The sequence below is a fragment of the Hoplias malabaricus genome, chromosome 1 (assembly GCF_029633855.1).
Source record: "Hoplias malabaricus isolate fHopMal1 chromosome 1, fHopMal1.hap1, whole genome shotgun sequence".
In the NCBI taxonomy this organism is placed as follows: Eukaryota; Metazoa; Chordata; class Actinopteri; order Characiformes; family Erythrinidae; genus Hoplias; species Hoplias malabaricus.
Window position 1 is genome coordinate 11419373 of NC_089800.1, and position 68134 is coordinate 11487506.

The following is a 68134-nucleotide window of genomic DNA, read 5'->3' on the forward strand; positions in this document are numbered from 1 at the left end:
TTCTTTGAATTCTCATATCTATGTTCTATCTATGTCTGTTAGAATCTCACTCACCCCCCACTCCCACAATCTCATTCTCTTTCTTTGGCAGAGTTCCTGTATTAGGTCCCAAGATGCTGCTGCATGTTTGTGTTTTTCACCAACTAAACTCTGTGTGTGTGTGTGTGTGTGTGTGTGTGTGTGTGTGTGTGTGTGTGTGAGAAAGAGAGAGAGAATTTCTTTCTACCTCAGTGCTTTGCCAGTTTGCTGTCTGTAATAGATGTAAACACAGAAGTGTAGACGGCACTGTGCTATTCTTAGACTATCAATAATGGCAAAGCAGTGAGCCAGACACTCCTTTGGCATCATTACAACTCTGAACCTCCTACTGCCACATCTCTCACAATTCTTCAACAAAAAAGTGAGAAACATAATTTTGTAGCGAATTTCACAAAAGAAGTCACAGATGACGTGGTTCTTTTTAAACTGATCATTTTATTAAAACTTGTTTTGAAGAGTATCATACACTGTCAAAATAAAAAACCTGTCACGGTGGTGGTACCCTCAAGGGAACATATTCAGTGCTTTTAGTTAGGGAACATAATTGTACATTTTTTTTTTTTTTTTTAAAGTGTGTTGATTTCATACGCCCCAGTTTATCTCCAGAATTATATAATGTTCTTATAATTAACACATTTCTGTAATGAAAGTTTACAAATGTTAACCTCTCCTTCTAGACAAGGGAATGTAGTGTACCTTTAAGGAACTTGACTTTAAAACCACTGTTATATCTTTAAAGTTGCATTTACACTCTGTGTACCATTATGTGACAATGAATGTATAGTGTTGTTACTAGCATGTTAGCTTGTGGCTAGTGTGTTTCCATGAGGCTAGCATGTAGCTCGAATATTACTTTGAGCCACTATTAAGAACTTTTTCAGCCCAGATAATGTTCTTTTAGAAAAATAGATGAAATGTATAAAATGTATAAAAATCGATCGTACATAATGCAGACAAATTCTTTTTTTTTTTTCTAAGGAGAAAGGGGTGCTGGGATTTTGTACATGTGTGTGGTGGGGTTTGGGAGGCAGGCAGTGTCAGCAAAGGTAGTACTGGAACAAGAGGAAGATTGTTCCCCTCGTCTCACCCTCCAAATAGACAAGAGGCAGGCAGCTTGCTGAGCTGAGCGTGAAATCTCATTGCAGACATGAGTGACTGTCAGAACAGAATGGCACTTTGACCTCAGACGCTCCCACATCAGCTGCTTCGGAGGTTAAGGCTCTCGAATGAAGTGTGATTAATGCCAGTAAGGTTGCAGAAAAAAGAGTATAATAACTTTGTATTAATTCAGATTTTAAAAAGAAGGAATTGGGTCCTAAGTGCATTCTATTTGTCTAAATATTCCATATTGGGAATAAAAATAGTTACACTTCGACTGGATCATTAATAATCCTAATCACAGTCCCCACCCATCTATAGCTAACAATGCTCTCTCACTGTCTCTGAGACCACCGTCAGCGTGCGTTCTCCCCCTCTCTGAGATTTGACCACTGCTGTGGGGGTCCAGAGCTCCCTTCTGGATTGATAAGTGTGGGAAGGAAACGTGTGGGCGCCAGGATCTCCCCATATGGAGCCACAATTACTTCTTTGTCTCAGCACAGCATTAGCATTGTGCTAGTCAGGGGCTCAAGAGGTTCCTGAGGACGCCCTCCCGGGATGCCCGGACTTTGGTCGGAGCCACTGAGCCACCAGGAATCACCCAGGTCCCTCCAGAGAGACGCTCTGCTGAATTAGCCACCGCCGTTATGTCATTGTTCCCTCTACGTGGTGTGACTGAGGGCCGGTCAGTAATGGGGGGGACACCTTGATTGATAGGCAGGGTTAGGGTAGGGCCTGTCACTGAGGTTAACTTATTGCATATGTAACCCATTCAATGGGGCTGCTGGGACAAAACACTCGGCAGTGCTCTGATCCAACCCAGTGTGGGGCTAATAAAGATACAATGTTAATGGACTGAGTTGTAGCTTGGCTTGAATCTCATGATGTGTTACTCCCTATTGTCCACACCTGGATACAGTCAGAAGTTTAGCTCACATAGAATGCCTACTCAACCTTGGTTTGATTCATTAGAAGGTGCTGGTCTGTGGTTTTTCTCTGTCTATCTGTAAGAGCTAAGAGAATAGAGTAGCTCTGCTTTTTATATCTCTGGCTACATTCACATTACCAGGCTAAAGTGACTCAAATCTGATTTTTTTTTTCTCTAATGGGACTCAGATCTGATCTTTTCAGTGCTGTGTGGACATATCAAATCAGATTTGAATCAATTTGCGGTCCTAGATCACATACACGCCGGTTCCTAAAGCCTGGATGAAATAGGGAGGGTTGTGTCAGGAAGGGCATCCGGCGTAAAACCTTGCCAAATTGATGGTGCGGATTGGTTGATGCACTGTGGCGACCCCTGACAGGAGCAGCCAAAGGAAGAAGTTCTAGATCGCATACATGTGTGATTAGTGGCCTTGTGACCTGAATGTGAACAGCTAGATCGGGTTATATGCGTATTTTGCGCCTAGGGCTTTTGCCTCAGCACTGGCAGCGCAGCAAAACAATAACGGAGAAAAGGCTTGAGTGCCATATAGCACCAACCCTCTACTTAGTGCACTTCACTGATTATAAAACTAAAACTACACTCAGAGAAGGCACTAAAATAACGATCTCTGCATGTACGTTGTGTGCATTGTAAAGGGTGTAGGACATTTGGGATGTACTGCGAGCCAGCAGGATTTTTTTTCTAATCATGTACAGTCAATGAGTGTTTTTGCTGTCCTTTGCTGTTTGCTTTGAAAGTAGTCTTTGATACAGAGCACAATGTTAGTGTAAAGAAAGAGGTCACTAAAACAACCATTAACAAGTCGTACTGATACCAGACAAGTGTTGTAAAGCACCAGTTTGCCTAATCTATCCCTACTGCAGCTGGGGATTGAGGAGCTCTAGAGTGGGAAGATGCATGAGAGGATGTGGTCCTAATGACAGATGTACCCAAGTGGGTCCCAGCGCAGAGCTACATCAGCAGGTATACTGCCTGACAGACAAGTGTCTCAGAGTGGAGCTGTCATAAGCCTCTGTCCCAGGTACAGAGTGTGAGTTGAGGTGTGAGATTAAAAAGAAAAACAAGAACAGAAGATATTGTATTGTATTGTATTATATAAGGATAAATGAGAAGTAAAAAGGAGTGAAAAAGGGGACAGCCTTGCCATACCACAGTGTAAGAGCCCTGCGTACAGACATCTGGGCTTCTAATTGTAATGGGGTCAAGATCTGACAAGATCGTGATGAATGACTGCCTAATCTATTCACTTCCTCTGGTCAAGTGATACGGCAGTGGGTGGTGAGAGGCTGCTCACTTCGATTTGGGCCTGAAGTATCAGAAATTCATCATTCCATATTACACTCTGTAGCGGCCAGAATCGGATCCATCACTTGGCTACGCGCTCCTAAAGAAAAGGTTAATGTGCCATCAAAATGTGATCATAAGATGGTGGTTAAAGATGGGTTGAACTTGCTGTGAACCCAGCTTGAGTGTTGTACACCTAGCCCTGCTGGTCACATTAAAACAGGAAGATGGTTGGTGGGATAGTGATGTAAAAAAAAAAAAAAAAAGCCAGGTTGGTCAATTAACATTAAAGGTGACGTTCACGATTTTAATCAACATTTTAAAATTCTGAGGATGTTTTTTCACAATTTACTAGCTCTCCTGTCTGTTTGCACACTGGAAACTGGCTCCAGTGTCTGTAAATGGCTTAAAAACAAGCGGTTTTGGTCTGATATGCTAGGTTTTCTCTCTCTGCTCATGACAGAGAAATGGCATCTGGAGATGTTTAGACAACAGAGAACTCCAAATGTTGAAAAGTACAAACTAAAATGAGGATATTGATCTAATCCTGCTCCATAGGTGGGTAATATTGACTTATATTTTCTGTTTCAGACTACTTACGGTAGCACTGATTCAGGAGAGCACAAATTGCATGACTATAAACACAGACCAAAGGTGCTCAAGTAACAAATAAATATCTGTGGTAACAGTGAATAAAAACTTATAGACAAGTTAAGTCTCAGCCACGAATAGAGTTTTTTCTTTTTCCCAAACGTACCATTCCACATTAAAACATGCCAAGCTTCTGAACGTAAACAAACCAGAGAGAACAGCACTTCCCCAGAATTGTCGCTGTGGCCTTTAAAACTGGTGTATGTTCTTCCATTTCATATTGTAGGCTAAAGTAGGATTTTACAGACCTTCAACTCGCTATGCAATTGTTAATGTATTAATGTATATGTGGGGACCAAAGACTGGGAGAACAATGCTTTAAGACAATGAAACGTGGCAGCAATTGAACAGCTTTGTCAAGGCATCTTGCCAAATGTCTTATATGCATTTAAATTTAATGCTCATCTAACCTCACATGCGTTTACGTTCTACCCTGCAAACACAGACAAACTGCTTCTAACAGATAACATGCGGTTTGTGTCCTTTACGATGTGGCTGAATGTGTTACTTTCTTTACAAGCTTTCCTGCCCTGCGCGCTCTAACCTAAAGCTTGCTCTCGCTCCCTCATACTCTAACAATTGGCTCAGCTGCCAGCACTGCCTGCCCACATAAGTCACCACATGATTGCCATCCTTCTACCCCTTGACCACCTTCTAGTGCTAAAAGGAACAGATAATGCATTGTGGGCTTGTCTGGAGGGCCTCTGCCCCCTATTAAGTGTATGTGACGCCCAGCTGCTTAGGCCGTGTCCTGCAGACTATAGCCCATTGTGCGGTAAGAGGACGGTGGCTTTGGTCACATTTCAGCCCACTGTGCTCCTGTTGATGATCTATGGCTGAGCAGCAGGGCTGGCCTGGGCCAGACACTAAAGAACTCAGCAGGACTCTTCTCCTGGGGTTGACCAATAGCCTCTTGGCTTCTGGTTCAAACCATAGTGTCTTAAATGAATGACTTGTCCTTCAAGACTATAAAAGCTCATCTGGCTGATAATGCACATCTCGATCTTTCCTTAAGAGGCATCATTCACATTGACAAAAAATCAAAAATGAATCTGTGTTAAGGATGCATTGCCCTTGCAACTGTGAAAGCGCCCAAGAATTCTTTGCTTTACCCAAACAACATTCTTACCTCTTAAGCTTTAGCTCAGTCTAAAGGCACTTTTCCATGGTATGGCATAAGCTCAGCTTGGCAGGGTTTGATGTGCTTTTCCCTGGTCACATTTCCACCACCACAGCTGCTCTGCGAAATGTAGCCAGTGATGGCGCAAAACTCTAACTCTGACAGGAACTGCAGCTGTAACTTGGGTGCTGTTTATTAGTCATATATTCTTGTGGGTTTTTTTGTTGTTGTTTTTTTTTTTTTGACTGAACGCGGCTCCATTCTCACAAGTCAGCAATTTTTTTTTGTTGTTACACATCTGCCTCTCACCAGAGTTTTAGGTTGGCCATCAATCCAAGGGGTGTTTGAACCTCTTCAAAAGACCATGGCATAATTTTACAAGCTGCCAATGTGAGTCAGATAAAAACAAATGTGATGGCTACTGGAGCTTGTAGATTTTACAAGCGACTAGTTTGTGATGGAAGTCTGCATTTCACAGTGCAGACAAGTCCCTCTAGCCAATCAGCACTCTGCAAGGTTTACATGTCAGGTTTAGTCCCAAAAAAGGGTCCAGGTACCAGATTTGCCTAATAGAAAAGCAAAGGAGCAGAGACCAGTTGAGTTGAGTAGTGACCATCCAGTGGAAAAGTGCCACTTTTACATATTTTTTTGTATAAAAGACTAGCTCAATTACAATGCTGTGGCAGTCTGATTTACACGAGTACATCCTTCAGAATATGCTATGATGGTTGTTCCTTTCAAGCCTACAAAATTCAGATCCCTTATACTTTTTGTTTGTTTTTGTTGCTAAGCCCAAATATCTAAATGAAACTTCTGTTCATGTATATTTCTTGATTTCAGCTGCCCATGGTTTCATTTAATATTGGTGGAGATGACTAGCAAAATGGATCTACGTGAATTATAGTTTTATTCAACTCTTCAGATGCTGCTGATGTCATAACGCTGATATAATACGTATGGTGAAGCAGGAAATTGCAAAAACTTTGTGTGATCCAAGCATTTATAAGTTTAAATTAGTGCTGTTAACGGTAATGAGTTAATCTGGAAATATTAATGCGCAAATTAATTGTTTTACCAAATTTGACCACAATTTCCTCCCATAATTCACTCTTTTTAGTGACACATTAGCGGTTGAATTATCGCTACTGTTGAGTTCAGTAGGTAGATTATATCAAATCTATGCTGAAATACAGATTAATTCTCATAACTACCTCACCCTTAACCACTCTCTTTTGCTTTCTCACTTGCACGTGCACACACACACACACACACACACACGCACGCACAAAGAGATGCTGCGAAAAGTTTAGGATTTTTATTTTCTTTTCTCATGCCATGCTAAATTCAACATTTATCTGTAATAAAGTTTTGAAGCTGGAATATGGAGGTGTTGTATTGTCAGAACTGTCAGCTGCACGCTGCAATTTTCTCATTGTTAGATCATAACTCTCTTTCTCTCTCTCTGAAACTTTTACTCAGCAAATTAAGAAATCTGAATTCAAAAATATCATGAAAACAATAAAGTAAAAAGAAAGGTTTCCTCTAACCAGTCTGTCATGCATCCAACTCTACACATTTAGGTTTTATCTCCTTTTGAAAAAGAGAATGTCATTGTGATCAGATGCAGTTTTTTAATCGATTGACCCCACTAGTGTAAATCAATCTTGTGTGGCATCTAATCTTAAATACTAAAAGACTCTTTACTGTTTACATTATCGTCGTCTAGTTAGACTAGCATTCTTAACTAGTCACCGGTGTGTATGCAAATGTATTCTGTGACTGAATTTTTGACACATTTTCATGCCCGACCTATTAGGTATTACTCACAATGACTCCTTCCTTTACTTAATGGCTTCTGTTAAATGGAAACTACATTTCATAAACTTTGACATATAAAGATTTATGAGACTCATGTCGTCCATTAAGGCAAATGCATTATTGTCAGCATCACTTTTTTTATTTATTTAATATCCAGAGTCATGTGGCTCCCTAACTGTCTCGAACTGCTGAGAAGCATTTTTGGAGCATCTCACAGCAGAGCATTTGTGCATTATTAAGTCAGCTGGCACGGTGGAGTGTTTGGTTACCCACCACAGCCATAAAGCTCATATTAGCGGTTTGCTTTATGAGCACTTCTAACAGTGAGTGACAGTTTCTGCGTGCATCCGAGCAGACCATCCAGAACACTGCGTGGTTGATCATGTCAAGCACTCAATATATTAAAACAAAGAAATGAATAAAAATCCTTCTGTATTGTCAAAGGACTCAATACAAAGGCTGTAGCCCAGAGTGAAATTTCAACCTCTCCTCTGTTCTTCAAAACAAAATGAGTAGGTTCTTCTAGTATTTTCAAATCCGCTTAAAATTAACAGAACTTCACTTCTGTTTGTATGTGTATGGACGGAAACACACACACACACACACACACACACACATGGGCACATACAAATCTGTGCAGACACCTGCTTTTAAAGCTCTGTGAAAGCATTCGCCAAAACCACAGTTCCTTCCACGTGTGGTTTTGTTGTGTTTTGCTTCATTACTGCATTTTCGCTTGATTTGTTGTTTGTGTCTGTGTGTGTGTGTGTGTGTGTGTGCTGTTTTTCATTTCTCTTTCTTTTGTTGCTATTGCCTTTCACAGTTTTCCCTCAAAATAATGGGACTGTGCCAATGATGATGATAACACCAGTAAAGATTACAGTAATCAGCTCTTAATTATGGCACTCTGAGGATCCGTGTTGTGATTTTCAACAACCAAGCAAGAAGGGAGGTGTGTGTGTGTGCGTGAGGGGTTTGGGAGGGGGGTTGTGAGCTGGGGTGATGTTGGGGAAGGGGCTAAGCAGGAGCAAATGCTTTTCTTTTAAAAAGCACGACGCTTGATTGTAGTGTAAGGTTTGGGTTAATTGCATCCAGAGCCGTGGCGAAGGAACAGATGCCACCCTTGTGCATCAATAAATGCTTATAAGTAACTTATTTGGAGCTGTCTGCCACGAAAGGAAATGGCATGACTTTAAGCGCAAGTAGCCCCAGGCCACTCTCCTGCTCTTTGTCTTGTCATCCCACATCTTTGAATCTATTCAGTGCCTCCAAGTAAATAGCCCCAGACAACAGGGCACACTGAAAAAATAAAAATAAATAAAATACAAATATGCATGCTTTACAGGCATGCTACTCTCATTATTAGGCTGTCGCACTTCAAAAGCATGTCATTGTTATAAATGACGGATTACTCATGTGTCTCAGTTTGAAGATGCAAGCACGGTTTAGTTTGATACGTCTTTCACCTGCATTGTTTTTTTTCCCCTCGTTACGTAATAATTACAGAGGAGAAAACAATCTGCAGAGAAAGGTTGGTTGTTAAATTACAGACTGTATTTTTTTTTTTCTTGTTTTATTCTGCTCAGATTTGACTGCAGGGTACATTTAAACTGGCCTTAACAAATCGCAGAGAAACAATGCAACAGAGCTGAAATATTGCTTTATTTTGACAGATGTCTTAATGCAGTCTTAATGCATAAGTGTGTTACAGATTTTTTTTTTCTTTTTTATCTTTTTTTTAAATAAGTAGAATGTGTTTTCACGCAGATGAGGTTGTGATACTAGATGTTAGAGAGAGAGAGAGAGAGAGAGAGAGAGATTGTCTTCTTTGAAGTCAAACTGTCAAATAGTTTGTATGATGCTTGCCCCCATTGTTATGGCTCTACACTTCAACTGTCAACGAGTGTCATTCAGACTTTCATTTTTCTGACCCTATCTCTCTCTCGTATCTGTCTATCTCTCTCTCTCTCTCATTCTGGCTTTTCAACCTGGCCTTGTTCTTCTTTATTTCTCTCTCTAGCACATATACACACACGTATAGACAGTGTTGCAGCTATTAAAGAGCAGAATGTCTGGTTAATCGAGTCAGATTTGCATACAAGAGTACATACTGGCCGTAGCGCTGTTTCATATAGATGATGTAAGAGGAAGAAAGCAAAGGCCGAACACACAGGAAGTTCTGGTCAGGTGGGTTTTTATTAAAGATCTGCAAGGGCACTTGCACTTCAAAGTCTGCAAATGTTTACACTACTAGAAAGACACGGCCTAAAACTCCTTCATTCCTAAGGGCACATTAAAGCTCGTCGTAATTTTTTAATATGATTAATCGCACATATAACTCCCATACCAGCACCTGACATGAGATTCCTTCTCAGATCTTTTTCGGCAGAGTAACTGTATCATTAAAATTAGAACTGTTTACTCAGTAATGACTCAGTTTACACAGCGGCTGACAGTTACTTTAGCAAATACATAAACAGAACATATATAAAGAGCATTACTTAACTTCTATAAGATAATATTTGACATGCAGCTCATTTGTTCAGTTTCTGAAGATGAGTGTGTGTCAGAAATGTGTCTAAATGTGATATTAAATCTGCTTAATTGGCAGTTTCGAATGGTTGAACAGCTAATTAAAGGAATGTCTAGCATTGTGGGGAATCCCTGTTCTATCTGGTTTGTTTACGTTCGGAATCTCTTCATCTTTTAAGGTGGAAAAGTGTGTTTGAGGGAGAAAAAACAATCATAGTTTGAAAGTGGTTGAATTGGATAAGCGGTTACAGATAATGAATGAATGAATGAATGAATGAATGAATGAATGAATGAAGCTTAACTTATCTGTAAGTTTTTGTTCACTGTTTTAATTACTAAACTCATTTGTAACTTGAGTTGTTTAGTTGGTCTGTGTTTACTTTCATGCAGTTAACACTCTTCCGAATTTATAGTCAGTTTCATCTACATCACCAGTGGGAGCAGGAATAGAGAAATATAGTTTTTCTTTGTTTTTTACACATTTCTAGACACTGGGGCTTTGTAAAGACATTAGGTGTCAAGTGCACAAACAGACTGTAGAGCTAGCAAATGGTGAGGAGAATTTCATAAAAATGTTTTTTGATTAAAATTGTGAACGTTGCCTTTAAATGTGTAGGATTTTCCCTCCTACAAAACTAGTCATTTCATGAAACGTAAAAATTTTTCTAGGAAACAATTCCTGCAAATTTTCTTATAAAAATTAAAGCAAGTCGCCTGGGAAGAATGGATACCACAATAAAGGCCAAGCGTAGACAAATACTGAGCCATTTGGTGTCAAATTCAAAATCTGTATTTTTTTAAACAAATGAATTAAACTGAGCTGATTTGACTAGATTAATCAAATTAATGCTATGTTCTAACTTTATGGTGTGTTTTCATAGGGAGGAAAGAAATGTAAATAGTGTTTTACTCCAAATTTGTTTATGTTGGCCACATGTTACTTTTGCTTTGCAGCTGCATGTTGTTCGGAAAATTTTAAATGACCATAGTCCACACTGATTAACAGCCCAAACGGCTAATGTATCTGTATACAAATTCTTTTTAGACCTTTTGTTCCATGCAAAAGGTAAATACACACATATTACAAGAATACAGGCAGAGACACATGAGTAAACAAGCATGCAGTTGTAAATACAAACAGAATATTAACACATTATACAACTGTTTGTAGCCTAATGCACGCGCACGCGCACACACTCACACACACACACACACACACACACACACACATATTGTGAGAAGGAAAGAGGAGGTCATGCATGACACTTCTTGATGGAAGATATATTAGCAGTATTAACAGTGAACGACATGGAAGTTAGAAGTGAAGAACGCAAAGCTTTGAGGTGCTGCAGGTCTATAGCCGGCTGCCACGTTTTCCATGACATCATCCATCAGGCATTAACCCTATTAACAAGTCATTATTCCCTGGTTTTGTTTCTCTCTCTCTCTCTCTCTTTCTCTTACACACACAAACACACACACGCGTCTCTCTATCTCTTTCTGCTTTGTGGCCATTGTTTTCTATTTTTGCCTCACATTTTCTCTCTTAATGTTGAACAAGCTATATTTAGGGTTTGGAGCAACAAGCTGTCATTCAACAAATGGCTTTTTCTGGTAAGGCCTTTCTTATTTCAGAAAGACACTGCCAGTCCCTACCCTGCTTTGATTAAAACAGTATGGCTTCTTAGTGAAACTGTCCGGTTGCTAAACTAGTTCAGACCTGTCATGCATTGAAAAGAATTGTTGCATTATTTAATCAGAATCACTATGATGTAGACCCCAAGCTGCTAAGCAGTTGAAATCCTATATCAAGCAAGAATGGGAAGCATTTCACTTTCAGAACAACAGCAGTTGGTATCCTCAGTTCCCAAATGTTTACAGATTGTTTTTAAATGCAGAGGTATTAAACACGGTATTAAACAACCCCCTGTTCAGGCCTTTTTGGAACATGTTGTTGGCATCCAATACAAAATGGGCATGTATTAATAAAAAATAAATAAATAAACATTCACAGTTTAATTGTTGTCTCATCACTATTGTCTATTCAGTTTAGGGTGTAAATGGTCATTGGTCAATGGTCATTGCATTGTGTGTGTGTGTGTGTGTGTGTGTGTATATATATATATATATATATATATATAGAAAAACACACATTGAATTCATGTTAGCTATTATTTCCAAAACTCTTCTCAAGAACCTGTGCTACTGATGGGATTAAAAATGATAAAAAGAAATAAAAAGTAAATTTAGAAAATTAAGAAAGTTTAAGAATTTTTAATATACTTCTGTCACACTGGAATTTATTAGTGCAATAAATTCTTGAGCAGTATCATTGTCCCGCCATTGTATTGTGTGTGTGTGTGTGTGTGTGTGCGCGCGTGCGCGCAGGTTCATGTGCATGCATGTGTGTTTGTATGTGTCTGTATTTCCTTTGTGTGGCATTTTGCCAGGGACCTGGTCGTGCATTTCCTCTGCAGGCTAATTTGTGGCCTCATTCTTAACAGTGACTGAGCACAGACGCTCCATACAGAACAGCCTTCCCCTGCCCTCTGTGTTTGTGTGTGTGTGTGTGTGTGTGTGTTTGTTCGCATTTACATGTGATTCAGTAGGCAGCAGTCTATATATGCTGTGTGTGTTTGTGTGTGTGGGGGGGTCATTTGTATGTAAAATGTATGTAAAATATACATACATATATAACAAACACACTATCAGCCACTAGATTAAAATCACTGACAGTTAAAGTGAATGACATTATCTCGTTATAAAGACAGTGGGTTGAATATGTTAGTTAATTTCTGAAGTCCATGCGCTAGAAGCAGAAAGAAACAATAAACATGAGGAGAGAAGTAACTTTGGCCAAGGCCTCACTGTGATGTTCATGTGTTTTGGTTTTCTTGTGGTGTATTTGTGGTAAACAGTGGTTAATACCTACCAAGTTGTGGTCCAAGGCAGGGGAGCAGCTGAACAGGAAACAGTGTCATGGGCGCTCAAGGCTCACTGATGCACTACATGAGCAAAGGCTAGCTCATGTGGTCTGATTCCACAGAAGAGTTACATTAGCACCCATTGCTGTCGGTTCACCACTTATCAATTCCTGGCACATTTTTTGTAGTCACTAACAAGGAACAATCCAAAAAGCTTGTTTTGCAGATGCTCTGACCTAAACATTTCTAAATGCTAGGTTCACAGTTTTACTCTAAACACACTTTTAATAAAATTCTGAATATGTTTCCACACCATTTGCTAGCTCCCCACTCTGAAAAAAGTTGAATATATTAACGAAGCTCCCGTGTCTGTAAATGAGTAAAAAACTAAATGTGTCGGTATGCTAGGATTTTTCTCTCTGCTCACAACATAGAAACTGAGATGAGGATTGCTTTATTCCTGCACAATAAGTGGGTAATATTGACTTATTTTTGCTGTAGATGGAACTGACTCTAAATTCAGGGGTGCGCTAACAGCATCAAAGTAAACACAGACTGAAAGTGCTACAAAACTAAACAACTTGAGTGACACAAGTTTCTGTGGGAAATTCAAACAGTGAATAAAAGCTTACAGAGAAGTTAAACATAATGTTCCACCTTTAAAGATGCAGAGCCTCTGAACATAAACTAACCAGAGAGAACAGCATTGTCCCATCATTGTAGATGTTGCCTTTGACATAGTCCACTTCTGCATCAAGAAATGCCACATGAAACTTATACATGGAGAAAGCCATACATCAGTTTTATGTAGAAATGCTTCTGTGTTCTCTGGGCCAATAGCTCGCTTCCAACCGTTTTAAAGATGGTGGAACTCTGTGCTGTGGTCAGATAAGACCACTTTTCCACTTTTTTGTGAGAAATAAAAGAACAAACCAGAGTGTAAACATCTGTCATGGTGTGGGGTTTATCCGTGCCTTTGGCATGGGTGACTTGCATATACAACAAGTTACAACTGATGCTGAAGCATTGGAATTTTAGCGAGACATACACTGCCATCAAAGTGATGTCTTTTCCCAGGACTCAACAATGCAAGTTAATGCCAGACCTCATTCTGTATGTGCTACAACAGCATGGCTTTGTAGACACAGTCTGTGTGCTTGAGTGGCCTGCCTGCTCTCGAGATCTGTCTCCTGTGGTGCATCATGAACAAGAGAATCAGACAGTGGTGAGTGGAATTTTGAACAGCTAAAGACTTGTATCAAGCAAGAATGGGCATAAATTCCACCTGTTAAATTTAAGTCAAGTCACATTTATTTGTATGGCTTTTTTTTCAACCTGATGGTGTCACCAAGCAACTTTACAGAAGTTGAGAATTAAAACAAAATCTAAACAAATATTAATTTAGCAGTGTGTATCCTCAGTTCCCAAACAATATAAAGTGTGTTAACCCCTAATTAGTTTTGAGTTCACTGCAAGTGTTACCTTTTTAATTAGTTTATATTTATACAAAATACATTAAAGCTGGATATTGGTATTTATTAGTAGTAGTAGTGGTAGTATTGTTATTATTATTATTATTTCTGTGAAATGATAGTTCAAGAACAATAAATATTTACATATTCTTGTTTTTATTACATTACAAAAATTTGAATTCACTAACCCTTGAGTCCAGTTGACTACATCACCTTTAGGTCACTGTGTCTAAGACCAAAATTCTAAATCCACTCAGAATAAGGTTGTGGAGCAGTGGAACTGTTTTCTCTTGAGTGAGACACAAATATTCCTATAGCTGAATACCATTAAATTCTCACAGCAATGTTTCGACATCTCATCTAAAGTCTATTGCGAAGAGTAGAGTACAATGCAGAATGGCCTACACTCTTAATGCTTTAATGAAATTCATTTGTGTTAAAAAAATAAATAAATAAATAAATAAAAAAACACGGGCTATACACAGATGTTCATTACGTCGGTTAAAGAAGTAGGATACAGCATTCCCCTGTTGTTTTCCAGGTATTTTCCAAACTCCATCTAAAGAAAGTCCAGTTTCAGCTGTTTGCTGGACATAAGAAACAAGGAAATGAGGAAAAAGCCTAGACCAAGCACAAGAAATACTCCAGAGCCCAGAAGGGTTCTGTACACCTGAAGACAAAATGGAAGGAAATGCTCACTTGAAGGAAAACAGCATGGCCATTCTTTACATCAATAGAGTCCTAAACAACAGTTTAACACTACAAGCGCCATGCAGTTTTCACCTAAAAAAGCATTTAACTGATATTAATGTGACCTCTCTTCCCATTTTAACACGTATTCCCCATAAATGTTTGATGTTCTTATTAATGTAAAATTGTGTTTAAAACATTTAGGTTAGGCCGTGCTCTTGTATTCTTTTTATAATTTTTAGTAATTGCTTTGGAATAATGTTGTGTAAAGCATGAATATTTCAAGTAGAAAAGCAACATAACCATGCTTAAATTCAAGCAACACTTCAAGCCTTATACCCCCCACCTGCCCCTAGAATGAAGGACCAGCGGTGCACATGTTTTTGTGGTAAGCCTCACAGGGGGTTCTTAGGGGTGTTGGATTGATAATGGGTGGTATTTGGTCTAAAACGCTGAGAATCTCTGCCATAGAAGAACCCCTTTAGGTTCCGTAAAGAGCCATTTTTGCGAATACATTTTAATGGGAAAAGAAGCCTAAGATGGATTTAAAAATTTTGAAAAACTTCTTCACCCTCACATCTCTTAAACAAACACGGTTCTTTATGGAACCAAAAGTGGCTCTTCTATGGCATCGTTCAAAGAACCTTTTGTAGCACTGTCCCAGTCACTGCATGTTTTATAGCATGCTTTGGGCAATTTAATGTCAGAATGAAATTTTGTTCTCACTGTAGCGGTAAAACAATGTAATCATGTCTGTGTAAATATACAGCATATAATATCACGACATGCTCAACTCTGGATGAGTGGAGGAAAATGGGGTTTTGGTGAAGTTTGCAGATGGTATATTCTCCCTGCGGAGAACAGTAAGTGAGGATTCACCCACGTCAGCACTAAGTGATAGGAAGCTCCCCCTGAGGAATGCTCTGCAGCTCCGTCAGATGTATAGATGGAGCGAAGGCTCAGGCCCTGCAGTCTGCCTGACGAGACTGACTGCTAAAACAATGTGTTCACAACGAATAAGACTCTCTAATCCAAGGTGTCTGTCCTCCGCTCCGAGGCAGAAGAGGGAGCCGAGTGGAGAGGAACCATATTTTAATGTCGCTGAAAATTACGCCCCACTATTTGTCAGCAATGTTGGGCACCAGCAGAACCCACGTGGCATATACTTTTCTCCTTATCTTTTTTTGATCTAATTTCTCTCACCTCCTTTCCGCCCTCTCCCCCCGTCCTCCTCCTTCCTTTCCCCCTGAAATTGATTTCTTCTTGTTTGTCTTGGCAGTAATATGATCAGTGAAAGGATTACATTTCAATGGCATACCACCTTCAACCCCAGGCAAATGATTTGTCCAAACTTAATAATAAAATACTTAGGATGTATTGTCAAAGGTAAACAGTAGTTGTAATAAAACGGCGCCCCGGGGTGGCGAGTTTCTTATAACTTGTAAAACCCTATTTGTGTTGGCCTCCACACCCAGGTTCTCCACACCATTATGATAAAATGTATCCCATTTAAGTGAGAGAGAGCTCAGTAAAAGCCATGTGGCAGCTGAGGGAGACCCGGAGAACAGTTAGTTTAGTCTCACCAGGGCCAACAAACACTCATCAATCAGTGAACCTCAGTCCGACACGCTCTCCTGGACCATACACATTAGCATTGTGCTAGGCACTAGACTGCCTCTGTGAGTACTGCACATGTCAGCAATTACAGTTATGAAGATTTACTATTGTTTATGCACACCTCTTATTTTCACAGATTATTTTAACTTTAAATACAGATTTTCTGATGTAATACAAAGCAGCAGAAGTCTGCTTCTCCTGAAAGGGCATAGAGCCAGGCTCTACATTACTGTGTATAAATCAGAGCTTGTAGAAACTAGAGCTTAATTTTTCTAAGATTTCCATTCATATTTTTCCTTGAAAAACCTAAAGGTTAATGCAAGGTTAAATTAAATGTATTCCGAGTATTTTGTATGCATCTACTCTTAAAGCAACACTAGGCAGTATTTTTACCTTAAAATTAAAGCTTCAAAATCAGTGTGATGCTTACCTGGCCTCTAATAGGGAGAATGTGCCCTTTGTCTTTACTAATCTGGCTTCAACACTGCAGAAGCCACACTATGTAACTTTTGAAGGTGGGTATGGAAAAAAGTTTATTCATATATATATATATATATATATACACCTTTCCACCTTGAATGCTGCTGAATTTACTACATGGCAACATTTTAGTGTTGGACCATTTAAGGTGGAATGAAAAATTTTAATAATAACAGCCTCAGCTTCATAACATTGTTGACAGAAACATCAAAGCTCATGCAGCAATAGTTAATAAGAATTAGCGTGTAATAACTAGCATTTATTTACTTGAAGAAACATGCTTGATGACATCGTGCTTGCCCAAGCCTAGCACTGACACGTGAAATAACCTAAAGTATATATTTAAGTAAAATAAATGTTTAATATAATTGATGCAAAATTAGGTAAAGCTAGTTTCTCATTTAAATTTTCCATTCAATATTTTTCACTATTTAAGGTGGAATGGAAAATGTGAATGCTTTGTTCAAAACTAAATGTTTCATATTTTGAGAATACCAACAGTGAAAATGTAAATGTGTTGTTAGGCTTTGTCCAATAAAAACATATTGTCTGCTCTATCAACCCCTTTGGCTAGTACCTTAATCTCAGTTAGATAGGCCGTTTTTGTTTGAGAGTTTGGAAGCATTGTGAATAGGATTCTACAGTTCATGTTGCTGCAGAGGTCCATGGGTAGCTGAGTCCTCTATATGTCTGAATATGATTACAAACATAACTTTAAAAAGAAAAAATAGCCAAGCTCGACCATTGGAAGTTTGTGTTAATATCTGATATTACTGAGACCTTTTTGGTCATTCAGAGAAAATAGATCACTTGTCAACTCAAGTCATTTTAGACTTCAGTTTCAAAACATAAAAAACTCACTCAATCATTACTATTCATTGTACTTTTTAGAGTGTAGTGTAACCAATACTTAAACTGCAATTTCACTATTCACTATGATACCACCTTGAACAATTAATATAATACTCAAGTACCTGTGTGTATCCCTAGCAATCACAACGCTAACCAGGAACTGCTAGGCTAACTTGTTAGCAGGCTAAGCAGCCAGTACTCTACTTGGATGAATACCAGGGGAAATCCTTTAAAGTTCTTATTCACAGTTGGTTTAAGGAATATAAAGTCTGTCGGCTGAAATTAAGCTGGAGTTGCTACAAGGCCATTTCTGACACAATCTGGCTATAAGGTCTGGGTCCATTGGAAGGAAATTGAAGCCTGTCGTTATTAGCATTTGTGCATCTGTGTGCACTGTGATTTAATTTCATCTGGAACACCATGCCTTTTAAAGTGTTTGTTGTTTTTCACTGTTTTAGTCGTAGTTGTGTAAGTTATTCTGACTCTGTGTTTTAATTAGTTGCCAGTCCTTGACGCAAAGTCGGCACTGACCTTCTGCACTGGGGAAAAAAGAAAAAGAAAAAAAACAAATGGTGTCACCCTCAAATCCAATTGATCACTTTTGTCTTTTGCTTATTAATAGATATCTGATTTGTAATACACATGGATATAACGACACAAATCAGCTTTGATGAAATGGATGGCTGTGTATGTGTATCTTTATATGCCTGTGTGCTTGTTACTGCAAGTGTGAAACTGGCTGATTGATATTTAAAAATACCTCACTCTGAGAACAAAAAAATAGTCTAAATATGGTCCATGCACATTTTGATTTTCATTTGAAAATGGGAAAGACATCCTATTTTGGATTTAAAATAAGTAAAATAAAACGAGAAATTGATACTTCAGTTATGTTAAATTATAGGTTAAATGAGGCATGGCCTAAGTGTTTCCTAAATCCATTTTCAAGCTTCTGAACCCTTGATTTATGCCCCTTATAATCTTAATGCAATAACATCACAAAAGTGTGTACTTCAAAGATGTCCTTGGGATCAGAACTGACACAGGACCGTCATCTTTTTGGACCAGAAAATCAACCCCCCACTGCTTCAAATATTGTATGAAAGGGTAAAAAAAAGACTGTTGTAAATTGCCCTGTTTCATCTGGACATTATTGGAGGGAGTAAGTTAAAACACCTGTTTGCAGTGGCAGAGAGGAGTGGCCGTTAATAGCTGCCATAAATCCCTCACCCTATAGCATTGTCACCAAGTCACTGTACCACCTTTTTGGTGGCACAGACCTCCACTGAGCTCCACTGAGCCTCGCTGAGCTGTGGTTCTGATTAGTACAGCTGGGGCTCTGTGTTTCCTAAGGACAGCTCACTTTCTTCAACATTTGCAAAAGGCATCAGTTGGAATGGATAGGGCTTGAATTTTTTTGGCTTTCTGCTTTTTTTTTTCTTCACTGCGTGTGAAAAATGTAACAGTTTGATATGAAAGACTCATTTGAATTCTGCCCCATTATTTTATGTTCGAATAATTTGCTTCTCACATAAAAGTGTGGGCTACATTCAAATACCGTTCTGCTTTGAATTACAAATGTCAGCCATAGTCACATCGAGGTTCTGCTATTTGACTGCTAAAGCACTATGTCAGGGGAGAATTCGGTGGGATTTTCTCATCAACATTAATATATAACAAATCTGTCTATGTCTCTGTCCTTCCCGTTCAGTACCATCATAGATGATTCATGTTTGTATGGTCATGCATTATATGCATTTTATGTGAATATGTGCAAGGACCAACCATAACATTATGACCACCTTCTTGTTTCACTGCCCATTCTTCCAGCTCCATTGACTCTACAGTAGGACTTTGTAGTTCTACAATTATAAATTGAAGTCCATCTATTGCCAATCATGTCACTTTCTTTAAATCACAAAGATTATAGTGAATGAACTTGAGAGTTAGAAAGGAGTAAGAACCCTTTAGAATGAACCATTAACAGAACTAAAAGCAATGACACACTATTAATAGAGATAACTGCTTAAAACAAATGATCAAACAAATGTTCAGATAAATTAACACACACACATCACATATACACTCACACAAGTTCTGGACATTATTTTTCCTTCAGCCCAACCCCAAAGCTATGATAAGGCCTTGTGCTGCTTTCGGAGTTAGCTGCGTAACGCTAGTAATCTCTGGTCCAATTCAGTCAACCATTCTCACACATCACCAAATCAGTTTAAACCCTATTACCAAAAAAAACGGTTTGGTGAAGGGAGGGTATACTCAAAGTTTGACAGCTAATTTAACTATTTTACACCTTAAACTGCACAGGGACATAGGTCGAGCCATAGGGGTGTATATATACATGGCGTGTTCTCCCCGTGTCCAGATGGGTTTCCTCCGGGTGCTCCGGTTTCCTCCCACGGTCCAAAAACACACGTTGGTGGGTGGATTTGCGACTCAAAAGTGTCCGTAGGTGTGAGTGTGAGAGTGTGTGTCGCCCTGCGAAAGAGTGGCGCCCCGGTGCTTCTTGGTCCCTGAACTGTTACAGACAATGAATGGGTGAATATATATATATATATATATATATATATATATATATATATATATATATATATATATATATGTATGTATGTGTGAACGTTTGTGTGTGTATTAATTAATCAATTAATGTATCAATTGTGTCAATTAATGTATCAATTAATGTATCAATTAATGTATTAATGTATCAATTAATCTGAGCTTTTTCCCTTAGGACTACACTAAATAATTGACAATCTAAGATCCATACGCACAGATTTATAACAAAAGAGGGGACTAATATTGTCGATGTAAAAGCAAATTTCTAATTTTTCTGTCTCTGAAATCCTCACATTCTAAGAACCATCCATTGATAAATTCTTCTGGGATGCTCTAAATCTCATTTTGTCACCATTATTATTAAGTGTATTATTTACTGGATAAAGTAGAGTAAATTATAGTAGTTACTGTGTATGAATATGTATATATCATTGTATATGCTTAATAACTTAAGAATAAGCCTGCATTTTAAAGGGGTTCAAAATTCGATTGAGAAAAGAGCAATCTCAAACACGCTCCTTCTCCTTCCGGGCATTAAAAAAAAAAGAAACTGGCTGCTGTGTTTTTACGCCTGTAACAATTCTCCGCAGAGAAAGGCAGAGAAAGGAAAAGGATGCAAGGGAGGGTGCTGTAAACACCTGGGGTCAGGTGGGCTTAATCCAGTGCTGGGTGTGACCAGAACACTCACCTTTTGAAATAACAGACCCCGGCTACGACAGACATCAAGGGCCAGAGAAAGAGAGAGAGAAAAGCAAGGAGGGAGTGAAGAAAAGAGGGGGCTACAGTGGCTTTTTTGGCATTTCTCAGTCTAGTTAATGTGGGTAGGCTGTAATAAAAAGCCACCATGTGCCAATTGAGCCCCTACAATTAACAGATTAGGGTGATAAAGAGGTGCATGGCTCCAAGGCAAGGCTGCCCCCCAGGCCTCAGGGCATCATGGGTAGGGGGTGGGCCGCTCTCCTGATGAGGGGGTCAGATAATCTCTTTCTCTGCCTCCCTCCCACCCTCTCTCTCTCTCTCTCTCTCTCTCTCTCTCTGCCCCCACAACCACACTCCCCCCCCCTTACCCTGTGCCCTGCAGCACCTCTGAAAATACCTGCTAAATATTCTATTGCAGAAAGAAGGGTGTGTTTGTGTGTGTGTATGTGTGTGTGTGCTATGCATGGAGCAAGTGGCACGTCTGCGGCGGTGAGATACAAAAGCCTGGGCAGAAACAAAAAGCGTGACATCTGCTAAAGCGATTGCAAGTAAATATGTTTGACAATTATTGTTTACAGTGACAGTGGAAACAGTTCACAAGATCCGACCACATTTCTGTTTGTATTGAGGCAGATGGGCCTACAGCGATTCATTAGCAGCCTGTCAAAAGCTTCATTCTGAAGTTACTTTTATGTGCCTGCACACCACACTGAGTGGGGAAGCCGTGTTTTTGAGGGGGGAATAATGATTGTTATCAATTTGCCTGCCATCAATTGCTTATGTATTCCACATTGTCTTCCCCCTTCTTTTTTACCCCCCCACACACACACACACACTCCCCCTTTTCTCTTTCAAGTTTCAAATGCTCTAAGTGTTTATTCTTCAGTGATGAGACCTTGAGTTTGTGTTAGCTCCAGATCACTTTTGCGGGATTGGAGAAGGAGTAAAACCTTCAGAGAATGAGGACGGAGATTGTGATGTCATGGAGTCTTTTACCATTTGAGGAAATGCTCTGGAAACTCCATGAACTAATTTTGGCTTTCATTATGCTTTTAAAAATTAAAGATACCATGGATGGATCTTTTGAGGCTATTGCACTGTTATAATTGTTTTAAATGACTTCTCTTTAAACATATTTTTACTGTTCCTTTTTGATTCTGTGAAGCACTTTGAATTGCCTTCATCTATGAAATGTGCTCTATAATAAACCTGCCCTGCCCTTCCCTGGCCTTGCTGGAAATGATTTGGATATTGAGAATACTGTTTTGTGAATCCTGAGCTACACTCTTTAAAAAAAAAGGTCTTCTGGGGTTCTTTAGATTGTTAGAACCATGTGCTCCATATAGATCCATTTCCATTAAGACAAGGTTCAAAAGGTTGTATCATTGTTAACTCTGACTTATTTCAACAAAAGAACCCTTTTTAGTGCCATAAAGAACCCTATACACCATGTTCGCCATGAATCAGAACCTTTTCACCATGCAGCTAGTTCTATACAGACATCGTGGTTGTAAGTAAATACTTCCCTTTACTAAAAACACTTGAAGAACCTTCTGTTTTAAGAGTATAGTGCCAATAACTGGTACTTTTTGTATCTACTAAAAATGGCATCTGTATGTATTTACAGAGAAAGCAATGAAATGGAGATATTTTGGTACAGTAATCCAGCATCGCTAAAGAGTCTGTTCTTCAAGGTGTACATACTTTAAAAAATGGGTTCTTCAATGGTTCTTTCAGTAGTTCTATATAGAACTTTATTAATTGTGAAATGGTTGTTTCCCTGTTAAAATTACTCTTTTTTTCATTCATCCATTATCTGTAACCCTTATCCAGTTCAGGGTCGCGGTGGGTCCAGAGCCTACCCGGAATCACTGGGCAAATGGTGGGAACTCACAAAGACACAGGGAGAACACACCACACTCCTCACAGACAGTCACCTGGAGGAAACCCACGCAGACACAGGGAGAACACACCACACTCCTCACAGACAGTCACCCGGAGGAAACCCACACAGACACAGGGAGAACACACCACACTCCTCACAGACAGTCACCCGGAGGAAACCCACGCAGACACAGGGAGAACACACCACACTCCTCACAGACAGTCACCCGGAGCAAGACCCGAGCCCACAAGCTCCAGGTCCCTGGAGCTGTGTGACTGCGACACCTACCTGCTGCACCACGGTGCCGCCCTAAAATGACTCTTTTTATTAATGGAAAAAACTGTTAACATGGTTTTATAGCACCAAAAAAGAGTTGTAATATTGTTACGAAGTCCAGCTTCTTACAACAGAAGAACCCTTTTTAGTACTACATAGAACCATATACAGCATATTCTCCATGAATCTGAGCAATCGTTTTACCATGCAGCAGGTTCTATACAGAACTCGTGGTTCTTTGTAGAACCATTGCCTTTACTAGAGACCCCTTGAAGGACCCTCTTTTTTTAAGAGGGTATAAATGTATCTTCAAGTAAATGCACTCTTAAAAATAAAGGTGCTACAAAAGCTTCTGTGAGTGATGTCATAGATGAACCACTGTTGATTCCGTAAATAGTAATGTTTGCTTATGATTTTAAATGGTAAAGAACTTTAAGATGGAAAGCCTTTCAAGAAAACCACTACGAGAACTACAGGGGCATTCCATCCTTAGTTTCACATGCCGTGTTCTTTAGATGATTTTGTATCATCATTATCCTATTTATTACCCTCCTCTTTTTTTCCCTCCTTTTTTAAATAACATATCCAGTTAGACCACTGCAAGTCAACAGGGACAGGTGTGTGCAGTTATGTGCATGCAAAGCACATGTTTTGAATACAATACGCAAATGCTGACGGCCTAATCAAATGGGGTAGGTTTTTCGCACGCTGAGCCTCAGACCCCGGCCTGTTGTGGATCACAGTCATTTTTAATGCATCACAACAAGGAGACCCAATAAATGTCTAATAAATAAGAAGCGCTCCCCAAATCCCCAACACTACTGATCTGATCCACTCAATCAAATGTGTTAAGTCATAATTAACCCCAGCCCCCGCCGCCCTAATTGAAGCCTATTAGATCCCGCGTGTGCTACTCTCACAAAACGTAGGAGGAGCCCAGATGCTTGATTGGTAAGCAAAGTACAGGGGCACCACACACAGAGGCTAACCAGCTCTTAATTATCAATGAGGTTTTTGCAGCTCTTTCTTTCTCTCCCTCTCCCTCTGCCTCTCACTCCACCCTCCCCCCCCTCCCCCCTCCCCTTGGGCCTCAGGCTCCAGTTCCCTCAGTAAAAGTAATGGACTTCTTTAATGGAACTTGTGTTAAACATGGCACTGCTGTTTCATGCTAGGCCACTAAGCGTGGAGGTTTGGTGCTTATTTTGGAACTTGATTACAAACAGAGGCTGCTTAGCTCTCTGGAAGCACAACAGTGGGAGACACCTAGGACTAAACAGGGGGCTTCAAGTGCTGCTCAGGGTGGCAGAATATAGCAACAGCCACAAATAGAAAAACACTGCTCGTGCAGATACTGAAGCCTTCAGAGCCTGCTGATGCTGATCTGATATTTATTTTATTTTAAAACTGTCAAGCATTAAAATGGGCGGCACGGTGGCGCAGCAGGTAGGTGTCGCAGTCACACAGCTCCAGGGACCTGGAGGTTGTGGGTTTGATTCCCGCTCCGGGTGACTGTCTGTGAGGAGTTGGTGTGTTCTCCCCGTGTCCTCCGGGTGCTCCGGTTTCCTCCCACAGTCCAAAAACACACGTTGCAGGTGGATTGGCGACTCAAAAGTGTCCGTAGGTGTGAGTGTGTGAGTGAATGTGTGTGTGTGTCTGTGTTGCCCTGTGAAGGACTGGCGCCCCCTCCAGGGTGTATTCCCGCCTTGCGCCCAATGATTCCAGGTAGGCTCTGGACCCACTGCAACCCTAAATTGGATAAGCAGTTACAGATAATGAATGAATGAAGCATTAAAATTCACTGTAATTAGCTCAATTTAAACTCTGCACTTGAGAGTTTAAATCACAGACTACTCAACCAAACATCACTTACTTACTCACAAACTGACTAATGTTAATTTCAAGTAATTTGTGTTACAAAAAAAAAGAATCAGAAAACATTTCACCTTCCAAACTACAGTGGCTGGTCTCCTCAGTTCCCAAATGTTTACAGTGTGTTGTTAAAAGAAGAGGAGAACCAACGCAATTGTAAACACACCCCTGTCCCAACTGTTTTGGAATGTGTTGTTGTCTCTGTATTCTTTTTAGTTAAATACAGGGTTTGAATGACTTTGTTTACATTTTGCATTTACATTTACATTTTACACAGTGTCCCAACTTTTGGGAAATGGGTTGTATACCAAATAGGCTCAGGCCACACTGTGACAGGTGTTATTTGGGTGGTGTATATTTATTACCAATTCAGGGACACTAATGTACTGGTGGCATATTAGATTGTGTTGTGTTAGTATGCCTGGATCAGACACAGCAGTGCTCTGATCCAGTGTACCAAATTTGATGGCCCATTTTGTAATTTTCAATGGACACTATTGGCTGGATATTTCTGCATGGTGGACTATTTTCAATCCAGCAGTGGCACTGAGATATTTATAAAGTACTCCAGCACCGCTGCTGTGTCTGATCCATTCCTACCAGTGGAGCACACCACTACCATGTCAGTGTCAATGCAGTGCTGAGAGTGAACCCCTACCAAAACAATATCTGCCCTGTGGGGGTCCTGTGTGAGGATGAAGTACAGGGTGCAAGGAACCGAACAATGTATGTAGAGCAAGAGATTAGAGACTAAATATTGGAATTAGAACTAAATCGTAACTAGTGGGAGAGGGTGAGGCCATAAGGTTTCGTATGAATGGAAACAGTAAATAAACTGATTTGTTGAAATGTGATGATGTAGCATTTTGGAACATTCCTCACCTGCTGTACTTGCATTTGAGGTGTTGTTGAAATGGACACTTTGTTTCAGTCTCTTTTATACTTTTTTATGTGTGTGGGTGTGTGTGTGTGTATGTGTATGTGTGTCTCAGTGTACCAGTTATATATTCAGTAAAAAAAAAAAGCCATCCATCCATTCATTCATTCATTGTCTGTAACCACTTATCCAGTTCAGGTTCGCAGTGGGTCCGGAGTCTACCTGGATTCACTGGGTGCAAGGTAGGAATACACTCTGGAGGAGGTACAAGTCCTTCACTGGACGACACACACATTCACACCTACGGACACTTTTGAGTCGCCAATCCATCTAACAACGTGTGTTTTTGGACTGTGAGAGGAAAACAGAGCACCCGGAGGAAACCCACACGGACACAGGGAGAACACTACTGTGACTGTGACACTACCTGCTACGCCACCGTGCCGCCCCGAAAAGCCATCCAAATTAACCCAAATTTGCGAAACCATTCGCAGAAAAGTTGGGACAGTTTGTAAAATGCAGTAACAATAATTTGTGATTTCTAATTTCCAGTTTTATTGAAGTTTATTTTAATTGATATATCACAAGGAAAATATTTCCAGTCTTTTCACTGAACAACTTGATAATGTTTTGAATTGGACACATGAATCATTTAGAATTGGACACTGCAAAACATTCTGGAAAAAGGGGGAACAGAGGCTGTGCAACATCACAGTTCCTTTTAATTACACTGTTTAATCATTTGGGAATTGAGGATACCAATTGTTACATTTCTGCAAGTGGACTTTTTACGCATTCTGGCTTGATACGACACTTAAGCTGCCTAACAGTCCATAGATGCCATTGGCTGATTCTTTCCTTCACGATGTGCCATAGGAGACAGATCTGAACTGCTGACAGCTCAGTCAAACACATTAATCTATGATGGTGTAGCACATACAGAATGAAGCCTGACATTGTTTAGCTATAATAACCCTGGATTTTCCAGAAACTGATCTGAATCTAGAAAATGGTCACTGATGCACCCCCTATACCACAAGAGATGTTGACTTTGGCGCCTGTTGCTGATAACAGTCAGGATGGTGTCATTCATCACTAGCATGGAAAACACAACATTACTTTTTCATGCAAACGAGTTGAAGCATGGACTCTCCTGAGCACAGTATCTACTGTACTTTGGACCATCTGAGATGAGCTTGGGCCCAGAAAGTTCTAGAAAAAAATCTTATCTTATTGCATTTTTTTTTAAATAGCCCAGCCTTTCTGGAAATGTGATTTGTATAATATTGTGATAATGTTTTGTATTTAAATATCTGAATTTGAAATAAATCTTTCATGACAATATTGAGAAAGAAATTTGGTCTTGTTGCTTTGTTTAATTTAAGGGAAGCACCTTCAAATATAATATTGTCTTTAAAAGAATCTCCTTGAGAGAGAGAGAGAGAGAGAGAGAGAGAGAGAGAGAGAGAGGGCATCCCTCAGCTCAGTAGTGCCCTTCTGGTGTGTGATGGTGATGACAACAGTAACAGGATGCTGAGGTAAACCACACACACGCAGCACGCGCGGGTGTGTGGGAGACTGGAGTGCGTTGTGTTTGAGTGGGAACAGATCCACTAACACCTGGATTCAGCACAGTCCCTCTCTATTGAGTTTAATTAAAGCAGAAATAGAAAGTTAGCAAACTCACACTGTAGCCCTGATTTCGTGTAAAGAGATCAAAACTAAAATGTGGCTTTAAATCGTTTAAAACCGACCGTCAGAGCTGTCCACTGACCGAACAAACGCTTTAACGGGACGTTGTACAGAAATCATAAAGCAAACGGTACAGAATTGTATTTTCTCAGATTAATTTAAAACGGCGAGAGGGTGTACGTTGGTGGTGTAGTATTCATGATTTATATATTTATTATTGTATTACTGTTATTATTATTATATGAATGAAGATTTTCGTCAGTGAAAACCAAGTGCCTAACCTTGTTAATCGTTCTGTGGGGTGTGATATATGCCTGAAGTCTTATCATGAGGGAAATAAGCGGTTAGCACCGTGGCTAAGCATTTCCCTTTTTGAAACAGACAGTCAGGGTTTCTCACTTCTTCTGAAGTCAGAAATCCTGCCCCAACGATGAACGGGATTGGTTTATTTAAGAACCAATCTTTAAAAGAACCAATCCCGTTCATCTTGGCGGCAAGGTTTTGAAGCTCCAGGTGACAACGTGGACGGCTGAGGGACTAAGTGAATATCCATTGACCTGCACCAACCGCGTAAAGGCGTCACATCTAATATAATTTTAGCGCTTTTTATTTTTGCTGGAAATAAATTCTGTATTTGTTATTCTGATGAACAGAGGCGAGTTTTTAATATCGATGTCAGGAAGACGACTTTAATACTGTTGTTGCGATTATGATTTTGTTTATTTTTATTTTTCCAATTCTTAATTGTGATTATAAACTACGTCATTACCACAGCTCGTAGTTTCTAAAGGTGGAAATAATGTATTGGATCTCACTTCAAAAACCTAGTAACAAATTACTAAATGTTGTTTATTGTTAGGGGGAGTACTATAATAAGATTGATTAAATGCCTTTAATTTATATTTGAACTACTGAGTGCCATTCTGTTGTGTAATAATGTGTTGTGTAGATCGTTAAATACGAAATATATGCTGTGTTTTTTAAAACTTCGAGTTACAAAATCCTTATTGCGTGGTTTCTAATTTTTTAATTAATACACATATGTTTTTACTAAATACACACATACATTTTGTCTGTTTCGATACAAAAAAACTGGATTCTTACAAAAACATATCATTGAGTTCCTTTACCGTGTGTATAAACTGGTCTGAATTTGTTTTCGTGTCCTTTATTTTCCTCGTTTACACACAGTCTGATCTGCTGTAATTTAGCCGGAGAGATAATAAACAAACATAAATAAACGTACATTAAAGTGCAATAAGACAGAGTGTTAGAGGTGTATTAAGGGGGTGGGGGGAGTATAGGGGGTGGGGGTGAGAATAAATAAATGAATGAAATGAAAAGTGCGTTGGCGAGGCCGTCGGTGTGGGTTGATTAGGTATGGGGTGGAAAGCTGCTCTCTTTCAGAGTAAGTCCTTTATCAGGACCCGGCACTGGCGTAGCCCGCAGCTACAGGAGCCCCGGGGCTACGAGCGGAGAGAGCGGCCACAGAGCCCAGCGGAGCCCACAACAGCAAATTACAACCCATCAGAACCCACCACTGCCCATCACAACCCATCACAGGCCATCAGCAGCAGAGGATGAGGAGGAGAGTCTATCAGCAGCTGTGCTGATAGAGCAGATATCAGGCACATGAAATACTGGTCTTCTCTCGTGTGAAATCATCACGTCTATTAATTCAGCAAGACAACCTCTCTCTGTCTCTGTCTCTGTCTCTCTCTCTCTCTCTCTCTCTCTCTCTCTCTCTCTCTCTCATCCCTGAAAAGCTGCGATTTCTAAGCAAATGGTCCATTTTACTGTAGTCATTATTCATCGTTGATTTACAGAAAACAAGGCTGAGGGGGCAACGCGAGTTCAAAAGAGCTGCAGTTTTCTTGGAGAGTGAACTAACCCCTCTCCTCGTCAGGAGCTTTTGCAGTTATTTTTCAGTGTTTAAGCGATTCCTTGTTTACATTCAGCACAAGAAAGCAGACAGATACTCAGCACAGGAGCACCTCTTATGTCAGTGAAAGTGTCGAAATCAAATCTCAGAATTCGGACCTGGTCTCGATTTAAAAATTCACTTTCTGTTTTGTTCAGTTTTTAAATACATTCATAAATAAATAGAAAGCAATTATTTGCGCTTTCTCTCTATCTCTCTGTATATATATATTCATTATTATTATTTAAGGATTGTAATTATTAATATATATATTATAATTATTATGTTATTAATTACAATAATAAAAATAATAGACGAAAAAACAAATAAATGTTTTTATGTTATTTTTAGCTGCCATTACATTAGTAATTGTAGCTGTCTTGTGATATTTAATACCTTTTATTCTTCAGATAAATACATGGGATAGTAAGTAATAACTATTATTATTGTGTTTATTATTATTATTATTACCGATTATTTAATTTCTTTCGACTTGACGATAAATGTCACAATTGATAAAGCATCGCTAGTTGAGTGTGCGGTAAAGAGGCAAGCTTAAAGCGGGCTTTGGGACTGATTACCATGCATTAACCCTATGCAGACCTTCAAGCGTGTTACTGGGTCACCATTGCTGCGGGCGCTCCCTTCCTATAAAGTGCGATATCTCCAAATAACAGACTGTGCAATGGGCCTGACCAGCGCTGAAGTGAGCCCGGGCTGATCTAACAGAGCCTCATCTTCACAGGCCGCTGCGGACACTTCGGTGTTTAGATTCAGGGTGAGAGCCAAACGCAGGTGAATATTCAAACAACAAATAACGCTGGGAATCGTTCGCGTTCCCTGGCAACGAAACGAAGTGGAGGACACGACCATTTGGCGACCCCACTGACCTTAATCTAGAGGAGCCTCGGGCGTTTTTGATATTCATTCTGAGAATCCAATCAATCCGAATATGTCAGTTATTTAATGATGTTCACGTCCGGGTGGAGCCACCTCTGATGTGTGGAATACGTGTGATCGTCACTAAATGTAGACAAATTTGTTACTTTCATCAACTTTGAACGGTGCGAACGGTCCCGGGTCTGTAGCAGGAAAAGCAGGACGGTCAGTAAAGGAAACGGAGCCTAAAGTTCACCTGAATGTCAGGACATCACCGTCCGGTGCGCAGGGAGGAAGATGGAAATCAATAAACCCTTCCATTAGATTCATCTTAGCGGCGTTCTGACGCAGATAAGCGAGTTTTCTTATCATTTGAATTTCGTTTTGCTCTCTGTAGACAACACTGGCTCAAGGCAATGCATCGCTTCTCAGTAGGGCACTGAGGGCATCTCTCTCTCTCTCTCTCTCTCTCTCTCTCCCTCTCTCTCTCTCTCTCAGCATTCATTTCATCAAAAAGCCCTGTGACCACATCACATTCATTCATAACCGCGTATCGCGAGATTTCGCTCTTGATTAAAATTAGAGGCGGAACAAGAAAAGCCCAAACGAATAAACAAGTAAAAGATTGAATATTAAGGCGAGTTGTCCTCTCTTGTGTGTGTGTGCGTGTGTGTGTGTATGTGTGTGTGTGTGTGTGTGTGTGTGAAAGAGAGCGAGAGCAGGTTGGCTTTCTTTATGAAGCGTGAAGCGGTTTGTTAAATGTTCACATCATTTGCGGGGTCTAAGGTTTGATAAAAAGAGACAGGCCTCAAAAGAAGTTGATTGAAATGGCGTGTGCCTGGCTGACGGGAGCCAGCCAGGGACAAAGCCCTGCGAAACCATGGCCACTCGAGCAATTATTCCTCCACGCTGAATTTGGATTAGTGCAATGGAAAGAAGCATATGTTTGGCCCGCGGCGACTCTCCCCCCGGCTGGCGGAGGGAGAGAGAGAGAGCGAGAGAGAGAGAGAGAGAGAGAGAGAGAGAGAGATAGCGCTCCAAAATGGAATATTAAATATATTAAGCAAAAAGAGAAACAACACCACTGTGTAGCATTAAAAGAAAAAGAAAAAAAAAAAACGAAACTGAATAAAACTTCCACGGCTCTGGCGAGGACAGTGAGGTCAAACAACAGAAACTTTCAGCCAGGTTTCTTCCAGACAGAGATGAACCCTGACAGAGAGTTTAAGATCACAAACAGTGCCTCTAAGTAATGGCACATTGCAAAATACTGTCTTTCTATTTGTAACAAGAAATGTGGTTAATAAATACACCATAAATAAAAACAATTAAATAACGCTCTCTGTGGGAAAACACAGTGTTTTTTTCCTAATAAACAACTCGTTCGTTAATCACAATAGAGCTTTGATAATTCTTGTATATTGTGGATATTACATTGTTATAAATGTTAGAGTTAGATACAGGTATTTAACGTCAGGATTACAATATCAATGTAATTAGTAAGAAAATATAATGGCGTTGGCATAATAATAATGATAATAATATATTTTTGTTGTTGTTGTTGTTGTTATTATTAGTCATTGTTGTATTTCTTCACAGCTATATTCCATAACGAACATTGGCGGTCTCTACCTGTACACTTCCTCGCGCCCGTTTGTTTATTCAAAGCCATGTAGCGTTTTCTAATCGATTGCCGTGTGTGTGTGAAGTAATCAGGGGCGATTTGGTGGAGTCTTTGACCTCTGCTGCCTTTACAGAGGCCAGACCTGCTCACTCGGGTGGGGTCAGTAATGAGGGGGGAGACCCCAAAATGATGAGGCCTTGAGGTTAGGTGTCGGAATACAATTAGCCATTTTGCGCTCCATTGAAGGCTTATAGAGGCCCGTAATAGGTCCATCACTGTGCCTAAGATGTCCGAGCTCTCACTTGCAAGACATTCCTCCATGTCTCCGTGCCCCTCTTAACAAGCCCGAGACGACTGTATCAGCGGTGCTAATGCTGGGTTCCTGAACTACACCAGTGTGTTAATTCTTGGTGTGTTTTGGCTTATTCACTCAAATGCACTGTGTCCGTTGCTTAAACGTGTTGACTACCACGAGCTGTTAGAGCGGAGAACGACGTGAAGGAGTTGCTTACGAGTGTTTTCGTATTAATGTCGCATTACCTCGCGAAACCCGTTAGACAATAAGTAGACAAACGTATCTAGCGCCGCTGTGCTTTATTTCGTTCCACTTCATCCGTTACAGCACGTTAGCCAACATTAGCCCGCGCGAGGCGTTGACATTTGGCTAAAATCATTTTCTGTCAACGCTGCTGAATATGTCGCGTTTGCCCGCTTTAAATTACTGTTCCCGAGACCATCCCGAGTTATTGAGTTTGAGTCTGGTGTAATTAAACTCGGACTGGAGTTTCAGAGCAGGGCCATCATAACGGGGCAAGGGAGGAGAGAGAGAGAGAGAGAGAGAGAGACTGTCCAGTCTAGGTGAGTAAATAATTTCTCCCTCTCTCGCTTGCACGTGATTATATATCCGTCCAGTTACTCATTCAATTTCTCGTCATCATTATCTCGCGAGATCTGAAATCGAATGTGTTGCAGCACAACTCAATAAAGTTACAAAAAAGGCTAATGGTTTTGGAAGAAAGGAGCAAAAATAAATAAATAAAAATACACACGTTAATTATTACAGTGGAAGGATGTGTAATTGATACAGCGCTTTCCCGCGCTTTGACTGAGTGAATTAACCGAATTCAGCAGGGTATTGCGATTCGCTCGCATTTCAGGACGCGCTGCTTTTTTCACACACGCCGCTCTCGCTGCCAGGCATTGTTATGTTAAACTACTGCTAGCAGTCGAAATAAAACTACAGTGAGTTGAAAAATAATAATAAAAAAAACTACACGTTTCTGCATTTAAATGGATTGATTTTTTTTTCCACGAGCTCTTCTTGGATGTAAACAAAGGACCAAAGGGTTCAGCAGAAGCATTCCATTCATTAAAGGAAAATTAATAGACTGATATGCATATCACTTCTCACAAAATCGGTCTGTCTCTGTCTCTTGCATTCCCTCTCTCTCTCTCTCTCTCTCTCTCTCTCTCTCTCTCTCTCTCTCTCTCTCTTTCTCTTTCTCTCTCGTGCACCAACACGAACACACACACACACACACACACATGTACGTTGGCACACAGTTGCTTTTGATAGGCCGCTATTGTGATAGTTGCTGTTTCGAATGCTTTCGTTTCGCTCACAGAAGAGGGAAAATCATTGACCCTCATTTATTAAATGACATTAAGTGCTAATGACACACACGTGAGGGAATTCCTAATTGCAGTCTACGCTCGTATAATGTCTGACAAACGGGTGCTTTACGATTTTTCTTGTGATGGTACACAACCCAAAATGGATCCTTTAAGAAACAACAGGGTCCTAAAGGTTCACTTGTTTATCTTAAAGACGCTGTGAACTAAAAGCAATAAAAGCGTTCACAAAGTCACAAAGTAAATCTGTATCCTTTCTTTATATAAAAATTAATTAAAATGCCTTGCGTCAATACAGAATATGGTACAACTGTGTGTTAAATACTGAAAACAACTTTGAGAGTATCGCCCTAGTGACGTCAGGGGTACACCCCCAGCGACAATTTCGAACTATATATATATATATATATATATATAGTCTTGTTTATACCTTTCAAAATCGCCTTTCCATTCTTTCTTTCTTTCTTTTACAGCCCTCCCTCCATCCCCACACCGCCAGCGCAAAAGGGAGCAGCCGGGTATCCCTCTCTCTCTCTCTCTCTCTTTCTCTCTCTCTCTCTCTCTCTCTCTCTCTCTCTCTCTCTCTCTCTCTCTCTCTCTGCGCGAGCCATTGCGCCCGAGGTGAGGATCCCACACGCAATGTGAGATGAAGCCAAGCAAAACAGTCCTGACAGACAATGGCTCTCCTCACCTGCTGCCGCCCTCTGCAGCGCAGTCACAGCGCGAGCCGCTTCAGACCCCCAAAAACGAGCAGCATTGTCGCGAGCTACAACACACAAACCACACAGCTTCCACATCACAATCACTGAAGGGGCATCACAAATAAATAGGGTACCCACATCCGGAAACAGTGTGGTCATTCAAACACCAAATGGCCTTCATGTGATTAAAAGTCAGGCAAAATAAATAAATAAATAAATATCATGCAGGAGAGCTTTGAAAGAGTTATGTAACGTAATGCATCATCTTTGAGATAATAATTGATTTTTTAATGTATTTATTTATGGGTGTTTTTTTTTTTTTTTTTTTTTTTGCCCCCATCATCCCGTTTCTCACTGTGTTACATTCATTTCCCTGACAACAGCGACTATCCAGGGTGCTAACGACAGAGGATGCTAAGAGCAGGAGGGTACCCTGTTTGCAGTGACTACAATAAAACATTCAGACTTATCAAGATTCTGAATTTAATCATTCTTGATAAACTACCAGAACTACATGTTTTGACAATTAAAGCGATCATATCCTCTGCAAAAAAAAAACAACACAAACATTTTATTACATACTTTGTATGTTTGAAATATTTGCATGTGTTGTGATGTATTAAAAATTATAAATGCAAAATTAAACAAATATTCTGTGACCTCCCAAGTGCAAAAAAAATAAAAAATAAAAAATAAAAAAACAGCGATCATGCATTTAAAATGTACAAAAGTGTAAACTTTGGAATTTGACCATACACATGTGCAAAAAAGCAGCACGTGAGAAGTTAAGTCCACGCGGTTTTGAGCTGGAAGGCTGTCCACACGCATTTCCCCAAATGTTAAACTGAAGATTAAAAAAAGGGATGTGTACCTCCATAGAATCGAGCCTGTCGGCGGAGCTTTCGTCAAACTCCGCCAGAAAGAGCACACAGACCGAAGGGAAGAGGGAGTAAGGGGGCATTGGGGCGGGCGCCTGAAGATGGACTTGGAGGTGCCTGCTATCAATAAACAATCCCACTTTATTGGAGCTGAAGTTATGCAACGGCTCGCGCTCCTACAGCACCGCTACACAGAAGATCTGTTTAGTGCACGTGACTGGACGCGGAAACAGCAAACCACCCAGCGACCCAACAACTGACCAGAAGGAGCGCAAAGGAACCAGACCAAAACACGACAGAGCAACAGCAACCATTCATTCACTCTGACATTCGTCCAGAAAGAGAGCCTGTCTTTTTTTTTTTTTTTTTTTGCGAAGTGGGACTCGCCCAAAAGCAAGCGGTGTGATCAAATCACAACTGGGTTATTACATTAAATCATCACATATTTTAGCATAAGCCGACTGGAAGGACGTATCAAAACAAAGTGGCGCCTAACCGCACACCGATAAAAGTGTGGAAATGGCGAAACGCACTAACCTTCAGCGCAGGGTTCTACATCTGACTGATTTTAAGAGCCGTTTCGCTCCAGGGCTCAAACAACACACGCTCACTTCAAACAGGATTGAGAATTCATTGTTTTCTGTGTCATTTGGCTTGGTTAAAAAAAGCAAAAAAAGCTCCCTGCCATATTTGAATGATCCCGTGCTCTGAACGAGAAGTTGAAAGTAAGTTTTTATTATTGTTATTATTATACTTGAGGGAAACAATAGGTTCAACTGCTTATTGCATGGAGCAATCGTCGAGGGAGAGCTAAACCCAATTACAGAAACCGTGCTGAATAAAATAGAGAGAGGAATAGAAACGAAGGAAAGAAAGAAAGACAACCAGCAAGACAGGAAAACACGGGCGCAGCCAGAGCACTGGAAACACACAAAAGAAGGAATAAAAAAAAAATCGACATGAAGCGTATCAAATATTTATTTTTTTTCCTGGGCAACAAATGACTATAATACATTGACAGGCATGGGAACTATTGCCAGCACAGGCCTATACAATACAGATAAAACCGCCTCCAATTCGACATTGGACATACATCAGATGGTCCCAAATGATTTTTTTTCCTTGAAATTTTTCAAAAAAAGTAAAGATTTCTGAGGACAATAGGCTATCCATTTATTGCTCTTATGGTGCTTTGAGGGAAGAACAAGAGGTTAAACGTATTCTGATTGGCACAACACTTAAAAGCTCGTATAAAAACAATAAAATAGAAACACAAAAACTAGTCTTGTAGGGGTCTGTCTTGGTCGTTTTCTCTTTTTTTTCGATTCAAAAACTTACGGAATGGCATCAGGATGATATATAGAGAAAAATGGACGTTTAATTCTATTCAATTTGTTCACTTGCTTCGATGACGCCTCAAACATGCTACAAGAGGGCTGAGGTGAAATATCCGAGAGAGAGAGAGAGAGAGAGAGAGAGAGAGAGAGAAAATAACCCCCAAAACTTCTGTTTTTCTAAGAACCATAAAACCACATGAAGAACTAAGCGAATATTCAAACCCACTAAAACAGGAGGCACCAGATAAATAAAAAAGAAGTTTCAACAGACGCACCATATTTACAGTTCCCGTTAAATTACACATAAATAAATATATACATACATGAACACAGATTCCCTCATATAACCGTGAATCGTGTTGAAATTTTTCGAAAGTTCAAGTTGGTCGCTCAGAACTGAAACGTCTTGTGTCTGTAGTCATGGCAATGGAACTGTGGAACTTTGTTTTTTTTTTTCTTTCAAGTTTATTATTCGCAATACTGATAGAAAATCATCCTCTTTCAGCTTCGGTGTTAGTCACATGGCTACAATCGCGGATTGAAAAGGGGGTGGATAGACTTCAGCCCGTTGCATCTCGTTGTAAAAAAAAAGAAGTCATTAAATGTCCTCTTTGTGGCAAATCTGGATTTCTTCTCCTTCGCTCGGGCTCCGTTCTGTCACATCGCCATTTGATTTGGCGGGTTTTTATTTTTTTCTGGAGAAACAGATCCTCCGTCGATTCCAGGATTCAAAGAACTCAAACATTTTCAAATCAAAGCTGGGTGGGGGTGGGGGGTGGGGGGGTAATAAGTGGCACATCTGCCGTCTTTGTCACTAGTGGGGTTTTGTTTTTGTTTATTTTTTTGTTTTTTGTTTTTTTGTTGTTTTTTGTTGTTGTTTTTTTTGTCGCTATGTAGGCTACTTGTAATATTAATAATGTCGTTGGCCTGGACCTTGGCTGGAGATCACTTTCTGTGCTTCTCGTCTTTGTCTCCGCCTTTAGTGCCAGACTCGGAGTGGCTGTTGGGGTTATTGTTGAGGTACATTTTGTCCATGGCTTTAATGGCCTCGGTCAGATAGTTCTGCAGCGCGGTCACTGCCGCGCACACGGCCGGCGTCCCGAAGCCGTGAGAAATGAGACTGAAGTGGGTCAAGCAGCTCTGAATGCCGGGTTCCAGGATGGGTTGCGGGCGAGAGTTCCCCAGAGGAGAGCGGTCCTGGGACAGCAGGTCGGTGAACTCTTTGCAGATTTGTCTGGAAGGAGACACAATGCAGCAAGCGTGTGAGCTTTGGGGTTGGCGGCGTCAAGAAAATGTCATGAGTTTGCAGAGCACTAAGTGTCAACATTGACCTTAATCAAAGCTGAAGGTTCGGCATAAAAAAATGCATTAGTAACACTCTCTCAAATGTCCTCGAATGTGTCGTATTCCCTAACCACTAAGACATACGCTGTCAGGTATTAACCAGGGAAGCAGAAATTCACTGACTGCCGTCAATCACTGAAGGAAACTCCATCAATGGGTTTCTGATCACCAGTTCTCCTATCTTTACAGGGCCTCTCTTAGAGAAGGCATTGATATTAGGCCTCGACTTCCAAGAAGCTGTTCACTGTTCATGTTCCAACTTGACTTTGCGTGCCTTACACTGGATATATATATATATATGTTTGCCATTAGGGATCGTTGCTAAATCCTTAACCAAATATCACAAGCACGTGAAATTAACGCCTGCACATGACAATTGCTAAGTGAACTGTTTTGCAAATGCCAATAAAAGCCCTGCTGCAGTCGAGCATATCTATCAACTTGTGTTTGTGCTGAAGTGAAACAAACCAATAAAAATATGCGGTGTGGTTGCAAACACAGCAATGCCTCCAATGCACTTTCTGACATTTTGAAAAGCAAGAGTATAGCACTTACTTCGTTGCCAATAACATGTTTTTTCTTTGGACTTGTTCATTTGGGTCGGAATGCTGACGGTTTACATATTCAGCTACTGCCTTGGCCGGGAACTCGGTCTCACAAACATAACCGAAATCTCTGGCCAGATGCACGGCTTCGCCTAAGAAGGAGAAAATTGGGTTGAGTGTGTAATATATGACTTGAAATTACTGACATCAAATACACAGCAATTAACACCCTTATTCAGCACATTTATCATCTAATTAACGTTCTCGACCAAAGAACGGAACAACCTTCCATGGCCAAAGCCCAAACCGTCTCAATCAGCTCGTTTTTCAGTTGTCGTTGGAGAGTATTATCAATGAGCATTGCCAAAAAAAAGATATGCCAGCAGGAAAATATCAGAGGAGCTATAGAAAGTTTAAAAACGTCAGTCAGACACCGTGATATTGATTCGCGGTCCCCTTTAACGTTATTTGAAGCTGAGGAGATTGTTCTACTTAAGAAAAGCAATTTCAAACGGCTGCAAGTAAACCTCTATTTCTGACATACTTCATCCCTGAGAATCACTGGCTCTAAATACGGGCCTGTCCTGTTTTTTTTTTTTTTTTTGGTCTTTGGTTTTAATTTCCTGAAACAGTTGGGTTTTAACTTCAGGCCTTCCTTTCATAAGTCTAGGCTCCGGAAGGACGCATGCGCCAATTAGCATCAAAGCCCCAGTCCAGTAAACTGTTTTCCATAAAATGGAGCGGATCATAAACAATAACAGCACTTCAGCAAGCTACTGTCCCTTAAACCAAATCACCCCCCGTCCCCTCCCTCAAACCCCCACCCTGCGCTTTATCGTGAAGGAATCATACATTTCTTCAGGCTCATTACCATACAAAACCAAATCTCAATGAAGCACGATGAATATTGCATTCGCTCTTCAGCGACAATGATTAACAGGAGCCAATGAACCGTCTCGGGCTTTCACCTTTAAAGCCCAATGGCACACCAAATATCACCGCGCGAAATAATCACCTTCAACTTTGCAAGCAAAATGGATTTATTCAACAGCAATGGCATCCTCGCGCGCCCACATAATTAACTTTTTTTATATTTTATAAAAGGCTTACAACAAGTCATTCTTGTGCTGTGAAAACGTTATGTACTCTGTGACTACTAAATCACAAAATAATAATAATCATAATCATAATACAAATAATAATCCTCTGGGTTCCATCTTTGAGCCATCAAACTCACGTCACCAAATTCTACGCATGCACCACAATAGGCACCAAAAACATGTCACATTTTAGCCCCCAAAAGCAGGCATACACACACACACACACACACACATAATAATATATATATATATATATATATATATATATATATATTTTTTTTTTTTTTTTCCCTCCCTTCCTTGTATTGTTGCTAGCGGGCTCAAATTCAATCCAAATTACACGGTTGGGCGCCTATGCTGATTTCCAAAGGCCCCACGCAGCAGCATTAAGCACCTGCTTTTAGCGCGTACCGGAACTCATACACTCTTAATGCGCCTTACCTTCCACCAGTGACGTCAGCAGGGTCACGTTTGCGGCCTTGCGCCTTCCTGCCGGTAAATTTAATCCGATTTTATCAAGTTTCTCTCTTAAGGATCTTCCTCCGTTTTTAGATTTCGCCCTGGTTGTGGAAACACACAGAACACAACAGAGTTAGCCACTGTACGTTCGGGATCTACAGCTCATGTCATTACATCCTAAACTGGCCTAAAGATGAAGCATTCAGTTGTCTTTTCAAGATGGTAGTCTGTAGGAGCCAGTGCATTGCCCCAAAATGTTGCAGTTACACATCGTGCAATGCCCAGCTTCCTCCTGCTTTAACCTTAACATTCACTGAGAGTTGGTGCGGTGGGATGAGTTATATGTTGTGTGTATTTCATTGCTTTGCAATCCTCCGTGACTGTCAGTGGAAGCAAAGACCAAGAGTGTTTTTTGGAAGTATGCACCATTGGTTTATCCTTTTTTAAAAATCTAAAATATTTGATGTATTTTTTTCCTTATTTCTTTACCATTAAAAATAACACACGTCATAAAAGGCCTGAAATGGACTTGTGTCTTTAAACTGCAATATTGTGGCCTAGACTGAAGTGTTTACTTCAAAAATCCTAACGTGCCCATTTTAGCTGTTTAGACAGCGAGGAATTGGTTGGTTGGATGTAATTATTGGTGACATTTGCGGAGGGGGGTGGGGGGGTGGGTTAGAGAAGAAAAAGAAAGCAAACGCTCACCTTCTCAACACTCCACCGAGCAGAGAGGCGTTGAGGCACTCGGGTGGCGAGAGGCGTCTCTGCACTTCTGCTACCGTGACCTTGTACTTTGAAGTGGAGCTGAGGAGGGACAGCCGGCCAGGAACCGAACAGAAAACCTCGTTTGGATTGACCACGCCGCCGAAAAGCCCATCCTTATTTATAGGGATGGCCGACACGTTGTTGTTTTTGGATAAAGAAACCGGACCTGAAAGAGAAAAGGACACGATCATGTGGACCTTCAGTCTCATCAAATGGCCACAGAAACTGGGGGAGGGGAATATGATGGGGGGGTGGGGTACAAAAAATGATGAATTGCCGTGCACCCAGACAGAATATGGAGTAAAATTATGCACAGCATCTCGTCGTAGGCCTGTGGAATCAAAGGCAATATGTTCTTATCGGAGGGAGGGGGTTTGAGAAAAAGTAGCCTGGTGAAAGAAAAATAGATACGATAGCACTGGCTTTTCATTCAGCTCATGAATGTAACTGCTCAAATGTGCCTCGGGTAATGAAGTGGCCCAGCCATCAAAATATTTAATATTAGCGCGATGGTGACTGCAGAGCAGGCTTAGAGAATATGACAGTGGAACGTGCGCGGGATTTGCTACGATTTGGACGCTGCTTGAATGACCCGCCAAGGGGGGCAATGAAAGAAACTGCGCATCTGTAAACAGTATGTGAGGCCCATGTTTGATTTGTCAAAATTTCATCACAGACAGAAAAAAAAAATCTATGGAGTCTCTTACGGTCATTTCATATTTAAATGGAGTTCCTAGGAATAAAATACAAAAAAAATAAAAACGAAATAAAAATTAATAAAATATTAATAATAATTGTAAGACGAAGAACGCGGCTTAGTGTTTCGTTCTAGTCACATATTTAGGACATGACTGCGGCTAATCAAAAGTAGACTAGACTATAAATTACCTTTCACTGTTGTTTTTCTTAGACCTCATTTCTGAAATAGCCCAAACTGCTTATTACACATTCACAGATTCTCTCTCTCTCTCTCTCTCTCTCTCTCTCTCACACACACACACACACACACACACACACACACAGACACACACACGCGCGCGCGCGCGTTTTAGAAGGCCCAAATCCGCGTGTTGTTTCTTTGCAGGCTTCTCGTTTCTGTGCACGGTAAACGGGGACAAAGGGCCGAGCGCATTTGGATAGATCACTTGTGACATTAATGGCTCAGCGGAGGCTAATAGAGACAATGGCAGTTAAGCGAACTCCGGAGATTGCTAATATAACAACAAATTACAGAGTAGATGTGGAAAAAGAGAAAGACAGACAATCTCAATACTCAACGTGTCGAAATTAACAAACACACTGAAAAACAAGTGTAAGCTCTGAACTCACGCTCCTGCGAAACCAGGAGACAAAGCCCCGCTGCACGGAATATCCGTGAAATTACAGATACATTCCAGCAGAATTAACGGACGGTGCTCCTAAATGATGTGGCCATGTCCTCGTCCTGCGTTGTGACTGTCATTTTAAATATAGTCCACTCGTACATTAAAGCGTTCCCAAACAGAGCATTTATTAAAAACAAAAGTAAAAAATAAAATAAAAAAACAGCGATGCGAGATTTGGGAGCAGGGATGAAGGGGTCTGACGGGGCTCAGCGGCCAGTTCGGACACACAAGAGGTTTAACCAGGAGCCGCTTACCTTTCTTGATTACGGTCTGGTCAGGGATGTGAATTCCTTGATCCTCAACGTGCTGTAAGAGAGTCAGAACAGCACATTAAAGGCGCGAACACAGAAAAAAAAGACCAAAACCTCTGCTTTCTTTGTCAAAATTGGATTGCTAAACAAACTATGAGTCCTCCCACTGCATTATCTCATCACAATTTTTGACAGTCCACTACGTACACACGACTAGTGGCTAGCGGCGAAAATAAATAAATAAATAAATAAATAAATGAAATAAACTATTTGGGCAGAAGAAATATAAACAATTAATACGTGGAGAATAACAGTGATGCTCTTTAAAAGATTGTTTTATTTAAATAGTCTAGACACTGTTTATTTTATTATTTTTATTATTTTTCCCCGTTTCGCTTGCCTTGAGATAAATTCAATAAAATGTCTCTTTAAGCGGTGAACACATTAAGTTAGTCCTGCGCAAAAAGGTTCCGGGTGGAACTGACGACTTCGCCTCGATATTTCTCTTCGCTTGACTCTTTTCACTGGGAAGACTACAATTAAATTACGAGGCACAAGAAAGTGGTAACAAGGTACGGGTCACGTCCAAAAATAATAATAACAGACAGTATTAAGTAGAGTGTGCAGTACAGTATTCTCTGTTCCCAATATGACGATGCACTTCATCCAAAAATTAATCCACGAAAAAATACATTGTGTTTTTCAGTTTTTCTTCCTGTCTCTCTCTCTCTCTTTCTGTCTGTCTGTCTCTCTCTCTCTCTCTCCCTCTTACGAAAACGCACGCCTTCCATTTAAAAGTGAGTAAATATGCGTGTGGCTTTTGTAAAAATGATTAAATAAATAAATAAAAACAACCGTCGCCATAGGAATTTCTAACTGCAAAAAAAGAAATATTTCGTAAAACGAAAATAAAATGTGACATTCCAGAAAGAGAAAGAGAGAGATCATTTCCATAAACTGTAATTCAACAGTACAGCGGTTTATGGCACCATTGATTTGGCAGGAATACTATTTTAATTGCCGCTTGGCTGCTGCAGTACGCTGGGAATCCTTAAAAAATGCGTCGACTGTTCCAATACTGAACCATGTTTTTTTTATTCACTCAGCACATTTTAAACGCTCCAAATAAAATACTATTTACTTCATTTATTTTAAAATGTACTAGCAGTGCACTTGAAATACTTTTAAAACGTCTATAAATTGCTGCAGATATTTTAAAATATAATAATAATAATAATAATAAAACATAAATCCATTTTTAAAATGTTGCAAAAACATAATTCAAACACAGCTTTAAAAACGTTTACAATCTACTCCCAATTCACAAACATGTCAAACTCGTTCCATATATAATACTACCAGCATCTGACTGAGATCCAACATATGGAAATGCCTACACTGTGCGCGTGGCAGTATTCGTCTCTGCGGGCGCTCGTTACCTGTACGTCATCCAGAGAGTGCGGTATTCCGTGGATGGGGATGGAGTCTGAGAGGCCGGTGTCGAGGCTGTGTGCCGAGGGCAGCAGCACGTCTCTGCGGTAGTCTCGGCAGAGCTGGTGCGGCAGGCCGCGGTGCTGGTGCAGGAGGGCGCTATCCTGACTCTGCCGCTGACTCGGCCAGCCGGGGTGCTGCGGCTGCGGCTGCGCGTGCAGTGGGTTGATGGAGTATGGGTCGTTCACGTGTGAGTAGGGGTCCTGAGACTGCGGGTAGATGGGCTGGTACGGCGGTGGGAAGTAAGGTGGCTGGAAGTCCGAGTTTGGCGTGTGGGAGAGCGGCGGCGCGCTTGTGTATGGAGACTGGCCCACACCGCCCAGCTGCGGTAACCGGGCCGTGCCGTTACTGCTGCCGTCATGACGGTCCTGCACCAAAAAGCCAGAGAGAGAGAGAGAGAGAGAGAGAGAGAGAGAGAGAGAGAGAGAGAGAGAATATTAAAAACTGCACAAATCAACTTAGAACCATCTTTTTGCTCTAGTACTTTTTCGTAAACTCATTCCTATTAATGCTCTTTAAGAACACAGTTTTAATGAAGAAAATAATATGATACCCCCCTCAATATAATAATAACAATGGTAATAATAGTAATAATAACCACAAATCAAGTACACTCATTAAATTAAGTTGTTTGGTAAGTTCTTACTGTATTTTAATATTTTACATTTTTAGAGTTGCAATGGCTTCTGGGAAAAAACAATGAAACATTAAAAAATTAAGACTATAATAACGATAATAATAATAATGATAATTGGTTCTTCACGTGTTCTGTGATAAAGGAGATGTTTCAAAATGGAAAACTTTTAAATAAATATTTAAATTCATAAACTGTTCATTGTTGTGTTTAAAGGGTTTTCGCTCATTTATTGCTACAAGACAAAGACATTTTTTAAAATACATTATGGAACCGTTTTATATGAAAATAGCTTCCAGTTTAAACAAAACCGAGTAAAATACCGTAATTAAGAGCTCAGCTCCAGGAAAAGAATGTTCTGATGAAATAAGGTGCGAGTATCAGCTGCACGAGGGGGTAAAATGGTGCTAATAATAATACTAATACTAATAATAATGGAGTGAAAGAAGAAGAAAGTGAGAGCCCAGAGCCCTGCTCTCTCTCGCGCGCGCGGCCGGAGGCTCACTCACCATCGCCGAGAAGCTGTGCACTAACATCTGAACAGATTTCCGAGCGTTTCCGTAGAACGCGAGCAAAAAAAGCAAGAAATCAGCGAGGACTCGAAGCGAGAGTCGGAGTTAAGAGCCACCGCACCGGGGCACAGCTTTAGTTCAGCTCTGCTTCTCTTTCTTTCGGTCTGAGCGTCGAGGTCACGGAGTCCCAGTGTTTCAAATACGAGAAGAAGGAGCAGAAGCAGCGGAAGCACGATAATCCATCAGCGCCTGGGTCCAATTCCCAATGTTCTTCATTTGTTGCAAACCAGTACAAAACCAAAAAAATGAAAAAAGAACAAAAAATAAAATAAAGGATTTTTGGAACAAAAAAAAAATCTTGGCGGATCGAGCTTTTTTTCTTTCTTTCTGTTTTTTTTTTGCAAGTTTCTTAGATCCACGGTTCCATCGCCTTCGCTCTCTCAGTGAGCTGTTCCCTCGCTCGGGCGCATATTTAGCAAAGAGTGCTACCTCTCCCTTTCGGACTCCTAATAGCAGATATTCATGACTATTAATATTACACGAATACTTAATAAGGGAAGAATGGTCGGAAATCGAGCGTGAAGCGAGGAAGCAACTCAAGGCAGACTCCGCACTAAATGACGTCCATTGAATGAGGAATCAGTATATCTAATCAGAGATGGGGAGAGAGAGGGGAGTGGGTGAGGGTGTGTGTGTGTGTGTGAGAGAGAGAGAGAGAGAGAGAGAGAGAGAGAGATCCACGCGTCTGACGAATCAGAGAGAGGAGGAACGTTTTAAAGGTTCGAGGGCGAGCAAAAAAGTGAAAGAACGACAGAACGACACAAGGGGGAGAGGAAGACTAAAAGACGAGGGACGGAGGAACGGAGGGGAAAGGAAACAATGCGCACCGACTGCTGTGAAAATACGGTGATGGCTGAAGGCTTTCCGTTCGTCATGGTTTTGCTGCAATTGCTCTCTCTCTCTCTCTCTCTCTCTCTCTCTCTCTCTCTCTCTATTTTTCGTCGTTTCTCCCCGCGTGGCCTTATCGAGTTCCTCCCACAGAATCCAGCCTCATGGCTCCACAAACAGCGCGCGAGAGAAAAAAAAATGGCTCTCTGAACACACAGCTCCAAACTTTACGACTCTACGTTCACTGCACACACAAACACACCCCTCCTCTGTTCGGGTCGTTCACACGCAGCCAATCCTCCCTCGCTCCTGTTTCTTCATTTTTTTTTTTTATTTAAAGGTTTAAAGTCCTGGTTGGAATCAAACCCCCAAACATTCACAGACTGCAAACGGACAACACCATAAAACAACCACAACACAAGCGCCCAGCGAGTCGTGGGAAAGGAGAGGCGAAGTTTCCGTGCGGCGTGTGTCCTCCAGAGTCGAGAATAAAAAAAAAAAAAACACGTCCGACTGGCTGCACAGGTCCAGTCCACTCCACTCCACTCCACTCCACTCCACAACAAGTCCGCAACTCCACAACAGCACCGTCCAAAACTTTCCCCCCTCCCGAGATAGTTATATATCGCATCTGAAAAATGTTCATCTACAGCACGCCACAAAATACACTGCTGCTTTTTAAACAGTCAATTTAGAAAGTTTATTTTTATTATTAATATTATTATAAATAGTAATAATAATAATGATGATAAAATAATAATAATAATAAAATAATTTAGTTAAAAAGCAGAAGGCACAACTTCATGCATTTTTCTGCTTTTCTAGTGTTTAATAATGTACCTATTTATTATATTTACCTTTATTTAATTTTATGGAATATTCAAAAAATATTGTCATAACTATTTTATTATTATATAATTAATAATATATATTTTATTATTTGTGCTATTTTTTAAATACAGAAAAATAACAGTATATGCCATATATCTATATTTATTTTATGTTTATTAAAAGTGAAATGATGGAAACGAGTAGCACATGCATTGTCAGGAACATATCTGAAATACCTGTCTTATCAATAATCATTTTTAAATATATATATATTCAGCGATTTTTTTTTTTTAATAAAAACACCAGAAGTCCTTCTAAAGAGAAGAGAAGCTGCTTCCTTACCTCGCAGTCTTCATATTTAATGTTATCAGTTAATTTCCAGAGCATTTTCATGGGTTTGTGGAGTGAGAGAAGCGCGTCTTTTTGTTGGAGTTTTTACACTCAGCTGCGCACAGCTCAAGATGGCAGGGCTTTGGCTGGCTGAGCAGTGCGCGCGCTCAGATCTCCCTCTAATGGTGGAAGTTAAGAGGCTCGAGCAGAGCTGCAAAAAACTCCCTCATTAGCATACCAGACTGATTCTCATCTAGCCAACACCAATGAACACACTCAGGTAAAATAAAAAAAAAACAGACCCACACAGACACCCGCGCTCAGAGCATCGAAGTGTATCGAAATGTTTGTGGAGCTTTGTTTTTCCAACGAACAGAGGCACAGTCTGTGACTGATATCACCCTTATAACAATTTCACATCGTTTCAGCTGCAGTGGTATGGAGCTTAATACAAGTCCCGCAGAGCAGCTCCTCAGACACTCAGATCTGTGATGGGCACAAAGAAGAAACTAAAAAATCAACTTGAAAATATGTCAAATGTGTTTTTTTTCCCCACACATTATTACATCAGTGTCATTACTGACGAACACGTTACAGATATGTGCTAATAATTGTGCTGCTGTAACGTGTTTTATTTATTGTACAAAAGAAATGAAGTTAATTAAAAGGACAAACTTCCAAAAATGTGTGAAAAACAAACTCTCAACCGGAACCGGATAATGTTACAGTAATGAGATCTGAACGGGCTTTCAAAGACAATTAAACATAGCAAATGTAACAAATAATTAAGAAAGAAATGTTTAGAAACCTGTAACAGTTATCCGCGTGCACGGGCTGTGGATAAATACTACGAAAAGTGTTTTTTTTAATTAATAACAACTCGTTTTAATGACATTTTTACCTCTAAAAAAAAGCGTAAAACGACTGGCTCAGAGCTCAGCCGTGGAACACGGAGCTATGTGTTTTTCAGCGGCTCAGGCTTGAGGAAAGATATAAAAGAGCGTAGTGACAGCTCTCCAAACTAAGATTCTTTAGCATATCACTGGGCCTTTTCTCAGTGCAATGCAAATACGGCATGCCTCTACGTCGCCACGGACACTTTGTTGGCGCACTGATTACTTAAACTGTTGTTTTAGGCCCATTGAGCGGCTGAGCCCGCGAGCCGCTGCTGTCACTGTTATGCAAAGAGGTCGATTCTCGCGCAGGTACAGGAGCTCAATTGAAAGTCGCGTTTTGGTGATGTCAATAATTAACACAACAACGTGCGGTCGTTAAATGTGAATGAGGGAGTGGACGAGAGAGGCTTGGCCCCGAGACAGCGGCGACACGAGCACAACGGGATCCCCGCTCACGACGCACAGACGCAGAGGCGACAGGTTTAAGGCGTTGGTCTTCTCTGTTTCGTCTGCTCTCGTTTCTTTGGAGACAACTAAAAAGCCCTTTAAAAAGGGGGTAGTTGTCATTAATGAGAGGGCGACGTGAAACCGGCTCTCAATGGAAATCAGAGGCAGAGGAAAGTGCAACAGAAGTTGGATGGGAGCGTGTGAGAGTGGGTCTGTGTCAAAAGTAGCAGACTGTGCTCAAACTGTGGACATTCTTTGGCATGTTTCACGCGCCCGATTCGCCGTTCGTGGTGGGAGAATTCCACACAATCAATGCAAAATATAATTCAAATAACCACCTGCATACTTCACAACAGGTAACAGGCGACTGGCCACTGATCGGTTTCAGAAAGCTTTTCACACAGAATCACTTTAGGATCATTTTATTGTGTAAGTGTAATTAACTGTGTAAGTAAGTGTTGACACTTTTTACACACTATCTCTCCTGTGGCTGAGTATAATACGTTTATTATTATTATTATTATTATTTAGGTTTTCGTTTATACACTGAATTTAGGTTTAAAAAAAACTAACTTTTTAATACGTACTTTTTATTAAGTAAATAATTCAGTAAATAGTGTATATCTGTATTTTGTGTTCATATGCACTATACACATTTCATTCATATTATATCCATTATATATATGTATCTATATGACTGTACTCAGTCATTATAATACAGCGTAGAAGTGTAATACAAAAAAATGAAAATCAAATTCAACAACTAATAACTGTTATTATTGTTAATTACAAAATCTCGTAACTAAATTCCATAACAAAAGTTTTTCAGCGAATACTCCTGTAGTTCTGGTGGTGGCCTTGTTTTGTTTTGTTTTTTTTTGCCCCGCTAAAAGGGCCTTGAGTCAGAGCTGTTTACAAATTACAAACCGCCATTTAGCGATTCACGCGCTCTCAGGTCTCACTTAATAATATTAGACCCCATAGTATTTGCTCAAAATTTGTTTGAAAATGAACGCATCGTTGTTGTTTTTTGGGAGAACTGTCAGTGACAACTCAGCACTGAGTAGTGTGCCACTCGTGTGTTTAAAAGTAAAAGCACACACACACACACACACCGAGACACACAAACACACCTTTATGACCCAAAGGAATATCGCATACCTGCCAATCTCCCATTTTGCCCACAGTTGACATGCTCGAGTCTTCTCGCTGGAGAGGCCGGATCACGCGTCGTGCTATCTCATTTAGGCTCCTGTCCTTAAGCTAAATTCCACGTTTTACCTGAAACAAATCTACTCACCTGGTCCTAAAAGCGGAGTGCCACCTCGCTGCGCATGCGCACTGTGTTGCGTAAGTGAGGCTGAGCTACACGCGAGAAGCTAAAACCACTCCTGAGAAAAGCTTCCCACTCTCCTGCTTTTGTCAACACACACAGCGCCATTTCCACAGATCCAGATCAACATGTAGCCAGCGGCTTATCGCTGCCTTTATTTAAGATCTATGTTTGATTAAGGAAGCCCTAAATGTACTTAATGTAATACATTGCTTGTGTATTTAGTATTTTCTCTTGTCGGGTTCCCATTTTTGTGTCTGTATCAGGCCAGTGTTAATACCTTACTGGCGAAACCGATATGTATTTTTGAGGTTTTTGTGAATGCAAATGTTCAAAAACCGACAAAAGCTGTATGTACCTGCCCTTAAACTCTCAGTAAATATGTGCTCCACATTATTGTCTGCACCGTTGTCTGTTGTAAACGCGTTGTTTCAATAACCCCGAGGTTGTCACTGAAGGGTTCAATTTTACTACAAAATAAAAGCTCTGAAAACTTATTGGTGAGACAAATACTGTCTGTCCAGAGAGAAAGGGAACGAAGGTTGATGACTCTTTATGTAAAGTATATTAAAGTATAACGCAACCTGAGATAAAGTGTAAGGAAAACTCTTTAAATGACCACTAAGACGATTTTAGGATGTGAAATTGTCATCTTAAGCAATAAACTCGGAGTACAAATTAATGTTATTCATATATAGGTGCATAATGAAGACAAAGACGAGGATTTGATTTTAACAAAGAGCTTTGTAGTTGAACTAATTTAGCCGAATAATCTAAACCTGCTCCAGCTCCGGCCTAAAACTCAAACTACAACCACGATATCAATATTCTTAATCCTCAACATATGACTTTACATATTCCACTGAATCCTTCAAGCTGTGGTCACCTTCACTGAGCTTCTGTCTGATAACTTTCCTCGTTTATTTAACGAATGTCTGGCTGCCGAACAGCACCTTTAGACCCAACAGTCACTGCCAATGAAACGATCTCTGTCGCCATCTTTTGGCTGATTGGGGAATGGCAGAGACGCTACACATTCCAAAATACCTTCAAACCTTCAAAATAGCATCTAACCCTTGGCTACTGTTTTTTTTTGTAATCAATGTGTTCATGCAGAGAACAAGCCTTTTTTTGTTTTTGTTTTTTTTTACATATTTTCCAATTTATATTGAAGTAACTACTTTTACTAGAAAATATTTGATAAACATATTTATTAAATAAACAGCAGTTGGAATCTTTGGCACACAATGTTTATTTTAGGTAAAAAAAATAAATCCATCTAATTATAGCACTTTTCTCAGCAGATGTATTTACATTTTTATATGATATTTACCGTGCTTTTATTTTAGTTCTGAGGAAGCCCTCACACTTATAGACAAAAGCTCTTCCCTGTAGCATTGTTTTTAACATATTGAGATTATAAAATATATTTAAAAGAGAACATATATAATTAAAAATTAGGACATAAAGAGTTAATTTGGAACGGTGCACAATCGTACACTTTCTGTTGTTGTGGTCTTATGTGCTATTTCCTCAGCTTTGTCACAACGCTGTACTGATATTTTGTTAAATTAAACGGGAATTCAATTCAATTTATAGCGCACAGCCGTTTGAAAGCTTAATTTGTTATGAACTCGGATTAGTTCCGAAGGCCTGAGTTTTTCTATATTGCCGATCCTCTGGCGCCATCTACCTGTCGCGTTTAGAATTGACCTACCTTTATTCGCAGACAACAAAGTAGTTATTCTGAACGTTAATATGTCCTCATTGTACTGCTTGGAGTTGTGGCGGTAAAAAAAAACGCGTACAAGGAAACGTGTACTCATATGATTTTAATGTATAAATATGAACTATAAATAATAATAGTACTAAAATGTAAATAAGTAACTATTCTTGTCAACTTCTGTTTGTTTCATTTTGACAGATAACGAGGGGCTACCGGGGTCTTAAAGCTGTGATAGTGGAAATGCTGTGGATGTTTTTTTGTTTTTTTTTTCGTGCCAACTGCACAAACAAACCTCTGAGTGTCACGTGACAAGCGGCACGGCGGCGGTACTTTTGACGCGTGCTGTGCACGTCACTAGTTTCAGTACAGCGACTGTTCATAATCCAGTAGTCTTCTTGAGTGTACATTATAGGGCAATAAACATATCAACAAAGAGGTGTACTTCAAATTGTAGCAACAAAAGTGAAAACCCTGGCCTTGTATCATAGACTAATGGCCTGATGTGGCAGCAAGTCATGTTTTATTGTTGGATTTACAACTACAAGCAATGCTTAAATGTAATCTTCATAAAGTTTATTTAAGCAATATACAAATAATAAAGACTTTTGTGGCTGGTTTTCTGAGAAAACACAGGGCAAACAGAACATCTGCATGTATGTGTGTGGAGGTGTGAAAACATGACCGAATGGCTTCAGTGGTGTGAAATCAGCATAAACTTAATTCCACATAATTTACTGAGGTTTCATCACAAAAACAAATCTGACCAGTCAAAAGAACATGCTCTGAACATTATAGAAAAACAGAAAATCCCACTATTATTATCAGAAAATCACACTTTCTTTAAAGTTTGTATTTTGTGGTTCTAAAATGGGCAAAATGTGCATTTTATGTGCATTGGTCCAAAAGTAGGTTGTTTGTTTGTCTTTGTGTGTGTGTGTGTGTGTGTGTGTGTGTGTGTGTGTGTGTGTGTGTGTGTGTGTGTGTGTGTGTGTGTTTGTGTTTCTATATTTTTAAAACCTAAATAATCAAGCCACTTCTCAAAAGAATAAAAAAATGCATTTAAACTTGGCTTTCAACTTGATGTCACTAAGTATGTGGCAGCACCTCTACGGAAAACACTTTCTCACATCTCTGCCACCATTTCACCCTTACATCAATGGCACCACTTTTATTATGGAGTGGTATATGCAGTAATCTATATATAATAAAAGAGCAAGTGATGTGGCAGGGAACTGCTAGTTAAATGATGGTCTCTTTAAAATTGACGGGTGTATATATGTATACTATATACACATATTTAGAAACTGGGTTGACAATATTCTTTATTGTGGATGTGCACTGCTTCAGTCCTTTAAGTTGATATTTTCCCACGTGTGTGTGTGTTTGTTTTTGTTTTTTTTAAACGTGAAACACAAAATAAATTTTACATAAAACAGAATTATGACATTTTTTTATAGATAAATTATTAATTAAATTTTAATTAAAAATTAAAACTGTATAACTTACACATGGAAACTTTACATTTTCAATTATTCAGAAATTGCTTTTTTTAGTGGATATAGTAAATCTACAATGCCATATGACACAACAAAATCTTTAAAGGTTATATTCATGATTGAGTCAAAAAACTATTTTTATAAAACTCAGCAAATGTTTCCTCACCATTTGCTAGCTCTCCATTCTGTCTGTGTGCTGGAAATTGTCAGTAAATGAATGATAAAAAAAAAGTGCCTCTTCCAGACATGCTATGCTAATGCTAATGCATGAGAAAATGAACTCATACATGCTAATTGCATGAAATTAAACACAGACCAATTCTGGTACAAAACTATACAATTCAAGTTGCAAACAAGTAAACCAGTTTCCAGAGAGAACTGCAGGGGGATATTCTGCTTTAATTATAACTTAAGCCCAAAGTCAAGCCCATCCAATAGGAAACGAGCCTCAACTTTGGGCTTAAGTTATCGAGCTAACTGAAAAATCCTGCTTTATGGGATACTCGTAGACGTTGCCTTTAATGCATTAAACGCCCGAGTCTTTTATTTTGAAAAAAATATACTTCCAGATGCTATCGGAGTCAGCTCGCTAGTGTGGCTATCTTCACACAGCAGTTGTTTCACTCTTATGGACAGAGGGATGTTGTAGTCTGCCACTTAATAAAAGACTTTTAATAACGGTTTTATGCTTCAGTAATAACGTTATAGTTTTACGTGCTTGTGAGGCAGTGAGACGTGAACATGGAGAAAATAGCCAAAGGTAAACAACGCTACTTATCAACGACATGGCTACAGTTTATCATTTCAAGCTTAAATGATAATAGGTAGCCGCTGTATTACTTAAAAATAAGAATTTATCGTATGTTAAAATAACGGTATAGCAATTAATGTTTTGACTCACACTGTAGCTAAGGAGGTGAATCTGTGTTTACTAAAGTGTTAGTGCTAGTTACATTTACTTAATTGTTGAGGCTCTTTATAGCCCAACTTTACCACTGTTCAGTGTCTAGCCACAAAATGATTTCAAAATTAATCTTATATCTGAATTAATTTTGTAACATCAGATCCTGCTCTAGAGATGGTGTTTACTTGTATTCTGATATTCCGTATCCCCGTGAGGACTATAGATGTGTTCAGTGCTGTGTTTGTCAATCCACAGACGTTGGTGACATTCAGTCCAGGCTTCTGGACCACAGACCGTTCCTACAGGGAGAGATCAGGTACTTTGTGCGAGAATTTGAGGTGAGATACATTTGTACATTTTTAAACTAGATGTAGGTTTACTTTTACTGTTTTTTGCTGATGTCAGTGTATTCACAGAGCAGCAAGATGGCATCCCTCCAGCTCCCCTCTAAACAGCCACAGAAAACAAACAGATGGAGAATTTCTTGTTTTTATTTTAGATTGATTTTCTTTTCTGTTTCTGATTCTCTTGAAAAATCCAAAAATCGGATAAAGGGTTAACCAAATGACTAGCTATCCTTTCCACTCCTCAGGAGAAGAGTTTTAATGTTTCAGTGCCCATTGCAAACATTCCTTCGTGTCTGAAATGATAGCCAATGTTAAATACAACTTCACATCATTACAAAATTCTTAGTGGCATTTTTAAAAATCAAATATTGAATTTTGATACATGTTTATGGTTGTCCTTACAGTTCATCACCATAATTCTTTGTGTAATTTCCAAGATATTTTTCTCCAAAAGATCATTTTTCATTTTGAACTATTCAGAGCACTTCAAAAGATGGCAAAGAGATGGCAAATTCTGGTTCAAAAAGTCAAAAATTTTGTTTCAACCACTCTAACACCACAATAATTAATTCTAGCACAAATGTTATGGACTTTTGCATTCACAAATACTGCTCCTCTGGATAAAGTTCAGAAAAGTTCTGGGCTGCTGCGCATGTGTTATATTCCCTCGATAAATCAAACGGATTGAAAAGTGATTTGGGTTCCCATTTACCCAAAAAAAAAAAAAGAAATGGCGTGTTCCTGTGGGATCAACAGGGTGCGCTCTACTGCATCTTGTGTCAGATTACAGTTAATACAGGTCAAAATGCAGCAGAGAGCTTTTCCACTGCATGGTCCCTACTCGACTCGACTCAGCTCGGCCCTTTTGCTTTTCCATTACTTTTTTTAGTCCCTGCTCTCAGCAGGTTCAAACCTTGTGGAGTGTTGATTGGCCAGATAGACTTGTATACACAGCAAAATGCAGACAATCACATTTGTTTTTATCCAACTCAGAACGGCAGCTTTGAGATAATTAAAGTCATATGTTTTTCTTTTTCCCTAGTGTTTATAAATTGTGGTCTGATTATTGTGAGATAATGTCGAAAGTTGTTAGTGTTAATATTTTAATATGCCTGCTTGACCAATTTCTTTTGTATATTCTACTATCCACTGTGCATCTCTGAAAGGGGCTTTTGGGGTAAGGAAGAGGTTTTCTACTATTCATCTTTAATGTGCTTTGCTTTACAGGATAAACGGGGTTTTAGGGAGTGCCGTTTACTAGAAAACCTAAACAAGATGGTGGCCGAAACCAACAAACAAGTCCTACCCAATTGCACAGAGGGCATGCAGGACAATTTATGCAATATACTCACTCGACGTATGTACTACAGTTTATTCACTTCTTCATCAATTGATTAAGCAGAGGTTTTGTGTCCGTTTGTTGCAGCTAATGTTAATACGTAATACGTTAATAAGTGAAGAAATTTAGCAAATGCATATGAACACATTACTCACACCCATTATTCGAATGTGACCTTCACGTTAATGGTAATGTGTAAGACATCAGTTTTCAAATCTATATCTTGAATTATGTTCTCATTCTTGGATCTGTGGTAGTTGGTCTTTGAGATACATTATTTTGTATCATGCCTACTATTCATTACAAAATCCAAACTGAAACTGGATTTAAATTCATATTTGTGAAAGATGTTTAAAACATTTAAAAGCTGGCTCAGTAATAATTACCTTTCATCTTAAACTTTTGGAATTATAGACATACGACTTATAGAATTATAGACTACCACAATAGACTGATGTTTCATACAGAGATACTGTGCATAGAATGTGTTGGATTGCCAGCTTGAATAAAAGGTATTTTGATTAATATTTTCAGTTTTGAATAGTCAGAAACAAAACAGGGTGTATGTTATTATTAAAAATGTATGCTTTATTTTATGAAGTGGAGGCTGCCAATCATATGACACAAAGAATCCAGCAGAGGGAGATAGAAGCCTGGAATGTAAGTGTAAAGACTATGTTCTTGCTGGAAACATGTTTGTTCTGTACTGTTGACCGGTGGATGATAGCAAATGGAACACCAATATTCACCAATGAATAAAATGTCACTGTTCTTTAGATGCATGAGAAATAAATAAATAAATAAACACATTTATTCATCAATCAGTGAACTGTTTATTCAGTAATTTCCACCATTGCCTAAATCTTTTTTTATATATACTCATCTCCTGTAGTATTCTTACTACATAATTGTAATTATATGTTTGTAGAACACACGGCTGCAGGAGAGTATGGAGAAGCGTAGGGAGGACTGGGAGAAATTCCTTAAGGAGCAGGCTCATCTGAAGGGAGAGGTGGATGAGGAGCATGTTAAAGCGGTGGGCAGACTCAGCACCCAATACAGTGAGATGAAGAAAGATCTTGGCAAGTTCTCACACTTCTGACACCCTCTGTGAGGGTTCTACTTTGTATACTGCGTTTGTTAATCTGCCTGAAGTGAGGAGAATATCAGGCAAGTTTTGCAGCTTACTGTGATCTTATTTGATAATCACCTGTAAATTAAGTACCATCTTAATCATCAGCCATGTCTGCTTGTCTACCTCTGTCTGTCTATGTCTGCTTGTCTACCTGGGAATCTGAGACTTGAGGATGTATTTGTAAACAGTGTCAACAATGTGTTTTCTTGCAGCATAAACCATTGTTACATATGCAGGACACGTGTGTGTTTGTGTGTCCAGAAAGTGTGTATGACTGAAGCATTATTAAGTAAAGGATGTATAAACATTAAATTTTATAAGCATCTGCAAATTCAAAATGTCTGGTACACATAATAAAGCTGGTACATTTTGTGGAAATTGAGAAGTACATTGTGTGTGTGTACAATCATGTACAATCGTGTGTGTGTGTATAGCATTTAACATTTTCCAACACATTTGTTTTGTGTGTTAATTTGTTTAACATCCCACTACATATTTTGGCACTTGCACACTGTCTTTGTGGGAGGGTTTTTGATTTATTTAAAAACTTTGGCATATTTAAACCAGGGCGGCACGGTGGTGCAGCAGGTAGTGTCGCAGTCACATAGCTCCAGGAACGTGGAGGTTGTGGGTTCGATTCCTGCTCTGGGTGACTGTCTATGAGGAGTTGGTGTGTTCTCCCTGTGTCCACGTGGGTTTCCTCCGGGTGCTCCAGTTTGCTCCCACAGTCCGAAAACACACGTTGGTAGGTGGATTGGCAACTCCAGAGTGTCCGTAGGTGTGAGTGAATGTGTGTGTGTCTGTCTGTGTTGCCCTGTGAAGGACTGGCGCCCCCTCCAAGGTGTATTCCTGCCTTGCGCCCAATGATTCTAGGTAGGCTCTGGACCCACCGCGACCCTGACTTGGATAAGTGGTTACAGATAATGAATGAATATTTAAACCAAACGTTATATGCCTTTTTGTTTTTATGTCTTTTTTGTTTGCTATTTAAAACTAACACATGCATAGATTCAGTCAGATATGTAGACTTAACAATGTTGACCGATTAAAAGGTTGCTGTAAAATTACAGTGATTACTCACTGTGTTTTGATGTTAATTGAGAAAATATTGTGAAGCCATAAAAGAACCCCAATTTTGTTTAAATGTGTAAAAAACCAATCGAGCGATACATTTTTAAATCTTTAAAAGGTTCTTTACACTCAGCATCTTTTAAACAAACATGGTTCTAATAGAACCAAAAACATTTCTTCTATGGCATCACTCAAAGAACCCTTTTTAGCACCTTTAATTTTCATGGAGCATCCAACAACTGCAAAACCAGAAATCCACTGGGTGAAGTCAGGCCACACCCAACTCTGCCCATGTGGGAGGTTATGGTTAGGGTAAGGGTTTGGTTGAACCTCCCAATGGGAGTAATCCAGTGAGTGTAATCCATTGATACATGATGAGAGAGGAGCTGGATCACATCACATCGCTTTTCTGATTCTGCAGCAAATGTGTTACACATAATTCTGCTTAACACCAGCTTCACCACAATCCTGAACTCGATAAAGCAGTTACAGAAAATGAAACTTATCATTTATTCAAAAAACCTGGCTGGGGCAGTGACAAGGTTGATGCTGGTGGTGCTTGCTGTCAGATGCTTTGAGACATTTTTTACACTCATGCTGCAATAATAACGTCCACATGCGTCTCTGACCACCACCGAATGTGGTTTGAGTGATCAGATCACACCTGTTTACACCTGCTGGTCATTTGGATCACCCAGGATGCATGTTATTCCAGGTGAGTATAGGTTCTGTGTGTGAGAGCAGTTGGACATCAGCAACATCTGTTACCACAATTCTCTAATGAACCAATGGATATACAACTTTTATTTAAGGGGAATTGTTAATTAATAAAAGATACACTTACCCAGTAAGTTTTGAGTCTAGACATAAACATATGACGGTCTAATTCCTGAATATTAAATTGAAGGTTATTCCAAAGCTAGAAGCCAGCATTTTGGGTTGGGTACTTTTCACATTTGAGCCAATAAAGGTACCTGGAATACTGGAGCTTTTTTTTCAACGGTGTAAAATGCAGCCATTTACAGCACAAACCAGCCAAAAATGCCGTGTTTTTTGGCATTATATATATAAAACATATCTTGTAAATGGCATTTATTGACCCTCTTGGTGTTCCATACACAAACTTCAAAGACTCCGGAGAGTAAGGAGCTGTTAGCCCAGCGGCTAATGAGGTAAAAACACACCAGAGACAAGACTAAAAAGAAAACGCGACACTATTTCAAGTCTTCAGTATTTTGCTGAGCTACCTTAGCCTTCAGTTTTGAATGAAGATCAGAGACACTGTTGTTTGAGGCTTCTTTATGGACATTTAAGCTAAATGAGATGTGTGTTTTTGCTCTGGGGTATGTGTCAGTGTAATTAGGACTGACGTGGTGGAAACTAGTCTCCACCAACAAGGAGGCTTTCATCTCCATCCATTTGCTTTCACAGTGAACCAAGCTGTACATCGTCCAGTGAAAGGTCAAATATGAAGTCACTGGATGAACTAATCTTAAACGTGTGATCATTTCCCTTTCACCTATTTTACAGTTTTCAGTTCAATATTTTAACTCTGATTGGGATGTGTTTTAAGTTTTGTGTCTGCCCATTTTGTGTTTTTATTAACTGAATCTTCGCTACCTTGGCTGATACTTAGCAAATCAGTAAAACTTTTTTTATGAATGTCATGTCTATCACTATGAACACATGGTGTTTTTAGAAATTACAGCATGTACAGAGAGCATTACATTACCAATGTAATTACCACGGAGTCAGATAACCTCCAGGTGGCGGAGAGCCTAAAGAAAATGTCATAAATTAGGATTAAGACAACACACCAGGCTTTGATTTATAGCAAGTGGTCTGTCCTTGACAGAGTGGTATTTATAACCTAATCCCCCAATAACTCTGGAAACATCAACCTCTATTCCTAGTGTAACTGCAAACTCTATTAATCATTATTCAATATATAACTTAACTTTTACTGAACCCAGTGTGTTTAGAGCTGGGAGCTGATATCAAACTGTTCAAGAATAATTCAAATTGGATGAACAGAACTGATACTGGAATCATAACACCTCCTCCTCCTTCTTTACCTGATAACTTTGGGCTGTGTACATAATTATAGTCTACAGGGGTGGCTTCATTTTTTAAAGTTAAATAATCACTGGGTCTAATCCAAGTCTCAGTAAGACATAAAACACAAATATTCTGATCATTTATAATATAATTAACAATGTCAGCTTTAGAATGATGTTATCTTAACCCTAACTTTATGTCAGAGGTACTGCTGGTGGAAACAGAATGTAATAGTTTGATTTGTTCAATGGTTCTTTGAGGTAGAAGGATTGTAATTGGCTACCAGCCAACAGGAAGGGATGAATGTGAACAACTTCAGTGAAGCTTTTTCAGATGCACCCAGTTACATTAACTTCCTTTTAAGCAAAAAAATAAAATAAATAAACACATTTATTTCTTCCAGTCATTTGTCAGTCAGAGCAGGAAAACCCAAGGATCTAGGCAGAGCTAGGGCTTTAATGGTTTATGGTGCGATGATTGCAAATCCCCATCCATTTCATTTGAACTAATAACATTCATCCAACCAATGGATTTCCTTCTGCATCAAAGGCAACACTGCCTTTGGAACCATTTTGAGTAGTGATTCTGCACACATGCTTTATGTGCTACATGGACTGCTGGCCAAGCCCAGTGGGATTCCCCACACTCTGCTTAACCGGCTATCAGGGGTAACATTTGCCTGTGCCAAAGAATTCATATTACCACCTGTTTAACTAAGCACTCAAGGCCCATCTGCCTGGCCCCTGCAGAGCCATAAGATGTGGTTATCAACTGGATAGCACACTCAAGCGCTTGCTGCTGTTTTCTTTTGTAGGTGGTAATAATGGAGCACAATGGGTATAAAGAGACACAATAGGAAAAGATCTACTGGCACAGGGAGCAAAGAGAAACTGCTCATAATTAATAGTAGTGGAAATTAATACTCTCCTACTTACGCTTTGTGGTGAATAATAAGATCATCCTCTTCCCAACCCTCCATTCACAAACCCCTACTGCCTTGCCTCCTTTGTTCACCAAGATGATGAATGTAGTTTTAATTTAGTGGGTGGAAAATCATGCTAGGCAGTGCTTCCATCAGGTTTCCAGAGGCTTTGCTGAGCTGAAGGGAGAGTTTATTGTTCCTGATGGCAGGAAAAAAGCATGAGCAGCATGCAGCTGAAGTCCAAAAATGCTGCAAGCAAGAAGTCGTGAGAGTAGAAGCACAGAGTTACCACAGCAGTTCTTATTTTTAGAGGCTTAATTTTACATTTCATTATTTCTTTACTAATCCCTCATATCTGGAATTTACTCACCCAGCTGTATAACAAAAGTACAATTTTGTTATACAGATTAAAATTATATAAAACTTTTAATCATGTAGTGCCATTCTCATACCCAGGGTTGCTATAGAGTTAAAGAGGGAGGGTTAATTAGAGGGGAAAGGCAGATGAAATAATTGTGAAAAAATGTCAATTTTAAGCAGAGCTTTATAGGAGAAGAGTAAGGGGCAGAGGCGAAGAGACTGTGGGAATATGCTCCACTGTTTGGGAGCCAAACACTAAAGCATCTGCCCCAGTAGTGACATGTTGGAATTTTTGGGACAGAAAGACAAAGAAAAGTGCTGTATGCTGGTATGCTATAAAAGGGTATGAAAGGTGTCTTGGAGGTATTTCACACATTATTGGACATATTGGACTGGTAAATCTGTATTAAAGTCTCTGACCAACACTGTTTTACTTTACAGTATGAGGGCAATTTGTGTAAGGTTATGTTATCTTTTAAACAGCACTTAATACTATCTCCTGCTCACCACATTTGGTGCTAACTGAATAGTAACTGGTGTTTACCAAATAGTATCTGATATTCAAAAGCTGTTTTTCTTAATAAAAACAATGTGAGGAAATCAACCTAGTCCACCATAAAAGTACAATATAAAAATAGCAGCAGCTGACCTTTGTTATTTACTTCAGAGAGGGATAAGTGTGATAAAAGTAGCAGGCAAAGAATCATGGGATTTCTACATCATTACCATTTGATAAGAGTCCCAAACCATGGGAGCTGTACAGCTGTACAAATTTTACTTTTATAGTGTAGTGTTTCCATGCATCACACATGTAAAATCAGGGAATTCTGCTGTGAGTTCATATATTAAATGTCCAGTTTTATGTAAACACCTTTTGTGACTAGTGATAGTAGCTACTTTGTGGACACTGATACTAAATGGAAAACAGGGAAAAAAAATATAATAATAATAAATAGGTAGCCCTGGCCTAATGGTTAGAGGACCAGGTTTGGGTTTGGAAAGTCGCTGGTTTGATCCCCAAACGGGCTAGAAAATTGGGTGTTGGTGGGGGTGAAGAAACAACACCAAACGCCAAACAACCTCCCAACATGTGTTTTCGGACTGAGCATCCAGAGGAAACCCACATGGACACGGGGAGAACACACAACCTCAGGACCCCAGCTTATGCTCTTGAATTGAGTAAAAAGAAAAACAAAGTTTACATACCTTTAGGATTATCACTAAAATCTGGTTTGACATGCCGTTCTCTTTTGTAGAATTGTGGATGGATTTCCCTTTGCTTGAAGTAATGGAAGAGAATGCAGGGATGTAGATCTGATCTTGGCCCTGTCCTCCTTCTCTTTCGGCCCTCCTACATGATTTATGTTGGCATGCTGAAACGGTTTCTGACCAGGATCGCTGCACTCCCTCCAAAACAGGAAGACGTCTGCGACACTGATAGAGGGTAGAAGACAAACTTGTATTCCTTAAGTGCTGGTGCAGCAGACCGGGGCCTGATAAAATTCCCGGCAAGCTCTGAACACACCATGCCGGACAGACGGTCTGTCTTGAGAGGCACAGACAGGAAACAGTGGCACACAGCACCGTTTCCTGAACTAACCAATACATCCGAGGGAGACTCCCTCCAGGGTCAATGAACAGAAGTGATGCGGGATCCTTTGAGAGCTACTTCAGGCTTTGAGTCATTGCTGCTGTAGGCTGACCTTTCTGCTGGGACAGCAGTACAGGGCAGTCATTGAACAGGGCTGTCATTCCCAATTAGGCCTCTGAATTTTCAATATCTTTTGACATTAAACTGCCCAAAGCTAGTCCATGCAACTACAACTATATATTTTTATTTGCATTTATTTATTGAACTTTTTTTTGTTTAAAATATAGAGAAAAGTCATGAAATACCGCTGACTAAATATTATTGGAAAATGGTAATCTACAGCATTGAGACCAATAGTTCAGCATTTGTGTAAAATCACTACTCATAATGGTTCTGGAGGCAGCGCTGCCTTTGAGGCCTTTGCGCTACCAGCCCACAGGCGGAGATGTATGTGATTGGGCGGAGATTTTCAAACACTATAGCTCCACTTAGACCCTTGGGTTTTCCTGCTCTTGACTGCCAAAAATGACTTTGGAAGAAATAAATGTGCAGTATACGTTACACTTATTCCTGTTTCATAATTTGTTAGAAGTGTCGCAAATATTTCAGTATTTGTTTTGCTTGAATATTTTAACTCAGTGCCTCTGAGGAAGCTGCAGAATGCTCTGCTGCCTCTGAGGCAGATTCTGCAGAAGTACTTTCCTGCACATTTGAGTTATTATCACGGCATTGTTGTGTAAGTTTCTGAAGCTTCCTCCGAGGAAGCGAGTTACATTACCCTTAATTCAGGTAAAACGAGTTTTTGCAGCACTTCTAACAAATTATGAAACAGAACCTAGTCTACAGTAACAAAGAAGAAAGTTATATTTCACATTTACCAGAACATCCTCTTTTAACCAACACCACCAGTGTTACTGCTGTTCTGAGAATAGGTACAAGGTAGATGTACATAATTGAATGGCAGCTTGTTGTGAGACCACCAGTTAGCCAGCGCATGGGTGTAATACGACTTTCTAAGTGTTTAGTCAAGAATGTGAACTGGGTGTTGCATTCATTTCAGGGTCATATTGGAGGCACGGACTTTGACAGGTATCATTACATTTTCCCAGCCATAGATGAGGACCAGAGGAACTCTCTACTTCTAGCTTCAGGATTAGAGTTAATTAAATCTAGGGTCATACACATATTTAACTCAGTTCAGTGAGTCACACTAACGCAAGCAGAAGTCCCAAAGCACAGTGCCATTTATTGTCTGCTTCATGAACTCAAATTTATTTGCATCATATGCTAAACAACCTAGGATCATGCACTCAAAGTGTGTTGCTGCTGAACTAAAGTAAACACAATGAACTCAGAGTCACTGAATTAAAATAACAACAAAACCAATATAAAATTAAGATTGAGTTGTTGGGCAGACTGGACTGCAAGATCACATTCAGAATCAAGCCAAAAGTAAAATAAAACATATTTGGAATTCTCTGACACATCCAAAACTTAGGTGTCAATAAATCTACGTCTGAGTTCTTCATATAATAAATTATTTACCCCCAAAGTGTTGCTTACAACTGAGTCAAAATGATTAGAGCCCACTAGCTCAGACTCTGACATACTGATAATACAGGGCTAAGTCTGGCTTAAATGTTACATAAGGAAACATGCTACCACTTTAGAATGAGACTACACTTATAAAGGTTTCTACATTAGTAACTGTTTATTAAAAATAATTAAATAAAACCAGGTCCCAACCGATAGCATTTAGTTTAGAAAAAAACAAAAAACAAAACAAAACTCAGTATCAGGTGTTCACAGGCTTTTGGCTATATATCATCACATATATATTCATCAAATATTCATGCAATGGTCTACTGTAAATGAACCTTGGCTTTTGTTTGACCTCTTGCTCTATCTGTGATCTAAATAATAACAGTGTGTATGTGTATTTTTGGAAGGGGTAGCTATTTTTCAGTCCAGACAGGGCCCTTTATTCCAACTATGCCAAGTCCAGAAGAACACAGATAAGAGTAGGATCAACAACCCCCTTCCTCAGTCAATCATTCTCCAAACAATGGGTGGCCAAGTCAAGAGAATGCCCTGTCAGAGCAGACTCACCGCTGTGTGATGTCATCTCTAGAGGAATGTCTGAACAGTGTGCCAACAGGACCTCCACAGATTTTCCCATTTCCCCTCTATTCTTCCACACAGATAAGCTTTTTTTTGCTAATATTTTCATTAAATTTACAAAACAATGTTTTAGTGTCAACATCATGTTTTCTAAAAACACACTGTAGGGGGATTTCGGGAAATTGTACTTTGCCTTGAACGTGAGAGCTGTTTTTAATGATGCTGTCATTGGAGAATGCTACCAAATGCTCACAGAAATGCTCCTACATCATATATTTTGTTATAGTTCAGTGACGTGGCTTGTGCTGTTGTTGTGTAGCTTTTTTGGTTTGTTTACTTACACGCAGTTAGAAGCCTCCCGAGTGGGTTCCTACCTACATGATCTGAAACAGCAAAAATAAGTCAATATTACCCAACTATGAGTCCGAATAAAGCAGTATCCTCATCTCTTTTCCTGATTTTCAACATTTGGAGGGCTCTTTGTCATTTCTCTGTCAGGGGTCAGAGAGAGAAAAGAAGCCTAGCGTGTCTGACAGTAGACCAGTCTCCAGCACACAAGCAGACTGGAGAGTTAGCAACAAATGATGAGGAAACATCTGAATTATAAATATAAAAATGTTTTTGATTATAATCGTGATCATCGCCTTTAAGTAAGAGTAAGGTCAATATTGTCGCTATCCAATCAAAAAGAAAAGAAAAAATCACATCTCCACATTTGTGGATGTTTAGTTTACTACATCATTTGAACACAGCAGCTTTCGTTTCCTATAAAGGGGGGGGGTGGACGATTACTGACGTGCAGACTGACCAATTAAATGTTTACAGAGAAGGTTATCAGCCAATAGCGGTAGCTCTACAGTCAGACCGTCCAATCAGAAGATTTTAGGCTACTTCACCACGCCCCCTTCTCACTCAAGCGAACCAATCGGAGTAGGGGAGGGCGGGACTAGTTTGTGAACGAAACGCTTCTCGAAGTTCTATGTAAGCTCTAGAAAAACAACATCCCGGTCGTTTGTGAATTTCCGCCCGAACATTTTTTTTAAGTCTCAAAAAGAGGACATGTCCGGGTAAGAGGACGTCTGGTCACCCTACTGTATGTATTAGTGGGACTGTAAGAGGTCGCTTCACCCCGACACTCACCAGCAGGTGTTCTGGGCAGCGCAGTAAAAGAGAAGCTGGCAGCAGCTCTCAAAACTCAGTATCCCAGAAGCCCAAGCAGTAATTAGTGCTGATTGAGGCTGATCAGACACACGTGCTGGGCTCTGTATAAAAGCCTAACTCATACCACAGTTCAGTGCTGCCCTGTTTTAGAGGAGCAGACGGTGTGGTACTTTGCAAACACTGTAAAGAAAAAGAGAAACTAGTAAAGTTTAATCATGGTAAAATATTGTAATTAAATAATTATAGCCACATTTAACTTAAAGGATTAGTTATTTCTATAAAAGGAAAGGAAAGAGCACACTTTAGTTGGCAGAGTGTTTCAGTGTGAAGGCTGATTTTAATTTGGTTCTAGTTCTGTAGAGCAGTGGTAAAGCGTTGCTGGTTCATATCCAGTCTAATACAGTCACAGTTAATACACAAAGCACCTCACCTTGAAGAGTAATTTTACATTTGCCACCTTTGGTCAGTAGTGAGTTTAAAGGAACGCTAGGTAAGATTTGTTTGATTTTTTTTTTTTTTTTTTTTTTTTGTATTTTATTTTGTTTTTCGCTCCTGGGGCTCCCCTTGATATAATTAATTTATACAGCACTGTCCTGAAATCAATGGGGAAGGGAAGTGTGACGAGATGTGTTCCTACCCTCCTAAAGTTACATTGTAGTTTCTGCAGAGCTGAGCCCAAAGTAGCAATGACAGGATTTCTATTTTTCTATTCTCCTTTTAACAGGTTAGTCAAGCATCCCTATGATTATGAAGCTGCAATTTTGTTTAAATATTACATATTGTTCCTTTAACGTACCTTACACTCAACTCTGAATACTGTCCAAGTAGTGGCTTTAGCTTTTCATCCACAGTGATTTTTAGTTCTTGCATTTTCAAATGCAGGAAACCTTTTTGCCATAATCGGTGTACATTTTACTTGTTATTTACTGTCTGAATAAGGATTTAAGGCAGTAAGTAAAGCAGCAGACCTATTATGAAAACAAAAAAATCAAAGATGATTCAAGGCCTGGTCCCTGTTCATTGAAAACTTACACAATCTCCATGGCAACCAATACCTCTCTTCCTGTCTATGGTCACTGCCAATCCTGTAGGTCATCCAAATAAAAAGCAAAGCATATATTCTTCTGATCTCTGTGCTGTTCCTTTGCTGTCTTCATTCCAGAACACATTATACGTTATATTTGGGATCTTATGGGACCGCATCCCAGACTGGCTTTGCTGTTAATGTTTTTTAGTCATGTTTTAGTACATCATATTTTCTCTTTTACCATGAATTCTTTCATCAAATCATTGCAGTTGTAAATAACAGCTCAGCACTGTTTAGTTTCTATGGGATGTTTTCCCTGCCCTTCTGTTGATTTTATAATTCTGTTTCAGGAGTTTTTACTGTGGAGCTCTTCTGAAGGTCAAGCATTTGACCTTAGAGTATGTGTTATCACATGCAGCCAGAAAGCAGCTCTTTTGGGGAACACCATTCTGGTCAAACTACCGTTAGCTGCACAAACAGACAGCATTACGAAGTTTCCAGAATGGCACAATTGGCCTTTACAATGAAGGTAATAATTAGGGCTAGTGGGTTGTAAGCGGGGCAAAGTTTGCATTATTGTTCTCGTCTCCCCCAGTTAGGGCATACATGGATGAAATTCTGACCCAGACCACTACTGTGCCTTGCACATGGCAGTTGCTCTGGAAATTAAATGATGATCTTAGATTGACTAGACTGAAAGTTAAACTAGTCTAGAAGTCTGTCAATTGCCAAATGAAAATACCCCTCCTGTACTGGAGAGACCTGTGGAGGGTTTAGACAGTGAGCAGAATGATCCTGTTTGAATGCACCAAATTACTTGCACTGGAAATTAGTTAACTTAAAAATATTTGAAAAATTCTCTTCAAAATTTGGTCAGGATACACCCCAAAACACTATTGATGATAAATTGTGAAGGAACAGACACTTACTCAAAAGATGATGGAACATCGGGCCATTAATCTACCTGAGATGTAACATTACACCAAAGAGAAATATGAACCTTGTAACTATACAGTAGTTATACAGAAATTCATAACACTTGGAGCAGCAGGTAGTGTCGCAGTCACACAGCTTCAGGATTGTGGGTTGAAGTCCCTGGTGAGTTTGGTGTGTTCTCCTTGTGTCCACATGGGTTTCCTCCGGGCGCAACCCTGAAAAAGATGAATACAAGAATCTGCAATTGTTTGTAACTGGTTACCGTTACTCAGTTAAGTGAAATACCATATTAGACAAAGGACCACAAAAAACACATTCTTTGATACAGTCCACTTCCAATATACATATTCTAGCTA

General features: G+C 39.7%; 2 protein-coding genes across 4 annotated transcripts; one reads left to right on the top strand and one right to left on the bottom strand.

Moving 5' to 3' along the window:
• Positions 1–36002: 36002 nt before the first annotated feature.
• tfap2a (transcription factor AP-2 alpha) lies at positions 36003–49491 on the bottom strand. 3 transcript variants are annotated; one of them, XM_066676544.1, is made up of 7 exons: positions 49413–49491; positions 43662–44081; positions 42226–42277; positions 40527–40752; positions 39801–39919; positions 38270–38411; positions 36003–37604 (listed from the first exon to the last, which is right to left on the bottom strand). In XM_066676544.1, exons 1-7 carry the CDS (start codon positions 49443–49445, stop codon positions 37316–37318), a joined length of 1281 nt encoding a protein of 426 aa, XP_066532641.1. In that variant the 5' UTR covers positions 49446–49491; the 3' UTR covers positions 36003–37315. The 3 variants fall into 3 exon arrangements, with proteins under 3 accessions (XP_066532641.1, XP_066532634.1, XP_066532652.1); XM_066676537.1 differs by lacking the exon at positions 49413–49491 and adding an exon at positions 46921–47007; XM_066676555.1 differs by lacking the exon at positions 49413–49491 and adding an exon at positions 44857–45460.
• A 3888-nt stretch (positions 49492–53379) lies between these two features.
• Positions 53380–57068, top strand: bloc1s5 (biogenesis of lysosomal organelles complex-1, subunit 5, muted). Its single transcript, XM_066686729.1, has 5 exons — positions 53380–53566; positions 53966–54048; positions 55285–55414; positions 55998–56056; positions 56325–57068. Exons 1-5 carry the CDS (start codon positions 53548–53550, stop codon positions 56496–56498), a joined length of 465 nt encoding a protein of 154 aa, XP_066542826.1. The 5' UTR covers positions 53380–53547; the 3' UTR covers positions 56499–57068.
• The last annotated feature ends 11066 nt before the right edge of the window (positions 57069–68134 follow it).

Coding starts and splice junctions, on each gene's coding strand:
- tfap2a (XM_066676537.1), bottom strand. CDS start 46,971: ATGAAAATGCTCTGGAAATTAACTGATAACATTAAATATGAAGACTGC. Junction 44,082..46,920: donor TTAAATATGAAGACTGCGAG/GTAAGGAAGCAG, acceptor TTTTTGGTGCAG/GACCGTCATGACGGCAGCAG. Junction 37,605..38,269: donor AACATGTTATTGGCAACGAA/GTAAGTGCTATA, acceptor GTCTCCTTCCAG/ACAAATCTGCAAAGAGTTCA.
- bloc1s5 (XM_066686729.1), top strand. Junction 54,049..55,284: donor ACTTTGTGCGAGAATTTGAG/GTGAGATACATT, acceptor TTTGCTTTACAG/GATAAACGGGGTTTTAGGGA. Junction 56,057..56,324: donor GGGAGATAGAAGCCTGGAAT/GTAAGTGTAAAG, acceptor ATATGTTTGTAG/AACACACGGCTGCAGGAGAG.